Below are 67,014 nucleotides of genomic sequence, written 5' to 3'. Positions count from 1 at the left end.
CTCTCCTCTCCTCTCCTCTCCTCTCCTCTCCTCTCCTCTCCTCTCCTTTTCCTCTTTCCCTTCTCCTTCCCCTTCTCTTCCCACTGATGATCCTGTTGGCTCCATCCTCTGAAGGTTGGACCCACTCTGATGATGGAGCCATCACACCGATGCCCTCAGCTGCTGCTTTCATGGCCCCTGTTCCTTGAGGTGATGATGTCCAGAAGGTGCAGGACACTGCAGGAGCAGGTGCAGGACACTTCCTTCTGCGTTAAGCCTCAGTCTAATCTCTGAAGATCAGCTTAAATGAGATAGAATTAAGCCCTGCACGCCCCTCCTGTATTCCTTGCTGCCCATTATGATAATGGAGTGCAGGTGTGCACACACGTTTCCTGTCCTTCCTATGAATCTTCCTAAATTTTTATCCTCAAAGGGGCTGCAATCCTGTAGGCAATAGGAAGAAGATGAGCAATTGAAGTACATTTCAGAAAGAGAAGAGGTTTATTTTTTATGGCTTTCGGGAAGATCTGGGTTAGGAATACAACTTGCCAGGGTGGGACCCTTCTCACGATCTGATTCGGAAGCTGCAAGGCGTGCCCTCTGTTTCTGCTCCCAACATCTGGCCTTAATGAACTGTTGGAATTAAAAGCAGCAGAATTGGTGCTTTAAGCCACAAGTTACCAAGCCCACATGTTTTGAGTGTCTTAAATGACAGAGAAAGAATTGGGAAGTTATCATGACAGTGGATAAATGGAATCTGGGCAGCTACGCCACATTTTTGGCAAAAAAACTCTCGGAGCTCAGAGCAACCTTTTGTACACATCTATCAGCAGACAAACAGCACGTATTCAGCAAGGGAGCAATTCATAAAACCAGGCAAAGGAGAGCCCTTCTTCTGCAGAACTCTCCAGCAGTAAAGCAGTGAGGGATAACACGGCAGCTCTAGCAATTAGGGAAGAAAGAGAATGAAGGAGAGAGTTGGGGAGCTATCAGTATCCCAGTTATCAATATCTCCAGTTGTTATCAATATCCCCAGCCTGTCTGGGGAAAAGGCAGGGAAGGCTCCACGCATCCACACACCCACTGGTGGCCCCTTCTCCTGATGCTTCAGGGCTGGAATTCATGGCATGTGATGTGTTGGCATTTCTGATAGCAGAATGAAAACAGGAAACATTGGCAGTGGACACCCAGCCCAGTGCTGCCCTGCAGAGCTCAGCTGTGTCATGGATGGGTCTTGGGCGGCCAGGTGCTGGGAAAGCAGCACGTGAGGAAGGATAGACAGGGCTGAGAGCAATGGCTCAGAGCCCAGCAAACGCTCCCAAGGCTTGCAAGATGGAGGGATGGCACCAGGCACTCAGGATCAGCAGCAGTTAAAGGCGAGTGGTGCAGAATACGGGTCTGCATGGGATGAGGTGCTGCCATGGAGCTGTTCTGTTCCCAAACAACTTGATTCATGTCACAGCCATTGCGATTCATGTCGTGGCCACTGGGACTCGTGTCACGACTGCTACAAGTTGCTGATGCATTCTCATGTTTGCTGCTTCCATACCGTGCACTCTGCTCTGCAAACACAGCTCTGGGCTTCTGAGGGAAACACCAGAAAGTGAGGCCAAGAGCTGAGGAGCTGAAGTACGCACCCAGCAGGACGCCAAGAAGCAGCAGAACGCAGTGCTTGCAGAGCCAAAACTCGAGTGGGAGTTTCAAGCATTCCTTGGATTGCTCAACCTCTACCACAGCTTCCTATTGCACGGAGCAGCTGTTGCTGGAGCCCTCGGTTGCTCTCTCAGTAGGGAAATTGTATGGAGATAAACTCATGAGCGTGCAGAGATCTCCAGGAATGTCAGGCAGTCATCGATGTCTGATTCAGGGTTCATTCATCTGGGTGAGAAGAGACAACAGAGGGTGCTGTGTTTGCATTGTGTGGCGGTGCTGAGCCGTTCTGAGCTGTGTGCTGCTGGATGGGATGGAGGGAATGGGGCCTGGTGGGCACTGTGCCATCCACTGGGGGAAGTTATGGACAAATGGGCAAGGAAGCACTCATCCCAGTTAATGAAATCACGGCGTTCAGTAATTATGTCTGTGGAGGTGCAATCGAAATCTGCCTCTCGGATTTCTCATTAAACACAGGCGTACCTTTTCAGGTGTGTTCCAGTGGATGCTGTGATGACGAGGTTGTTTACAACCAGGATGAGCTGGCTGGTGGTAACAATGAGAGATCAAGCCATTCCACTCCAGATGAGGCTGCTGTAGCATAACCTCTCCCTCCCTTGCCTCTATTTGTAGACCAGGGTGTGAGAACGGCTGCTCTGGACCCACAGTAGTGCACAATCCAGCTGGATGGGTGGGCCAATCCCTGAAGAAACCACGTTTTGACTCATGCATCCACAACAGCTGCTTTCAAAAGAAGCTCTAATATTATTTGTAGTGAAGGCTTGTTGGTCCTCACTTACAACACATCTAGGAATGCTGTGTTTCCTCAAATCAGCCTCGCCAAAGGAGATGCAATGAGCAGTGCTGAGGAAGCCACGTCCATAATCCATTCTCCTGTAGGTGAGCCTTTGTGAGCAGAGCTCTACAGCTGCAGTAAGCATTTACTTGGAGTGGTCTGTGCTGGCCTTGGCCTCACTGCCAAAAGGTAATGCAGAAATCCCTGCTCTTTGTCATTGGTTGGAAACACCCAAACTCTTGCAGGTGACAAGTGAGCAAGTGGCCCTTCCCTCAAAGCAGTGCCTGGATGGGGGGAAATCTGTGCTATCTGATGTGCCCCCATGGACTATGCCATCCCCAAGGAAATCTTGCTGTTACCTCCTCCTCTCCTGCAGCAGCATCAATGGAGCTGTTGTCCACATTGCTGTTAGGACCATAACGGAGCTCATTTGTCTCTGCTGCTTCAGTTCTGTTTATTTTGCCCAACTAACACGACTGAGGGCAATCCGTTTGCAGATTATGTGTGTTCAAGCATGGAAAGAGAACAGAGAGCTCTTAAAAGCTGTGGTGGGTGCTCAGCACATGGCAGGAACATGGAACAGCCAGGCCCCAAAGAGCCAAACAAGGAGCACAAATCCCCAGGAGGCAGCAGAGGTGCTTGGGGATCCTACATCTCTCATCTTCCTATTGCCTACAGGATTGCAGCCCAAACCTCATCATTCCCCTTTCTGCTCTGGGTCCGGCTTTTCCGTTGTGCAGGTTTTGCCTTTCATTGCTTCCATGGTCCTACAGCAAGCAATTCCTTCTCTAGTTTGGTACGTCCTCTCGACTCTGCCATCTGAATCACAGCTGGGAGATGCAGCCCTTCAGCCAGGGATGGGATCAGGACAGCTCTGGGAATACCAGAACTCCAAGTATCAATTCCTGTAGCATTATGTTTTACCCCAACAACAAAATCTGGGCTGTCATCACAATAAGGTACATCCCCTTCCAGCCACACGTTTTGCAAATGATGTTCCTGGTGCTGGTGACTTCTCTCTTCATTTTCCCCCTCACTTTTTTGAGGGATTTTTTCCTTTCTGACTTTCAGGCATGCCGTTCTGGGATGCACATCACCCAGAGGTGACGATGTATGCCTTGCTCACTTTGCACACATATACATATCGCTCCTTTCTGTGGCAGCTGTTGCAAAATTCCCCATTTGCAGGGCAGTTATTGCAGGGACCCTCAGATCCATAATTAATGTAGTCCAGTTTTGTCTTGATTACTTACCCAACTGCTGCTGGTTTTGCTAGTCTAGCCCTGCCAATCTCCATCACCGTACTGCTTGCTAGACCAGTGCTCAGAAGTCCCATAATCCGCAGGGGAATATCTCAGACTTTTATACCAAAAGTTGTCCCTGCATTGCCACCATCATCAGCAGACTGCACGAAGACTTGCAGCTGTGCAAGGGATGGCATGGAAGGTGTGCAGTGCCTCGCTGGCAGCCAGAAGGATTTGCACGGCCAGGCCAGGACGAGCTGCACAACATCCTCGTTTCTAATGAAAACATGCATCACCATCACAATTATCTGCTCTGCCTTTTAATTAAAGGGCTGTTGCTTTATCTGCCACTGCTTCCTGCCCACCCCCATCGGAAGCCGCCAACCGAAGTCAGGCTGCAGCACCCGATTTCCTTCCTGCAGGGAGCAGAGCAGAGAGCAAGGAGGGTTGTTTGCATCACTGGCAGCTCTCCTAGACATTGTTTTGTGTGAACTTAGGTCAGATGGTGAGCAGGAGGTGAGCAGGGCAAGAGGTTTTGTTCCCTTGTCATTGTGAGGCTGTGCCCCAGGTGCGCTCAGACCCTGGAATGGGCATTGCTGTGGCCAGAGCTGATGGCACATCCACAGCTGGGATGGAGTTGTGACCCCAGGTGTGGGGGGCAGATGAGGAAGGTGTTACTGATGACCTCATGTTGTGCCAGGAGAGGGTCAGGCAGATATTAGGAAAATCTCTGAAACAGAGGTGATGCATTGGCACAACTGCACAGGGAGTGTTGGGGTCACCGTCCCTAAAGGTGCTCCAGAGTGAGGGGATGTGGGACTGAGGGACATGGGCAGTGGGCATGGTGGGGTGGGGTTGGAGTGGGGATCTTCTCCAGCCCATCTGCAGTACTGTGTCCAGGTCTGGAGCCACCAGTACAAGAAAGACAGCTGCTGGAGAGGGTCCAGAGGAGCCACAAGGATGATCAGGGGGCTGCAGCACCTCCCCTATGAAAAGAAAGTGGGGGAGCTGGGCTTGTTCAGCCTGGAGAAAAGAAGGCTGCGGGGTGACCTCATGGCAGCCTGCAGTACCTAAAGGGAGCCTACAGACAGGAGGGGAATCAACTCTTGGAAAGGGGAGATAACAGCAGGACAAGGGGAAATGGTTTGAAGTTGAGGGAGGGCAGATTGAAGTTGGATGTCAGGGGGAAGTTCTGTGCTATGAGAGTGGTGAGGTGCTGGAACAGCTGCCCAGAGAGGCTGTGATGCCCCGTCCATCCCTGGAGGTGTTCAAGGCCAGATTGGATGGGGCCCTGGGCAGCCTGGGCTGCTATGAAATGTGGAGGTTGTTGGCCCTGCGTGTGGCAGGGGGTTGGAGCTTCGTGATCCTTGAGGTCCCTTCCAACCCTGGCCATTCTGTGATTCTGTGGTTCCATGATTTTATCATTCCATGATTCTATACAGCCATATGTGCAGACCCACCCTCGCACTCAGTGCTTTTAAGAGCAGTGACACTTGGTTTTACAAAACTGCGAGCTCACAGCCATCAAAATTTCTCTTTCTTTCCTCCCTCTCTCTGTGCAGACAGGGGGATGCCCCTCACTCTATACCAGTCCTGCTGGGACCCACAGGGAACATAAGCTGGGAGCACAGCTCATTCCATCCCATTTGTGAGCTCTTGGAGTGCAGGGATGGCTGCATTCTGCAAGGCTCAGTGTTGGCTCACAGGCCTTCAGTTTGGCTCCCACTGCCCCCAGCTCTGCTCCAGCCCTGTGATGCCACGCAGGCTGTGTGACACGGACACAGCGGTGCTGAGCTGCCCTTCCCTCGGCTCTTCTCCCCCCCGACGCACGGCAGCGTGCTGCTTGCTTGCTGCTCCCTACCAGCTGAAGGCTTCAGCTCCTCCATCCCCTGGGTCTTCAGGGACTCTCTGCAGTGCTGGGGAGCACCTGGCCGAGGCCCACACCGCCTAATCACGTCCCCCTGATTAAGGAGAGAGAGGCAATTACCCTTATTTGTCTTGTCAGCGCTTGGATGTGATGTGCGGCTGATGGTAACAGGCAGCCGCTCCGCCTCGGGGCCGCCCCGGGTGCTCATTTACATCGCGGTCAGATCTCGGCTCCCGCTGCCATCCTCCCTAACGAAGCTCCAGGTACCTCCCCCCCAACACGGCTGTATCCAGGCAACAAAGACGGGCCGTCCCTCACCAAGGAAGCACTTAGATGAACACCTCCAAAGGCAAAGGATGCCGCTAATTAACCCTTGGGGCAGCTGAGCTCTGCTCCGTAACGAGCTCTGCATCCCTCACAGCCCAACGGAGCATCACTCCTACCTGCACTGCAGCAAAGCTGGCTCTTCTCTTTGAACGGCGCTTGGTGAGCGGGGAGGCACTCGGCTCCAGGTGTTCCTCTTTGTGCTCGCGCCTCCCGAGCGAGCAGCACTTGCAGAAATGTCATGTCAAGCTGTCAGGACCTCCTGTAGCCCTTGATAAGGCGCTTAAGGAGTGTGATGGAATTCGGTGGGAATGAGGAGAGCGGGGCTCGGTCTGAGAGAGCCTGATCTGAAGTTTCAGAGACTCCCCCAGGAGGGGGACCTGGTGCTCCCCTCGCTCTCTCTAAATGCATATAGTAATTCATCAAATCCTGAACATTTCATTTTGGTATTTCTAAGGCTGGTTTTTCGTTTTTGTTTTTTTCTTTTTTCTTTTTCTTTTTTCTTTTTTTCTTCTGTTTTTCTTTTTTTTTCTTTTTTTTTTTTGGAAACAAATTTATAAACACTTCGTACAAAACAGACACAGAAGTGATTCTGCCTCCTCCTCAATTCCCCAAACTCTTCAAAAAATGTGCAATTTCAACTGAAAATTCCTTCCAAAGAAGGGATGCAGATGGATATGTCCTTAGAGCAGACCACGGCTTGCCATCCCATTGCTGCCACACAATACCACCCCCACCCCAGTACAGACTGAGATAGAATCCTTCAGGTGGGAAAAGCCCTCTAAAATCATCGTGTCCAACCATCCATCCACCACCATGTTGGCCACCTCCAAGTGAGAGCCAAGCCCAAATCGTTGTGGAATGGCCATTCTCTGAGTGCTGGGGGGATAAGAAGGGCAGGGATGCCATGTGCAGTCCTGGCAAGATCACAGAGGTTTCTTCCCTGAATTCACATAATGCTGAGGTGAAGAGCTGATGGAGGGAGAGGCGGTGCTGAGCGTGGTGGTGATGGGACAGGGCTGTGCAGGGCTCATTAGTGGGGGCACGGAGGCAAAGGAAGCTTGAGCAGCTTTAAGCCACCATCTCTGGAGGTGTTCCAGAACTGTGGGGATGTGGAACTGAGGGATGTGGGCAGTGGGGATGGTGAGGGTGGGGTTAGGGCTCGGGCTGTGGGGATGGATGGGTGACCTTTGTGATTTTTTCACAATTCCACAATCCTACAATCTCGGCGTTTTTGCCTGCTCGGCTCTGTGACCTCGCTGTTCTCTTCGCAGATCCCGTTTGCTCGGACTGGCCCTGCTCCAAGGTGCAGACATGGGACACGTTGGTCCACAGCACGATTCAGCTGAGAATCTGTACAGGTGCCACAGACCCCAGGAGCAGTCCCAGGGCAGAGAGGTTGCAATCGCTGCGTCCTCTGTTTTCTCCCAGCGAGCGCTCACAGAAAATCCTTCCACCGAAGTTGCTTTTGCCTCACTGGGTGACTTATTAAGTGCATCAGCGATCTCCTTGCAGTGCCTGGGGGAAAGCACAAGCAGCAATTCACTTCCTTGCACCTGGAAAGCCCTCCGGCGTCCAGCAGCCCCAGCGATTAGCAGGACCGGAGTGGCTGTTTTTGGGGAGGGGCAGCCTGGGGGCACTGCTGTGTGGTGGAAGCTTGTAGCTCTCTCTTTAATTGGAGGTGAATTTAATTTCAGTAATGAGCCTGGCACATTCCTGCTCCTGATTAGATTTGCGCGGTGATTAACCCAGCAGATATTCACTTGGCCAACAGCCCAGTTCTTTCCAGTCGCAGTGGACCGAAACCATCCGTGCCGTATTCCCACACTGGGAAGCAAGGTCACCAAAGGGCACTGTGGCAGAGGGATTCCAGCACACGCAGCTTTCCTAATACTGTGCTTGAATTTCCAGCTCCCCCCATTCGGTCCTGCTGGGAGGGCACCTTTCCCAGCCAGACCCCTTAGCGCCTGTACCAAGAATCAGGGCGCAGTGACGATGGCTGTGCTCACTAACGAGATTTTTTCCATCCCTTGGGGACTGTCCGAAAGGGAAATAAGGCAGGATCAAGAGATTAGCGCGTGTGGTTCACATCCACAGTTTGGCCCTGTTGGCATATTGTAATATGGCCCAGACACTTGGGAAGGTGCTTGATGTAAGCCAGCATGACTGACATCTCCCCATACGGGATGTGAAGGCTGTCAGATCTCAGGTTATTGAGTGTCCCACTTAGTGACAAATATATACACCAGCTAAGTAGGGCACAGAGCTCCGGCTTCACCCTGTCTGAGCTCAGTCTGGAATCACAGCCACGGTTTCCCTGTGACCACCTGCGTAGTGGCAGCACTGATTTCAAAGAGCTGTTCCTGCAGAAGGCCTCTGTTCCCTTGGAATGCAAGGGGATAACTTGCCCAGTTCAAGGACCTTGCTCTGTATTTCACTGCTAGGCTAACAGCTCACACTGCATACAAGACCTCAGCAGGAGGAGCGTGTGTGGGGTCAGCCCCTCCACCAGCACCGCACCGTGCAGCCCGAGCTCCTGCGTGGGGAGGGGGCTGCACCTCAGGGAGCTCTGGAATCAAAGTGTGCTCTAAGTGGAAGAGAAGACTTTAAGCGACATAAAACTGTAGACTCGTTAAGGTTGGAAAAATCTCTTAAGATCACTGGAACAGGTTGCCCCAGGAGGCTGTGGATGCTCCATCCCTGCAGGCATCCAAGGCCAGGCTGGATGTGGCTCTGGGCAGCCTGGTCTGCTGGTTGGTGACCTGCACACAGCAGTGGGTTGGGACTGGAGATAATTGTGGTTCTTTTCAACCCAGGCCATTCTACGATTCTATGGTCATTAAATCCAGCCACCAACCCATCACTGCCATGCCCACACAGAACCCTAGTGTTCTTCTCCTGCCTGAATGATTCTAAAATCATCTGGTCCAACCATCAACCCACCGTGTCCACCCATAGAACCACAGACTCAGTCATTAAGGTTGGAAAAGCCCTCCAGGATCATCAAGTCCAGGCATCAGCCCACCGTGCCCACTCACAGCATCACTGAATCCTTCATTTTGGAGAAGACCTCAAAGATCTTCCATCCCCATCGTGCCCACCGAGCTGTGCCTTCACAACAAGCCCCCTGGGCTGATGGAAGCAGGGCAGCACCCTGTCCTTTGGATTCAGCTCAGGAAGAATTAACAGGGAACAGCGCCTTGAGAATAAAGAACAGGTGTTAGTCCAGACTCAGGCTCTCATGCCAGGCAAGGATTATTTTATTATAATTAATATTCTTACTTCTTATAGTTAATTACTGGCTGAATCTCAGTGCTACAGGACTGCCTCCATCTGCACTCCAGATGATGCTGCACACTTGGAAATGCGTTGTTAGAGCCCAGCAGCTTCTGCAGATGACTGACTATGCAGCCACCAGAGCTGGGGGGGGGGATATTATGGCCTCACAGTGAAATCTCCTTGCAAGCTAATCCCTGCAAACTGCTCTGGTTGTGTTTGCCACCTCCTTTGTTCGTGAATATTTGGTAGAAAAACATTCCCTCGCAAATAAGACCTCGTGAAAAGCAAACAAGTCCTAATTACTCGTGCAAATATTCTCATCTGAATGCTTATGCAAATACACGTGCCCACGTGAGGTCCCGTATCAAACAGCCATGAATATGCATCTGCATGAGAAAACACACAAGGTGTGAAAGAAACCACATTCTGAGTGTCTTTCATTGGCTTGGAAAGGGAGCAGAAGGGAAAGGCTCTCCTTGGGCTGCAGCTGAAGCTGGGCTCACAGGGGTCAGGCCATCAAATTACACATACTGTTTTCTACAAATATTAATATTAATGAATAGGATTTCAGGGAAAGTGATTGGTCAGCTTGGAGTAAAATCAGTGGGTCAGGAGATAACGATGGTTAATTAAAGCAGAAACACCCAGAATACATTCTTAGGATCTAACATGATGCTCGCAGAGAACCAATGGAGTGACTGTAAGGACAGAGCACGATGTAACTGTGCTTGTGATTCCTGTGGGTTAGGTGGCACAAGGTGCTCTCCTACAACATTTTAGGTGGAAGCTGAGGCAGAATGGGCTCTTTGGTGGTTGAAAACAGGCTCAGATGGTGGTGAGTGATGGACTGATGTCTGCTTCAAAACTGGTAATGGCTGAGGGCCCCAGAGTGACTCATCATTTCACATCTGGACGATGACATGATGCTCAACATCAGCAATGCACACATGATGAAAGACCAAGTGAGGTGGGCATTATGTGAAATAGCAGGACGTCAATCCTACAGTTATCTGAATGGGAACTGGATGTGAAGACACCGGAGCAGCAGCCACAGGCTCAGGCTCAGAAAGGTCAGGGCTCAGAGAGCCTTCCTCTCCAGGATGGCTCAGCCTTGTCCAGACGGAGGTCTCCATTCTCTAAGATTTGGCTCAGCAGAGCCGTACAGCCATCCTGGTGTCATGCTGGGGTTGTCCTGCTCCAAATGCCAGGTCGGACTGCAGACCTCCACACATCTTTGCCCAGCTCTGAGTCGGGGACCCAGGCAGATCAGTGTACCAGCTGCTCCCCCGAAACCCCATTGAGTGCAGGACACGAATCCCTGCCAGGTCCTGCACTGCTGGGCTGCACAGAAATCCCATCCCTCCACCTGCACTGCTGTGGGTAGGGGAGAAGTTTGTTGGGAACAGATTCCTCTCCAAACCCACCAGGAAAGCCCATAGGGTCAGAGGCACTTCGTCCTCCTGGCCGTGTGCTCTCTACGAGTTCAGACCGATCCCAAGTGACACCACAGAAGTAAGGGACAAGTATGCGTCCCTTCTAACAAGAGACATTCTATGGCTCTAAGGAACAATGAGACTCGAGGTGAGGAAGACCTGCTCACCCAGTGACCCCCCCACCCACACTGCAGCCAGTGGCACTGAGCACGAGCTCATTTTCCTTGCCTTAACAACCCACACCTATGGCATATTATAATTCCGGATAGCAGCGTGCAAGCAGGACACAGATCTGTGCTGTATACGCGCACTTAGTTCCAGGTGCAGCTGCTCTTTCCCTGTGGTCACAGCTTTAACGTGCTGAGGATTTGCTGAGGTTTCTCTTTGGCCGCAAGGTCACCCAGTACGTGCTGAACTGCCTGCATGAACACAATTACTTTGCACGAACGTTAAACAGAGGGACACCAAAAAGAAATCCAACGAGAAACATCGCCCTGCTTTCCTGTGCTCAAGTCTCATCTGAAAACCCATCTGAGATCCTTCAGTTTTTCATTCTGAGATGACGGATGTGTTTGTCTAAACATCTGTGGTAGCTGGTTAACAGGATCAGGCCAGCATTAGACTAGACCAGATAGAGATAATCTTTTCCAGCCCAATAACAGCAATAACATTAATGCTTAAATCCCTCTCTTCAACTCCATTTCTCACCCAGACGTGCTACCCCCAAACCAGGCAGTCGCACCACCAGTCCTGCTGCTGCATAGAATGGCTTGAGCTGGAAGGGACCTCATCATCGTGTTCCACCCCCTGCCACCGGCAGGGCCACCAACCTCCAGATCTGGTAGCAGACCAGGTTACCCAGGGCTCCATCCAACCTGGTCTTGAACACCTCCAAGAATGGAGCATCCAGGCAAGAAATGAGGTGTTTCATAATTTTAGAAGTATTTCCTATAATTGGTGGATGCATTTCACAGGGCTGCTGAGAACAAAAGGAAACACCAATGAATGATCACTGCCACAGTAATTTAATGTGTTGATGAATGCCTGCCTGATTTGCTACCTTTACTGGAGGAAAGCTGGTGGGCACACTTCTCTTCCAGATAGCAATTTTCCTAGAACAGACAGGAGTGTAATGGGTTTTCAGGAAAAACTTCTATACAGAAAGGGCTGTTAAACACTGGAGTGGGCTCCCCAGGGAGGTGGTTGGGTCACCACCCATAAATACGCTTAAAAACCATTTGGTGTGGTGAAAAGGACCTGATTTAGTGGTGGGTTGTTAGAGTTAGGGTAGCATGGTTAGGTTGTGGTTGGACTTAATGATCTCGAAGGTCTTTTCCAACCTGAGCAGTTCTATGATTCTATGATTCTATATTGATAGCAAAAAGCTTCCAATGCTGGGAAAGGAAGAAAGAAAAGAGGCAAAGACACCACGCTGCTGCACAAAGCCGAGTCCTCAGGTCATCACTGTTAAATATGACCACAGATTGGCGAAGCAAAGACGAACGTCCCAGACAAACCACTTGTGCTGCTCAGTCTCTTCTTTCTCTGTGACGGCGCTTTGATTTTCCTCCCCTTGACTACAAATCACACAGTGCACCGGGTCATCCTTACAGCACATCAGAGTGCGGGGTATTTTCCAAATCCTGTGATGAGAACGTTGTTAAAATGCTGGCAAATGAAGTCTGTAGAGATTGAGTGGGATAAAGCACGCGCAGGAATCCATTCACCACCACCCCGCGGTGACAACGCAGCCACGATCAGAGCGAGGCAGCCGAAGGCACACGGTGACTCTTTAATGACAAGCATCAATTTAATTTGATTGCTGGGAATAATGGAACGTTGCATTCCCTCCACTCATTTCAGTGGATTTGAGCACAGTTCATTGGAAGGGACACGTGTTTTTCCCTGGTGCTCCCTCTGCAGTTGGAGATTGACGCCCAGCTGCAGTGCTGGAACCAAGTGTGGGGCGGATGGACACACGGACCCGTCGGGGTCCCAATACTCCTCTTGGGGCACTGGTTTTGCCATTTGTTTCACTGCTTCATGACAACACTCTCACCCACTTTGCCCACCCACAAAGACCAGAGGGGCAGTTTTGTCAGCAGTCCCACAAGTGTTGTGCACCAGGCCCCCCCCTCCATCTCAGCTTGCACACGAGTGCTGTAGAAAAGGCTGAGCGTGTGCTTGGGACGTGCTGCACATCTGTCAATAAGTCATGAGCCCTTTGACAGCGGTGTTTCTTGTCAGGAGCATGTCAGAAGGAAAACATTTGCTCCAAAAATCACTGTATCTTTCAGAATCCCTTGGAAACAGGCAGCAGTACCACAAGTGCTTCCTTTTGGAGGGGTAAAAATCCCCTGTACAGCGCATGGTTTTCCTTTGGATCTACGTTTCCACAGTGCTGTCTGTGCAACCTCAGACACTGTCCCGTTCCTTTAAATGCCTCCTACTGTTCACTCCCATTCCAAGGCAACGTTATTTTCCATCTCATTCACAGAACGGCGCTGGTGAGGTCAGCTCTGCTCCACCTCCAGGGATGCTCCCACGGAGCGCTGTCTCAGTGTGATAAGAACCCACGCAAGAAATTCCCTGCACAAAAAAGAAAGGGAAGAGCAGGAGTCCCAAGCGCAACACACAAGCTGTGCTGATCCCTCAAAATGGGACTCCATCACCCTCCATGAAAAGGTTTGGATTGGATGGTGGACAGCTGGACTGGATGATCTCGTAGGTCTTTTCCAACTTTGGTGGTTCTGTGGTTCTGTGATAAGCAGGATGATGAGCGAGCACCTCGATGCACAGAAAGCAAGAGTGCCTAACGAGGAGGCTTTACAGCCTTTCGAAAACAGGGCCTAGAAATCAGTCTCTGCTAAAACTTTAAAATATTGGATCTCAAAATTAAAATGTAAATCTGTAAAATTAAATCCCGATGCCTGAAAAGTTTGGAAAACGGAGAAAATCAGATGACACGATGACTGCAGTCACAGCACCATAGGATGCTGTGGATTGGAAGGGACTCGCAGAAACACCCCCCAAAAATAATAATAAAAAAAGACACCACAAAGCATTCAAAACCAGATGGCAGCTTTTCTTTTATTATTATTTTGCAGCAGTTTTGCAGTATGTGAGTGAAAGGCAATATTCACTTTCAGTTTCCAGTAATTCCTAGAGCTCCCCGCAGGCAGCATTAGTGTCAGCCACTGCAAATAATGTGATATTTTCAGAGCTGAAGACATTTTTCACTCGCTCAGATCCTAACTTTTTCAGCACACCTCGTGCCCTTTCATTGCTGTGCTGCAAATAAACAGCACGTAATGGGAGAATTTCCTTCAAAGGTACAACAGGCGAGTTCAAGTGTTCAGCTGGAGGAATCACTGCTTCCAAACACAGATATAACCTGACGAAATGGTTGTTTGCTCAAGAAGAAAAGGAGCACTGCAGAGCACGAGAAGCACCTCTATTGGTCAGTGATGCAGACACCCAGCTCCTGAAGCTTGTGGAGAAATTCATTCATGTCCTTCTCACTGTCTGACTTGAGGTAGTACGTGAGGTTGTGGTTGGACAGATGCAGTGTTTTCGAGTTGACAATCCGTGCAGTGGCGTTGTGGAGATTCATGCTGCCCCGGATAACGATGCCAATGTCATCTCTGTCCCTGCGATGTGTGAAAGGAGAGTGAGAGAAATGCCAGGGAGCAAAGCACCGCCTCGACTCCCGGCTGGGAACGCCTCTGCCCCGCTGCAGCGAGCTCTCTGCCTTCCCTGCAGGGCGCACGGAGTTGCAGCCCGGTTCCAGCCCCGCTGGGCTCTGCCCAGGGTCAGCCCCTTTGTCGCTTCCCCTCTCCAGCAACTTACCAATAGTAGTGGAGCCACGTGTCCTTAATTTCAAAGCAGCGATTCTGGTACCAAAATATATAATTTGTCCATTTCTTGAAGCGAAAGACTTCAGTGTCCATGGCTGTGGGGATGGGGTGGGCTAAAAGCGAAAGCTTTTAGAAAGAGAAAGAGAAAGAGAAAGAGAAAGAGAAAGCAATTTTTTTCTTAAAGGGATCACCCAGCAATAGGTCGTAGGATGATAGAATGGTTTGAGTGGGAAGGGACCTTCAAAAGCCATCTGGTCTGAGTCCCTGCAATAGACAGAGACACCCGCAGCCCCATCCGTGCTCAGAGCCCCTCCAGCCAGAAAGGTGAGGCATCCCGTGGGCTCAGGAGCTGAGCTTCAGCTCCGAGGGCAGAGCAGCAAGCTGCCCCATCCATACTGAGCGTTCAAACATCACAAAGTCAGTCTTCAGGTTGGGCTCAGTGGGTCCATGGTCAGGTGTGCGCATGGTGTGACACAGCTGCGTTGTGGCTCAGGTTGGAGATGGGAAAGGGCTCAGAAAACCTTGCTGGGATTAACCTGGGTAAGTTACAGCCACAGATACTCCAAAGACTCATTGGTAGTTCAGCTGGCTTCTACATCAGTGCTCTCGAATTGAAAAATTACAGTTTGCCATCTTGAAGGAGCTAATGTCACAGAAAGGAGAATGCCTTAATTGTCTGGAAGGCAAACTGCAGTGAAGACAGTCTGAGCAGAGGGCAGGTGCTTAATTCTGCCATCTGGCAGAGCTCCCACCGCGCCTCCATGAGAAGCAGAGATCTCCAAGGAACAAACTGCTGCTGCACATCCACCTTCTGTGCTGCCTGGGGAGCTGCAGTGCTGGGGAGAGACAGAAAATGGCCCGAGGAGGAGAGGATGCAGTGTAGGGATGAAGGTGCTGCCCTTTGCAGACATGGAGATGCTCCCCAGCTCTTGAACCTCTCCTGCCTCGCATTGCTGTTCTGCAGAGTGCTCCCTGCCTTCCCTATGGCTCTGCTACGTGTGCCTCTTTGAAGAGTGTGAAATTCAAGTCTAAGAGAAACCTGTACTGTGCAGGCACGTTCCACACGAACGATGGAGAAAGAAGCTCCCATCTGACATTCAGCCCAGAGAGGGCTGATGGATGAAGAAATATAGCATATAGGATAGGATAGATGGAGAAATATAGGAAAGAGAATCACCTTGTCTCTTAAATTCCATCATTCACATCACCACGCTATTCCTTAAGATTTTCTTGTCTCACTTTGTGTACTGAAATGGCTAAAATTAGCCACAGCCTCCTAATGAAGAGCCCCAGATGTCCTCAGGGGGATCTCCAGAAGGAGAGCAGCTGGCTGGTTGCTGGAGGAGAATGAAGAGTAGGTAGAACAGCCACTGCAGCCCTCTTAGGCCTCTGCAATGAATTGCTTGCAGCAGTCTCAGGCAAAGATCTCATGCAAGCAGGCTGACACAGACGTGAGATCCCTTTGCAAAGTATAAATGATACAAGAGAAGCAGAACCTGATCAGAAGTGCCCAGGATTCCAGCAAGCACAACGTCCCGAATCATGCGTGGTTTCTGCCACCTTGGGATGCGGCCCACAGCCCTGGAGTTACAGAAGAGAATATGGAATGAACAGCAAGAAAGCTCGATCTGAAATAAAGAGGGGAGATGTGGGTGTGAGTACGTGCAAGTGGGCAGAGCAACATCTGCTTTTTGAGTAATGGGTAATGTGTAAAGTGGCCAAGAAGGGCAGAGGCTGAGGGGGAGCACCAAGCAAATAATTAAGATAGCAACAAAGAGGGAAAAAAGAGACAGACGGGATAAGGGCATCATCCTGATGGCAGCACATCCCTCTGCTGTGCTGACCAGGCAGGACAAGGAGCTCCTTGCTCACCCTGCTCTGTGCAGCACGATCCTGCAGATCACTCTGCAGTAATGAGCTGCAGTGTGCGGCTGGGAGTGGGGAAGTGAAACAGGAGGAGAAGCTAACGAGGTCAGAAGACAGCAGGTGGCATCGCCGTGAGGAGAGGGGAGAGGATTCACAACCTGCTGCAATCGCGGCAGCACCTGCCTGGGATGGAGCCCCGGGGCTGGGAGAGTGAAAGGAGGGAGGGGTTCGTGCTGCACCACAGGGCTGCGGGTCTCTCTCCGCTGTTTGTTTCACACGCTAATTAGGTCAGTGCTGCCCTTATAGGAAACCCGAGGCTGGCCTGTGCTCCAGCTTGCAGGATCGTGGTGGGCAGGGCAGTGATGGGCTGGAAGCCTGCACATGTGGTGCATTTCACCTCTGCGTTTGCCCTCAGTTCTGGAACACCGAGCTGCTGCATAAAGCAGTGCTGAGAAATACAGCAAAACTGGGGCAGGCCATAACGTGGTCAGCATGGAGGAGAGATTGAAAAGATCCATCGCTGCCCAACACCAGCACCACCACTCCCAGGGGTTCTTCAGAAGGAAAAAGACAAAATCAAGATATAACTTACCCTGAACTTGACTCGCAATTTTGTTTGACAGCATTATAAAAGCATAAGCCCTAGATCCTTGGGTACTGAGGTATGAAGTAGCTTGCAGAGGGAAGAAGAGAGGGCATCCCTTCCTGCAGGGACTGTTACACCGCTCAGCCCCATGAAACCCTTCCTGGCCTCTCTGGTTCACAGAACTGGTGAGCCACTGGACACAGGTGTGACACAATCTCTTGGTTCTTATACCCACAACTGTGTTATTATTAAAGAATCAGGATGGCAGTAACTCCCAGGTCCTACCATTGGAGGAGCAATTCTGGTTCCATGGTGGAAGAGCCGATCCCCAGGGACAGGGCTGGCATGATGCAGCGAGTCCCCATGCAGGGAGCTGCCCTTCCATTATACATGTCCACTGCAAGAATCCCTCTGCACCTGAGGATGTGGATGACAGATGGCAGTGTGAGGAGAGCTGCAGCCATCGCTCCTGCAGTGTCCAAGGTCCGGCCTCGTGCTGCTGGCAGCTCACACCGCTGCAGATGCTGGCTGGGAGCTGCCCCATGTGCACTCTTTGATCTAGTCAAGGACCACGGCTGAGCAATGGGTCTCCTGGGCACCACCTCTCCCTTTCGTGAGCTCTGGGAGCCCTCCAGGCACAGACCCAGGGCTCCAGTGCAGTTGCTTCAAACCTCACCCACTCAGCCATGCTGCTTTTCATCTGGTGCTGGTTTGTTCAGCCTGTCCCTAACAAGTGACCCGTGAGGATTCCGGCAGTGTTTGTGCTACTGCTGATTAGCAAACAGCCGTGTGACCTGCTGAGAAAATCTAAGTCAAGTCCTTGTCTAGCTGCTGACCCATGTAAACAGCAGGAATTACTGCTCCAGCTGGAGTGACGCGGGTCTGAGGTCAGGGGATTAAGCTACAGGGAGCGAGGGCTGCTTTGCTTCTCAGTGACAGCCTCTGCACAGAGGCTGAGTGACTTCCATGCGCAAGCACTAACTTCCTGGCTCTGGTAGATGAGCCGTCCTTGGAGACAAGCAGGGAGCATCCATCTGTTTGATCTGCTCGCCTCATGGGTCTGGGAAACCGGCAAAGGGTGCAGGGCAAACAAAAGGAGCTTAGAGAAGAAGCAGAGTGAGAAACAATGGGGAAGAGACGTGGCACCCAGCACTTGTGCTGCAGCAGCAGGAGGCACCAGAGCAGCGGCGAGTGCAGCGCAGTCACTGAGGGCAGTGGAGCATCGTGAACACAGTGTGACAATCCTGCCTTTCCCACGCAGGCAAGGCCACAGGCACCGGGCTCAGTGTTCTGCTCAGGTCTCTTGAATGCTTGATTCCACCAAGTTTGCAGTGATGCCTCTGGCTGAACCTTCCATCCTTCGGATGCTTGGAGGAAATTGTTCTAGCAAATGGGCATTCAGAGTTATCCAGGTTGTCCTCAGTGCTCAGGCAAAGACCTGATCCGTACACACACACTGACATCTCTCTCAAAGGTGATGCTGCATCAAGGAAAGAAAAAGAAACCATCTCTGCTCTTCCTGTGACCTCTCCCCTTGTTCCTCTTGAGAGGCACACGTAAAGCTCCCTGCCCAGGAGAGACGCCTCTACTCATTGGTATCATTGGGGTTACATGGAATGGGAGGCGAGGACACAAAACACAGGGGATTTTTGCCGAAATTAATGTTTTCTGAAGAAGTCTCCTCCTCTGTGGCCATGGCTGGGAGCTGGCTGCCGTGACACAGCTGCTCCTGGCACAGTGCATTAGGGAAAGAGTCCCAGATGTACTGGGGCTGGGGTGACATGAATAATAGAGGAGTTCTGAATGAGCAGTTTGTCTGCACCTCCAAGACCCTTCCAGCGAGGGTCCTGTTTTGCAGGGTGCCCACAGCAGAGCTCCGGCAGCATCTCACCACCCAAACTCCAATCCCTCCCCAAATCCAGGGCACAACACGGGTTTCTCCTTTGTCTCTCTCCCATCTGCTCTGTAAGCTGATCGCCCACAGCAAGTGTCTCTTACATAGTGGAAACCCATCCTTCCCCTGCTCTGCTGCCATCTCTCATGCCTGCTGCCTTGTCTCGGTGTAGATAATTTCCTAGCTTCCACTCATCTGGGTCGCTCATCAATTTAAACATGAGTTTGAAGCTCTCAGCTGCGCTGCCTTGCCCCATCAGCACACACACACAGGGTTTGCTTCTGCTCAAGATAAGCAAGCAATTTCTTTCTCTAAAAGTTCTTCGGGAAAGCTATGGTGTACAGCAACGAGCCTTGCAACACTCCCAGCTTCGACTGCTTTGTGCCTTAGTATCATATCCCTTCGTTATTCACCTAAGCACCCCGTAGTTAATTGCAGAGCTCACACTTTTTCTTGGCTCGCTTGCTTCCTGCTGCTTCATGATTCATTACTTGTCAATGAGTCTGCACGGTTCCCCTGGCAAAGCTCATTCCGAGCTGTGCAGGAATCCTCCCCTCTGCCCTTTGGCGAAGCTTTCGCTGCTAAAGCTTGTGGATGTACTGCTGAATTGCTGCTGAGGTCCAAAAGGTTTTGTTGATCCTGGAGCAGGGCCCCAGCTGGTCCCTGGGCAATGGTTTGTGCTCAGCTGAAATGGACTGAGAAGGTCCACCGCACCCTGGAAACACAGATATTGTCGTCGTGTGCCCAGCAAGCTTCTGCCTCCCAGGGCAGCAAAGCAGCATGGAGAGAATCTGTAAGAAAGCAAAACTCACGGGCTGAGGTAGTTCAATAGCACAGAAAAGGAATGAAAAATAATGCCCTTATCATCCACAACCAGTGGGAGTCACAGGGAGTCAGCCTGCCCGTGAGCCCTCAGCCAGGAGTCAAAGCAATGGCTGTACATATGGAGATCTGTACACTCCAGGCTTGGCGCCCGTGGTTTTGCTGAACCTACCCCCAAATGAAGTGTTTTCTGATCCCTGACGAATGTTCTCATCTGCACCAACAGGACGGCCATAACTGCAAACCTGCAAGAGAGCAACCAGCCGTGGTGGGATGACAACAGAGCCTTGTGTGTGAGTGCCACGATGGATGCCATGATGCCATCAGCAGCAACCATGGGCACCTCCAGGAGCTGCTGGAAAGAAAAGGAGCAATGTGAGCTTCATCAGACACCGCCGCAGGGTGTGAGCTGCATTCTCCTTGCATTGCCTTAGGACTGAGTCATTCAAGGCCTCGCAGGGAGAAGTGGGGGTGAAGGATCAGTGTGCAAGCAGACTTGGGCAATCGTTTGGGGCACTTCCCTTCCTCTTGGGAATATGTTGGTGGGAACAGACCATTCACCAGTGGTGATGATGGGTGAATCAGTTCTCCGTGCTCACAGCCGTGCCCCATCCGTTGCTGCACACAGACAAACTTCTTCCCCTGGAGCAGGGCCCAGGCAGCAGTCTGCACGGTGGGGGTCTTCATCTCTGGAGCAGCATCCCTCCCCTTTGCAGTTGGATAATGGCAATGATTTCATTTTTGTTTCACTTTCTTCCTCCTCACCAACATTTCTTTTGTCCCTTTCTTCCTTTACAAATGTTAATTTCCGTCTTTGTCTCAGCTGTAGCTGTTTCAGTGCATTGTCTTTCGCCAACAGAAATGAATTCCTCCTTGATAGGCAGATCTTAGAAAAACATCACACAGCAGTCTGGAACAAGCACAGCTGAAGCAGCTGCCTGGCTGAAGAGAGAGAAAAGAACAAGTTGGATTGAGAAGCACCTCCAACACAGAAGAGCTTTGCAAACTTCAGGCCGTGTTCTTGATGTATTCATCAGAGAGGCATTACTTTGAAGCAAGAAACACTCAGACAGCTGGGCAGGGTTTTATATTCCTGGGTTTTATGATCTTCAGCTGGTCTAAGAAGAGAGACTGGAAACGACGTGCCAGCCTCACCTCTATGCATGGAAAGTCATGGAGAACGGCCTCCTGGAGTCCTCATCCAAAGTTGTGTGGGATGAGGCAGCAGCCAGAAACAGAATGGGCTGACCACAGACAAACCATGGCCAGGCGACAGCAGTGCCTTCTATGGCTAAACAGTTATCTGGACGAGGTCAAAGTGTTGATGCAGTGTGTCTTGATTTCATTAAAGCCTCTGATGCTGCCTCGTGCAGAAGGATCACCTGGAAGGCAGTGCGATTCAGGCTGGGCAGAACTGCACTGAGGTGCTTGAAAACTGGCCAGCAGACTGGGCACAGTGCTCAGCAACAAGAGGCTGGTACCCCTGGTGTTACCCTGTGGGGTTTACGTTGTTCAACACATGGAAAGGAATGAGGAGGCCTCATTTGTTTGCCCCTTGCCAAACACTCACACAACACAAAACTGGGGGAGTGCTTGGTGAGTTGAACGCACCAAATGGGAAAAGCTCAGCCCACAGGGAGGTCGGGAGGTGGGGACTGGGCCAACAGGATCTATGTGAGCTCACTAAGAAGTGAACGTTTCTACAGATGTAAGAATGGGCAAACCAGGAAAAAATACGAAACTATCACCTAGTAAGTCATGTTCATATTAAATGTATCATAGACAACAAGAGCAGTTAATTATAGTGATAAATATTGAGGATCCAGCTGCTCTGTTCCACAGGCTGAGAGCTGCTCCTGCTCCGTAACGCCTGGTGGAGCAGGTCTGCTCTGTAACCCCATTTGCCCACGTCCTGGCTCTCCTGAAACCCAAATAACAGAAACACAGAAAAGAAAATTAATCTCGAGGCTGGAGAAGGTGGTTGTGATGACACATCCTGGGTAAGGATAATGTGATTGTTTGTAATTTGGCAAGACGAAAATGTTGATGCATGTAGCCGCTGCGTGAAGTGACTGGGCTTGTAAAAATCGCTTTCATTTTTCTTACTTTTGATCCGCTTTTATGAGACTGTCAGCCTGAATTTGGTGGGAGATGAAGGTTGCAAATGAGCGGCAGCAGATCCTGAAACGCAGCAATAGTGCAGAGCTGGAGGGAGGGCAGGCAGCACGCAGCGAGCACGGCAGTGCTGGTGCCAGCAGCGCCTCTGGCAGCTCCGTTCAGCAGCCGTTCCATCGCTCGGCGCAAGGCCTTCTCCTCCTCCGCAGCTCCTGCAGACATTCCTGCCCTCCAGAGGCAGAACGCAGGCAGCGCTTTCCAGCTCAGCACGAAGCTTCTCTTGCGATCCTGGTTTCAAACCTTCGTTTCAAATCTTTGCGTTGCTGCAAATACATGTGAGTAGTCACTCGTAGTGTTCCTTGAAAAGAAATCCATGTCAGAGCAGGGCTCCTGCACAGCCAAGCTGGGAAGTACAGGGATGATGCGCTGTGTGCGGGGCACGTCTCTACTATCAGCTCCCCAGTCCTCAGGCTTTTTACTCGTCTTCCTTCCTTCCTGCATTACAGCGTACCCCAAGGAAGCTGAAAGTGGGAGCAACTGGAACTCACCGGGTCCTTGCCACGGTAACCCACTGTCTGAGAGGTTTCTATCAGCTGACACCACGAGTGCTTCGTTAGCATTAATGAAACGTCTGATGCTTTCCAACTTTGCATCAACTCCCCAGTCCTCAGGCTGCCTTTCTGCTTATGATCTGATGATTAAAGTGTAGTTCCCCTCCTGCAAGCACTGCAAGGTGCAGTGAGCCAGAGGGAAGAGACCGTAGGGAAAGGACCCAGAAGGCTCCCCAAGTCCAGCTCCTGGTTCCATACAGGACCGCCCAAAAATCAAACCCTATGACTGGGAGCAGTGTTCAAATGTTCTTTGAGCTCAGGCAGCTTGAGGCCATGATCTCAAAGACCCTCACTTCATGTAAATACAAAACAAAGATAAAAAAACAACACCAGAAGCAGCTGGCTAGCACACAAGCATCCTGCTAAAGGACTGCTTTCTGCTGGGCAGCAGCCAGCAGCCAACAAGACACTCGCCCTGGTTGGGCAGTTACTACACAGCAGCACTGGGACACCCGGTGGTGCAGTGTGGGGTGAGGAGTGGCTACAGTACAGATGGGATGAAGACCCCAGGTTGGGGCACAGTGCGGGGTCATGGGAAGAGCCACACGGTCATGGAAGGAAGATGATGTTATTTCAGTACAGCGCACTCAGGGCCACAGCACAGAAATGAGAAGACACAGGCTTTTCACTTCCTATAATCCTGAAACAGGCCGATTTGCCTTGAGGGGCAGAGACAGAAAAAGCAACGCTGATTGCTGAGGGCCGCCTGGAATCTCAGATTTTCATTGCAGTCCCATGGGACTGTACCAGTGTGGAAGAGTTGAGACAAAGACACACAGCTTCACCTTTGAGGCTTGGTGAGAAACTCAGTCTCTTTCTTTCAGCAGCTGAAAGCAAAATCTTCTGACGCTCCATTAGAAATCATCAAGGTGAAAACCTGTGCTGGGACTCACAGTTTTACTCTTCAAGTTTTCGTTTACCACTTGCTAGGAGACAAAATGTTTTTGGGCCATTCAAATTCAGACAGCTGGGTACCATACCTGAACCAGCAGCAGGAACAGCTCCGTGCTGCCAGCAGGACAAAACAAGCTGGGCTGCGAAAAGCCTGCTATAGCTTGGGTGATGCAAAGCTGGAAAGCATCAGATGTTTCATTAATGCTAACAAAGCACCCGTGGTGTCAGCTGATAGAAACCTCTCAGACAGGTGGGTTACCGTGGCAAGGACCCAGTGAGTTCCAAGTTTGCTTCCACTTTCAGCTTCCTTGGGGTACACTGTAATGCACTGTAAAGACGAGGCAAAAAGAATCCTTTAAAATTGCTTTGGACAACATTCTGCATTGGACCACAGCACACCAGTAAAGGAGAGAGACTGCACACCTGCTTCTGCCCTGACCCACGATTATCCTCTCACCTTTTTTCCATCCTCTCATCTTTTTCCCATTCACACCAACCAGAGTGAGACCAGAAAGAGCTGCTATGGCTCTCAGATAATCCCTTCAAATTTCCATTTTCACGTGTTATACCTTGGAAAGCCAAAATGAATCAAAGAAGAGTTCTTAGCTTACAGCTGCGTCACATATTACAGCTGCAGTTGGCACAATGAAGCTAGAAACCTCCCCGGAACAAAAGCTGAACATCTCCCTGTGATTCTAAGACAAAGGCCAGAATGAGATCTAACAAAAAGCACAATCAGCGGCAGCTGCACGTGGAGAGAAAAAGGACTTTTCAGCAGTTTTGCGTCCAAAGTTAACTTTGTCCCTTGGGCTGTGGGCAGCACAAAGCAGCTGAGCCATCGCTGCAAGAGGGGCACACAGTGCTGCCAGCGCTGCAGCTTCCAGCGCCCAGTGCTCCAGGACTGCAGTGGAAGCTGATGGCGTTTTGTTGTTTAGCTTGCAGGACTGTGTCCAAACGCCCTGGGAAGCTCTGGCTCTGGGAAGTTGACTGATTACCTTATGGTAACCGGCAGAATGCCTTCATTAATTCCTCGATTAGATCCTCAATTAGCTTATCAGATGTAGGACAGACTGAGCTGGACGAGGTGCTTGATGCCTCAGCAGAATCCTTTGCCATGCTGGAAGGAATGTGGAAATCATTCAGGATTAAAATTCCTCTGGCCCATCCTGATTGTCCCTCTGCAAACACAGCAGCAGAGCGGCCTCGGGTGCTGGCAGGATGAAAGCTTGCCCTCTCATCTGCTTTGGCAGCACATCTCCTTCTCACTGTTGGACACTTGAGGCCACGCTCAGCCTTACGCTAGAGAGATAAGAGATAAGATCAGATACAAATGCCAGCTGTTTCACCGGGCTGTGAATACTGCTGAGTTTACAGTCCTGCCACCTGGCTTTGCAGGACCGCTCCTAAAACAAAGGCGACGAGCAGTGCTCACTTCTGTCCAGAACAGCCCAGTGTGCTCCTGCACAGCTCCCCGCTGCTCCTCACCCAGCTTCTCCTGCTGTCCCAGACTGAAAAATGTTGCTCCCCCTGCACCTCAGGCCGTGTAGCCGGCAGCTGCTCTTGCAGTGTCTGCACTGAGCTCTGTGTGGCTCAGCACGCAGCTGCTGCCTCTTTCTCCACACTTTCCTTTCCTTTGAGCTCTCGATTTCTCCATGTTGTTCCTAACGTTGCTCTCTTCTCAGTGAGGATCCATGCGTACGACCTGCTCGCCTCACCTGCAGGCATGGGGTGTGCATTGCATTGCTGCTGAACAGAAGGAGCCGGGAGCATCTGTTTGGCTGCAGCTCAGCACGCCACAGTCCTCTGGCTGCACTTGAAGGTTTCTTCTGTAACGACTCACTTTGCGCAGGGAAATGTTTTAATTTAGGCAGAAATTAGTACCTCGAGCACATATTTCTTCATTGACAGTTGAGCAAAACCAAGGTAAAAATTAGCTGTGAAGTGGCCTCTAAATGAGAAATCCCCTTACAGCTGCACCAGCCGAGGAGAAACAGCACAGATGGCTTCGTTCCAGGAATACAGAGAGCTTTATTTCAGGAGCCTTACAATAAATAGCAGTTCCAATTTTCTGAGAATCAAATGAGCTGGAAGTCACCACGTTTCTCAGGTATCCCACTGCCCTAGGGCACTCTTCTCTCAGGATTCAGTGCCAACTTGGATTTCCTTCATTCCTTCTGTTGTCTACCTTTCCTTTCTCCTTTCCTTTCCCCACCTGGAAGCACCTCACAAAAGCATCGCCGTGTGACTCGGTGTTTGTCAGCCAGACGCGCTGCCCTGCAAATCTCCTGCCTGCCTTTCCAGTCCTCACACCCTCTGCTCACACTGCTGTCCTCTCACAGCAGTTCTCTTTCCTTTGCACCTGAGCAGCGGAGCTCCCTGTGTGTGCTGAGCTGTCCTTGTGCCAAGGTCAGATCCCCACGCTCTGTGCACGCTGCTGTGCTCGTGGTGTGTGCCCTCCTGCTGACAATCACATATGCTCTGCTCCTGAAATGGAGGAAGGATGCTATTTGTTTTTCCAGTCAGAAGAACCTGAGGGAAGGTGACACTTTGGTGAGAGCCCGTATCTCCTGTTCTCATTGCAAAGGAGCGATACGGCCAGGTTTACATCGTGGAGCAGAGCACAGACAGCTGACCTCAGCCCTCAGCTCTGCCAGAAATCTCAAGCGACATTCAGCAAAGGTCCGAATGCCTTCAGCCCCACGTTACCACAAAACTGGGGGAGAAAGTTGGTGCTGTTTCCCTGACAACAATCCCTGGAAGGTATTCCTACACCTCGACAGCTCTTTGTGGCACCAAACCTTTCCCTGCCATTAGGAACCAGCGGTTCCCTGTGCTGTGCACTGAGCTGAGTCCTGCACTGACACTCCTGCGGGGAATCAGGAAGCCTCAGCATTCTAGATTCATCCAAAAATCGCTTTTGCTGCCAGGCAAACATGAGTTCAATCATTACAAGGCAAATATTGTCAGTAAACGTTTGAAGATGTGTGCAGAAATAAAGATGCATGGCTGCAGGGCTTTGAATGAGCTCCAAATGGATCATTTCTTGTGGCTGGTAACCCTTACACAGCCGTGCTGCAGTGAGTGACATAAAAGGTCTTTGGCACACCCACGGAAGCCTCCTGAATGAGGGGAGGTGTACTTTCTGTCTCTCTTACCTCCTCTGGAGCTGTGCTCAGAATCAGTGCTTCCTCACAGGGGTTTCCTGTGACACTGCTCCTCTCAGCTCTGTAACAGCAGTGATGAGCTGTGAGCTTGTGCCATGTCCAGGTGTGACACAGGCACAGCGTGAGGACAGGGCTCTGCCCAGACTGCGTTTATGCATTGCATGCTGCAAATAACGAGACCAGGACCTGCTTTGCCTGTTGGCACCTCGCTGTTCCGCTGAGTGCTCCTGTCCTGCCATGCAGACACCACACGTCGGGTTTTCTACATCTGGCTATTCAACAAGGCACTGCATTATCTCCTATGGCACTGAGCCCCTTTGTTCTGTGGTCAGCGAAGACCTCTCTGTCCCCACGCAGAAGAGACCATCACAGCCAGTGCTGCCTGACACCTGGACAGATGAGCCCTCCTGCACTTTGTTACAAAGGTGAGACACACATGACTGGTGAGCACACGAGTAGCAGGGACGGAAGTTGCTGGCATGCACGGCATTCCAGGGAGAAGTCACCCCCCAGGTGACCCAGCAGACCTAACCCTAACCCTAACTGTAACCCTAATGCCTAACCTTCCTCCCTGCCCTCTCACCTCCCTTCACCAGAGCACCTCTCAGCACCGTGCCCATGTCTGATGATCAGCTCTGTGACCCCTGCGAGGGCAGGAGGTCTCTTTTCTCCACCCTTGCACTGCCTTGTGCTTGTTCTCCCTGGAACAGAGGACTGGCAGACCTGCCCCAGCACTGTGGGTTATTAAGGAAGCTCAATCACACGGTTTGCATACAAGGACAGGTCGGCTCAGTCCTGCGCTCTGCCCAAAGGCACAACAGGGTTCATCTCCACAGTTGCTGCTGCTCAGTTTTGCTGGCTCTGCTCCTTCCTTGCTGCAGAAACTCTTCTTTCCCTGTTCAATGCCACCATCTAGCGGAATCTCTGCAGAAGACACGGCACCCTTGCAGTGCATTATGCATCCTCTACAAACAGCTCTTACTCATACATTCACATCATCCTTTGTCCGACCTGCCCGATTCCCTTGTCACTTAACTTCGTGTTTTGGGGAACACCTGACCAAGCTCAGAGCAAAAGTTTACTCAGCTTCACCTCTGGGAAGGAGCCCAGCACTCTGCAGGTGTCTGAAAGCATGAAGGAGCGGTACAAAAAGCCCCTGCCGTGGGAATGTGGGGCGGACCCCCAATGGATGCTTTGCAAAAGACTTTCCCAAATCTTTTCTGTGTGTTCTGCTCGCCAATAACTCTGCATCCCCTCTGCTAAGCTTACTGCAATGCAGCACAGGCACAGCCTGGGGAGCACAGAGCAGACACCAAATGCAGAGGAGCAGCTCTGTGACATCCTGTGATTCTGCGATTCTGTGATCCTGCTGGCTGCGGGTGGGATCCACACATGGATGGGAACTGGAGAGGAAAAGCATCAAAATCGGCATTTTCATGCTCAGCAGATGAAAGAGCAGCATCACAGCTCGGGCTGCATGCATCTCTGCTAAGAGAGAGCTGGCACCGCTGGGCAGCCTTTCACAGGGCTCTGCACTACAGCAGAGCCGTCTGATCGCTCCTCAGGGTGCCTCCCACAGGGACAACTCCAATGCAAGCCTTCTGCTGCGAACCGCATCCTACACATCTGGGAGGAAGATGCTCACGGTCCGTGTTTTGCTGGGAGGCACCCAAGGGTAAAGCACTGCAAGGGCAGAACGGCAAAGCAGCGCATCTGCCCCACATGGAGCTGAATGCACGCTGCCCTGTAACGTGTGCAGAGAAGGGCAGCAAAACTGGTGAGGGGTCTGGAGCACAAGTCTGATGAGGAGCGGCTGAGGGAGCTGGGATTGTTCAGCCTGGAGAAGAGGAGCTCAAGGGAGACCTCACTGCACTGTGCAGCTTCCTGAAGGGGGGTTGTGATGAGGAGGGGTTTGGCCTCTTCTCCCAGGCAACAAGCAGGACTCGAGGCAATGGCTGCAGTTTGCAGCAGAGGAGGTTTAGGTTGGACATGAGAAGAACTTTTTCTCTCATGGTCAGGCACCGCAATGGCTGCACAGGGAGGTGGTGGAGTCGCCGTCCCTGGCAGCGCTCAAGAGGCGTCTGGATGAGGAGCTGTGAGATTTGGTGCAGTGCCTGTGGCAGCGGTGATGGGAGGGCGGCTGGACTCGATGATCTCGCAGGTCTCTTCCAATCTTGTGGTTTTATGAATCTATGATTCTACGTTTCTATGACTCTACGATTCCACGATCCTACGACTCGCACCCCTGAAGCAGCCCCGCAGGGCGGGAACGCTCCCGCCCCCTAAGCCCCGCCTCCTCCGCACTGCGCACGCGCCCGAGGAGCACCGCGCATGCGTCCTGCCGCCCGCCGGCCTCATGCGCTTGTGCGCCCCGCCGGCACGGCGTGCGTGTGCGCTCCTCCCCGCAGGAACCCGCGCGCGGGAACAGGTGAGCGCCGCCCGGCAGCGCGGGGGGATCTGCGGGGTGAGGCGGCGGGAGGGCGGGGCGGCGCGGCGGGGCGGGGGCTGCGCGGCCCCTCCTGAGGCGCGCTGTCAGACCGGCAGGCAGATGAAGTACATCCTGGTGACGGGCGGGGTGATCTCGGGCATCGGCAAAGGGATCATCGCCAGCAGCATCGGCACCATCCTGAAATCCAGCGGGCTGCGCGTCACCTCCATCAAGATCGACCCTTACATCAACATCGACGCCGGGACCTTCTCCCCTTACGAGCACGGTGAGCGCCGGGCCGGGGGGAGTCAGCACGGCTCTGCCCTGCGCGTCCTCCGTGCCGGGCGGAGCTCTGCCTGCTGCCGCAGAATCGCGATGGCTGCACAGAACCGTCCGGCCCGACCCCCCCCTCCGTGCCCGATGGCCGCATCCGTGTGGTTCTGCACCGCACCCGGGGATGCTGAGCCCTGTGCCGTTGCATCATTGCTGTTTCGGAGAAGAAATTGCTCCTAATGCCCAAGCTGAGCCTCCCCTGGTGCAGTTTGAGGCTGTCGCCTCTCACCCTGTTGCTGTTATCCGGGAGCACAGCCCGATCCTTTCTGTGCCTGAGGGGCTGTAAGGGACAGACTCTTCAGCAGGGTCTGTGGTGATGGGACGGGGAAATGGTTTTGAACCGAAAGAGGGGAGATTGAGATGGGGTGTAAGGAAGGACTTTTTGCAGTAAGGGCGGTAAGGCGGTGGCACAGGTCGCCCAGAGGGGTGGCAGCACCCATCCCTGCAGACAACCAAGGTGAGACCGGAGGGGCCGTGAGCACTGATGGAGCTGTGGGTGCCTGTGCTCAGTGCTGGGAGTTGGACCACGTGGCCTTTATGGGTCCCTTCCAACTCAAACTGTTCTATGATCCACAGCCTCCCGTGAGGGGGCACTGAGGTCCCTGTGAGCCTCCTCCAGACTGAACCACCCAGCTGCTCCCCACAACGCTTTTGCTGCAGACCCCTGCCTGCCTGTCACACAAAGCCTCCAACCAAGGGCTGTGTTGCTCTGAGCTGTGTGTGATTCTCTGTGTGCTGCAGGAGAGGTGTTTGTGCTGGATGATGGTGGGGAGGTGGACCTGGACCTCGGTAACTACGAGCGCTTCCTCGACATCCGCCTCACCAAAGACAACAATCTGACGACTGGGAAGATCTACCAGTATGTCATCAACAAGGAGAGGAAGGGAGACTACCTCGGCAAAACCGTCCAAGGTGATGTGAAGCTTTGTTTCTGATGCCGGGGAATGTATTCTGTATTTCTGTCCTGCTTTTTTTTTTCTTTCTTTGGATTCCATCTCAGTTTGAGGCCTTTCTGTGGTCAGTCCTGTCCTTGTGATACGTATGATTTGTTTTTAAAAGGGGGAATTGTCTTAAACTGAGACAGGGGAGGTTTAGGTTGGATATTAGGAGGTTTTTCACCCAGACGGTGGTGAGGCACTGGAACAGGTTGCCCAAGGAGGCTGTGGATCCCCATTCCTGCAGGCATTCAATGTCAGGCTGGATGTGGCTCTGGGCAGCCTGGGCTGCTGGTTGCACACAGCAGGGGGTTGGAACTGGATGAACACTGGAATCCTTTTCAACCCAGAACATTCAGTGATTCTATGATAAGTAGAAGGCACAGCAGTGTGAGTGTAGGGGCAGATGCTGTGGGTTAGCTGTAGTCCTGCAGACGGTTGCTTGGGAATTCATCTCTAAATTGGAGAGATATGAAGGGTGGACTGTTTGGTGGGTAAGGATTTGGTTGGATGTTGTGGCCAAAAGCTGTGTGTGCAGGTGAGGGTGAGGAGGAGTGTTGTTCCCAGGGCTCCATCTCAGCACTGGCGCTCTGCAGCATCTTTACCAATCTCATCAATGATGGATGGAGTGCACCCTCAGCACTTTGCTGATGGCACCGAGCTGAGTGGTGCAGTTGATGCAGAATAAGGAAGGGATGCCAGCCAGAGGGACTGTGCTAAACTTCGAAGGTGTGGTCCCTGTGAACCTGATGAGGTTTAACAAGGCCAAGTGCCAGGTGCTGCACCTGGGTTGGGGTAATCCCAGGTATGGATACAGGCTGGGAGAATTCCTTGAGAGCAGCCCTGCTGAGAAGGGCTTAAAGGTCCTGGTAGATGAAAAATTTAACACAAGCCAGCAGCGTGTGCTTAGGCCACTGGTGTCCTGGGCTCCATCAGCATGGATGGCAGTGGGCAGGGGGGATTGTTCCCTCTGCTACGCCCTCATGAGGCCCCATCTGCAGTACTATGTCCAGGTCTGGAGCCCCCAGCACAGGAAAGATGTGGAGCTGTTGGAGAGGGTCCAGAGGAGCCACAAAGATGCTCAGAGGGCTGGAGCACCTCCCCTACAAAGACAGGCTGAGGGAGCTGGGCTTGTTCAGCCTGGAGAAGAAAAGGCTGTGGGGTGACCAGTGTTTAAAAGGGGATTATAAACAGGAAGGTAATCAGCCGTTTATGCTATAGATATATAGTGATATACAGATAGTGACAGGACAGAGGGGAATGGTTTTAGAGGAGGGAAGGTTTAGATTGGATGTTGGGGGAGGTTTTCCACTGATTGGCAGTGAGGTGCTGGCACTGCTGCCCGGAGCTGTGGATGCTCCATCCCTGGAGGTGTTTAAGGCAGGGTAGGATGGGGCCCTGGGCACTGATCTAGCAGTTGACCTAAGGGCTGGCAGCCCTGCCTGCAGCAGGGCAGTGAAACCTGATGATTCTTGGGGTCCCTTCCAACCCCAGCCCTTCTATGATCCTATGGACGTGCTGCCTGACCTGTATCCTGGGCTTGGATCTGACTTCCTGACACAGCCAATCCTAAATGGGAACTTCAGAGTGATGTGGATAATTCGCTAGCTGGTTAAGACAGTTATTGCTGCTTAACTCATTCAAGTAATACCGTGGTGTCATTAGGAGACTGAAAGGATCTCTGAGGATCTGATCAGTCTCTGTCCTTTTCAAGAACCCTCCACAGCCGTTTTGGATAAAGATTTCTGCAGGCAGTTTAAAACAAGCTGACTCTCTGAGCTCAGTGTGTGGAACTGTTTGTACTGGAAGCTTCCAGCTTAAAAGAAACATTTCCATTTAAACAGATGTGAGCAGTGGGGCTGCATTTCCTGCCAAGGCACCTCTTGAAAATGGCAGCCAAAAATAACCATTTCAAACATTCATCCTTGAAAAATGCACGTTGGTGCTTTGGGAAGTGATCTAGGAAGCAGGAGAGGTTTATTTTTGATAATTGCATCTTCAGTCAGTGAAGCTGTGGTCTAACTCTTCTCCTGGCTTCTTCCTCAGTGGTCCCCCACATCACGGATGCCATCCAGGAGTGGGTGATGAGGCAGGCACGCATCCCTGTGGATGAAGATGGTGTGGAACCCCAAGTTTGTGTGATTGAGGTGCGTAGCTCTGGGGACATTAAACCAAACTGTATGCATGTTTTGTTTAGCAAAACTCACCTTTCAGGAATAGTTGGCTGCTTGTTGTTGGGCTCTTACAAATCTTCCTTGTTAGCCTTAAGCTTTTTGGTGCTTTGTGTCTGAATCCATGTGCAGAAAGACTTGGGTCTTGGAACAGGTTGCCCAAGGAGGCTGTGGATGCCCCATCCCTGCAGGCATTCAAGGCCAGGCTGGATGTGGCTCTGGGCAGCCTGGGCTGCTGGTTGGTGACCTGCACACAGCAGGGGGTTGGAACTGGATGAGCACTGTGGGCCTTTGCAACCCAGGCCATTCTGTGATTCTGTGACAGTTGCATTTTTGAAGCCCTCTGCCTCAGATGAATCTACAGAATGAATTTTAATGAGAAGCTGATGCTTGGAAGGCTGAGTTAATCATGCTGTGCCCTCTTTGCACCTGGTGGGTGGAGGAAGGGCAGGGCAGTCACCTCAGGCAACTGTCTGTGCTTCTCAGCTGATGCTCCGTAGGGAATCGCGGTGGTGATGGGAGGCGTGTTGGTGTGGCTGTGTGTTAGTGCACCTCAGTGGCCTTTGTAGCAGAGGATGTCATGATGCTAACTTGATTTCTAAACACCTTTGTCTTTCCCAGCTCGGGGGCACGGTGGGTGATATTGAGAGCATGCCCTTCATCGAGGCCTTCCGCCAGTTCCAGTTCAAAGCCAGGAGAGAGAATTTCTGTAACATTCATGTCAGCCTCGTTCCACAGGTATGGAGCTCAGCTGTGGGCTGGGTGCTTCTGAGCCACCTGTAGAACTGCATTCTGAAACGCCTTCTCTGCATGCATGTTGTATTTGGGTTTCTGTACGTAGAAACCTGCAGAAGAAATCACACCCAGAGGGTGGTGAGGCACTGGAACAGGTTGCCCAAGGAGGCTGTGGATGCCCCATCCCTGCAGGCATTCAAGGCCAGGCTGGATGTGGCTCTGGGCAGCCTGGGCTGCTGGTTGGTGACCTGCACACAGCAGGGGGTTGGAACTGGATGAACATTGTGAGCCTTTCCAACCCAGGCCATTCTATGGTTCTGTGAAATGCAGAGAATATTTGGTTATGTATTTTATAAACAGGAAGTGAACAGAAAGTTTTCAGAGTTTTTAAATGTGTTATAAATGGAAGCCTGAGTTTTGTGCCTCTCCCATCTTTAACTGCTGCTTTTCCTTATGGCAACACGGGAAGCTTTGTAGGTAAACACGCTTTGTAGGGCTTGGTTCAGAAACGCCACCAACAAGCTGTTGTGAAGCAGTGCTCTGAGAAGAGAAATGTAACTAGAAATCACAAAGGAAAACAAAGTTTTCTTATGTTCCCAGTTGGTGGTGCAAGCTCCAGTCAATACCTAAAGCACAATGGAGCTTCTTCATGGCATGCAATGTGTGGTACAACCTCACCTGTGTTATCTGACCTGGCTTTGAAGGCAGTTTACAATCTTACCCACCCAAAAATGCTCTATTCTGAATCACTGCTGAAAAAACAATTCTTCCATGGTTGTTGACAGTACCAGAGAGCATCTTCTGTAGCACTAGAACTCTGTAGATGAGAGTTCCTCATCATGGAACTGGATTTGGAGTCATTGGATTGAGTTTCTGAAGTGCAGATTGCTCCCTTTTCTGCTGTCCTTTCTTTCCTTTCCTTTGCATCCAGGCTGGGTGATTTAGGGGGAGAAAACAAGGAATGGAAAATGTGAAGTATTCAGAGGGAACAGTGGGGAAAAAAATATTGGGCTTTCCATCCTGCAGTGGGATGAATTCCTGCTCAGTGTGCAGACTTCAGCTCTGTTTTTCTGGTTGCTCTCAGCCTTTGGGATTAAAATGCAGAGGAGTAATTGAAGCTGATGTGAATTGTCTAAAAGTGATATCAAAGTTTTAGAAGATGAATAAGGGTGGAGTAAGATTGGAGAGCAGTGTGATGCTCTGTAGCATCAGCAGTGAATGCAGCCAATTCTCCTCTTTGACCAGCCGAGCTCCACAGGAGAGCAGAAGACAAAACCCACCCAAAACAGCGTCCGGGAGCTCAGAGGTCTCGGTCTCTCCCCAGATCTGGTAAGCTTTGTTCTGTGGCTTTGGGTTTGGGAATGAAGCGCTGGCAGTGCGATCTGGCACTCAGTGTAGCAGCTGGGGGTTGGGACTTTGTGATCCATCAGGTCCCTTCCAACCCAAAGCCATTCTGTGACTGCGTGTCCCTGTGCTGCAGCCTGGCCTCCTTCATGCTGAGGTTGGGAGCTTTTAGCACAGAATGGAGCTGTTTTCTCTCCCAAGTCAGAGGCTGTGGAACGATGGCTTTGTTCAGCTTTGTTCTGTGGGTGCCTGAGTGCTGCTGTTCTGCTTCACAAGGGTGACATTGCTGCTCTGTCAGATCGTTTGCAGGTGCTCCACTCCCCTGGATACCTCTGTGAAAGAAAAGATTTCCATGTTCTGTCATGTTGAACCAGAACAGGTAAGGATTGCTGTCTGCAGATACATGCAGTAAATGTTGTGGCTGTTTGTTGGGCGCTGTATCTGAGCGCAGAGCTGATGTGTTCCAGCTTTGCCTTTCTGGGAGCTGCATAATTCATTTGCTTCTTTGTCTTACCTGCATTCTTTACATCAGTAAACATTACAACAATGGTCCCTTTTACGCCAGCATTTTTTTATAAGTAAATACACTTAGGCTTGGAATTCAGTGGCATCCAAGGTATTTTCTGAATAGCTTTTGACCTCAGTTATTCCTTCTGCAAAGACAGAAGAATGAGTATTTTTCAGTGTTGTGAGACCAGAGGGCAGTTGCACAAAATTAAGAGGATATGAATGCATTTCTGCTTGCTGCTCCTCTCATGATGTTATTCTTCCACCCAAGCCTGTGTGAAGAGAATTGAACAGGAGTTTAAGTGGGGCTATCAGCTCTGGCTGGCCAACCTGCTGCTGGCCAGGAGCTGTGAGTAAGCTGGATCTCACCACATGCTTCCCAGGAAGTTTAGTACAGCTTCCCCTGGTTGTTACCCATCTGCAGTTGCACTTAGAGTGAATACAGAGGAGAGGAATCACAATTCAGGAGTTTTATCAGTCAGGTGCTGAGCTCTGCTTTCATGCGACTCAGGAGAAGCGATACTTTAAAAATAGCTGTGCCTATATCTATATAACTGCCTAAAAATAATCTGCAGGGCGCTCAGCTCAGCTCTAACCCTGCTGGTATTTGATGCACAGGTCATCTGCGTTCATGATGTCTCTTCTATCTACCGGGTTCCTCTGTTGCTGGAGGAGCAGGGGGTTGTGGACTACTTCAGGCGCAGGCTGGACCTCCCCATTGGTAAGCAGCCCCGCAGGATGCTCATGAAGTGGAAGGAGATGGCTGACAGGTGAGCTGCGGGGTTGGGAGCCCGTTGGGTTATGAGTGTTACCCTGTTTCCATTCATTCCTGTTCTGCAGTGCCATCTCCTGCCTTATTTTCCTCCTGGGGGAGAGGATGGAGGTGGAAAAGCTGTTACTGCATAGCGCTGAAATCCGTCTCTGGGTGTGCATGGCATTCGTTGGCTGCACGGATTAAAAGCAGGGCCTTTCGGGTGTGCATTCCAGAGATTGAGGCAGCTGTTCTGTAACTGAGATGCTGAGACACTGCAGGAACCACAGCGCTCTGTCCTCGTGAAACACCAAGCTGAGGGTTTTCAGTCCACACCTGAGTCCTTCCTGCCCAGCACGTCTCTGCCCTGGGAAGGAGCAGAGCTGAGCGATGCTTCCCTCCCACTGTACCAGAGCACTGCTGCAAAGAGCTTCTCATTACTGTGTCCAGTTTTGGGCCCCTCACTGCAAGAAAGATATTCAGGCCCTGGAACGTGTTCAAAGGAGGGCAACAAAGCTGGTGAGGGGTCTGGAACACAGGCCATATGAGGAGAGGCTGAAGGAGCTGGGAATGTTCAGCCTGGAGAAGAGGAGGCTCAGGGGAGACCTCACTGCTCTCTATAACTTCCTGAAGGGAGGCTGCAGTGAGCTGGGGGTCGGCCTCTGCTCTCCTGTCATCAGTGATAGGAGCAGAGGGAATGGCTTCAAGCTACTGCAGGGGAGATTCAGGCTGGACATGAGGAAGTATTACTTTTCAGAAAGGGTGGTCAGGCACTGGAATGGATGCCCAGGGAGGTGGTGGAGTCACCGACCCCGGGGGTGTTGGTTGGACTGGATGATCTTTTAGGTCTTTTCCAACCTTGGTGATTCTATGATTCTGTGTTCAAGGAAAGACTGGATGTTGTGTTGAGGGACATGGTTTAGTGGGAGCTATTGGTAATAGCTGAACAGTTGGACTGGATGAGCTTTTAGGTCTCTTCCAACCTGGGTGATTCTATGATTCTGTGACAGCCCTCGTTAAGCAGCGTGATGGAAGGCACCTAGCAACTCTGGCACAACTTTCCAACAGAACCCCTTAGCAGGAAGCTCGCCACGTCAGGTGCCAGGGGGCACAAAGCAGGCAGCACAGCATAAGATTTTTGTATTGTATTCCTGGCTGCTGCAGTGAGCTCTGTCAGCAGCGTGGGGATGCTGAACAGGAGAAACATGCACAGTTGTGCTTTGATCTTCTCTCCTCGTGATTTACTGCTGACTTTTTTGGAAAAGAAAGACAGTTTGGATCTATTCCTAACAGCTTTTCCTCTCGCTTTGTTTTTTGTTTCTTACGTTCTTACTTTGACATTTTTAGGTCCCAGTTGCCACGGGAGGCCTTCTCTTCCGCAGGTTTCTCTTCCCATTGACAGACTTGTAGAAGTTGAGCTGTTTCTGTCACTTGGAAAAGATCATCAGTGATTTTTGCCCCCTTCTTCTCCTCGTAACCCCCGTGTTTTGCTTTTCCTTCAGATATGACCGTCTCCTTGAGACGTGTTCCATTGCACTTGTTGGCAAGTACACCAAGTTTTCAGACTCCTACGCCTCCGTCATTAAAGCACTGGAACATTCTGCACTGGCTATCAACCATAAACTTGACATCAAGGTGTGTGTTTCCCCCTCCCAAATCCACGTGCAGTGCCACCCCTCTTCATGAGGTGTCTCATAAACCGTGTGGGGAGGGTTGATTCTGCCACTGAGCCTTGAAGCTGTGTTGGATTACAGCATCCAGACGTCTGCAGTCGGGCACAGAACAGCAAAATCTGTGGGTTCTTCCCAGCAGCTGTGTTTGATGGTGGGGAAGGGGTGCTGGTGCCCACGCATGGAGCCTTGCATGGCCTTATGGAGTTGTGTAGCTGCGTTCCAGGCTTCAGAAAGAGCAGGATGGTTGTTGCAACTGGAAAACCTGCAGTTTTCCCATGCTTAGCACTGATGACAGCATTATTTAACCATAATGACCTACGTTTCACAACGTCCTCTTGTTTCACTGGTACCTCTTGAAGGTCAGGTGAGGTGTGTTTGTGGAACGATGCTTTTGCCTTGTGGTTGTCAGCATCTCATGGTGCTGTGTGGAGATGTGACACTGAGCCACGTGGATTTGGGGTTTTCTCTTGCAGCAGGGAGAGGAGGATACAAAGACATGGCTTCAGTTAGTGCACACCTAGCGTGACAGTGGGGGGGAGCAGTTCTCTTGGCTAGCAAAGGGGAAATGAGTGCAGAAAACCCAAAAGCATTGAGTAGGACACACACTGAGGGCTATCCAGGGCAGGGAAGGAGGAGAATTGAAGAGTCTTGGTCTTGCTGCCCCTCTCATTGTCTTTTCTGGATTTTTTTTTCCCAGTACATTGACTCTGCTGACTTGGAGCCTGCCACCCTGCAGGAGGAACCTGTCCGATACCACGAGGCGTGGCAGAAGCTGTGTGGTGCTCAGTAAGATCCTTACACTTCTTTGGGCCGTGGCTGATAAGCTTGCTGCTGCTGATGCTCTGGGGATGAAGAGCTGCACTGTAAGCCTGTGTCTTAGGCACTGTGCACAGCCATGCTGCCCCAAGTCCTCTTGATGGAATTTAGGGTAGAGGCAGAAGAGATGATAGGTGGAATGGAGAAGAGCTGTTAACAAAGCGGGGATCCTGCGAAGGGCAGCAGGAGGGGAAATTGATACGCACAGGGAAACAGAGGGAGAAGGGAAGTGGTGGGCACTGCTGAAACCAAAGGGAGAGGGAGGGAGGGTGGAAGTGTGCCATGCAGTTCTGCAGGGAGGTGTGAGGAGGGGAAGAGTTGTTTTGCAATGCGCAGAAATGCCAGGAGTTATCCCAGGAAATGAGCAGAGGGGCAGGTCCAACATGTTGTGGAGAAGTGGTGTGTGGCTGTGGGGGCTGTGCTGGTGAGCACTGTGTGAGTGGTGTCTTTCATCCCGGTGCAGTGGCGTGCTGGTTCCTGGTGGATTTGGTATTCGGGGCACAGAAGGCAAAATCCAAGCTATTTCCTGGGCAAGAAAACAGAAGAAACCCTTCTTAGGTGAGAAATGTTCTTCATCCATACGAAGAAGTAAAGCAAAGAAGGGGACTGAATAACAGTGTAATGGACTTCAGCACGAGCTTTGCTGGCTCCCATTGCTACCCAGACTTCTGAATGTCAGAGATAAGTGCTGAGGGCAGCAGTGCTCTGTGCTGAGCTGTGCCACCACCTGTAGCAGGCTGGTCAGGGCTGGCTGGGGAGGTGAGGCACTGGAACAGGTTGCCCAAGGAGGCTGTGGATGCCCCGTCCCTGCAGGCATTCAAGGCCAGGCTGGATGTGGCTCTGGGCAGCCTGGGCTGCTGGTTGGTGACCTGCACACAGCAGGGGGTTGGAGCTGGATGAGCACTGTGCTCCTTTTCAACCCAGGCCATGCTGTGAGTCTGTGGGTTGTGATGGCAGATCTCTGTGCTGGGGTCTGAGTTGCAGACGAGGCCGTGGTCTCTCTGTGTTTTCAGTGATGGTGTCTGTAGCTTCACCACGTGGGCTCAAAAATACCTCATCTGTGTTCTGCCTCTTCTTCTGCAGGAGTCTGCTTGGGAATGCAGTTAGCAGTTGTGGAGTTTGCACGCAGTGTTCTTGGTTGGTCAGGTAATTGCACAGAACCATCCCCAGGCGACAGACATCTCCTTTTGGCTGTTTGGGTAACACCTGTAATGCTTTCCATTTTTCATTGGCACATAGATTGCATTTTATTTTTCCTAGGCTTGTAGAAAATTCCCTTCCCCTTCTGCCAGCTCAAAGGAAAAAGAATAATCTCATTCGGGCAGGATGCAGTGGGGGCATTCACTCAGTGTTCAGAGTGACCTGAGCAGAGCTGTGTGTGCAGGGCCCTCACAGCCCACGGCCACAGAGAGCAGCAGTTCAGCTGGGCAGGCAGCAGTGCCAGCTTTGCTGCCTTGAAGTGCTTTCTGGGCTCAAATAGAGCAGGTCCCGCTGTCAGACCTTCCTCCAGAGTGCCAAACTGAACTCAGTGCTTCAGGCTGATTGTGAACCTTCACAGGTAGTGAAGGTGAGAGGGAGGAACGTGTTTCTGAGCCCTCCTCCCTCCCCCATTCTGCACCTTGTGCAGAAACATTCTAAGTTGTGTTTGTGAACTTCTGTGAGAGGGACTTAATGGTGTTTCTAACCCCTGGGTGTAATGTTACAGATGCGAACTCAACAGAATTTGATCCCAACACCACTCATCCAGTGGTGAGTATGCCATGACTTGCTGACTGTATGTTCACTGCTCGAGTTGGTTTTCATCACTTATTAATCTGCATGGAAAGTGTTGTTTCCTGCTTGGCTGTATGGCAGCTGCTGCTTTTGAGGGCTCTGCAGTGCTCAGTGGGCTGCAACAGGGATTTCTTTAAAACGTGATTTATCTCATTGCACTTCTTCGAGTAACCAAGGTGTTTTTTCAGAGGGGAAAGACAAAGCTGCCCCTCTTCAAGGGCACTTGGAAAGCTGTCTGATTTCGTGGGACCACGTGTGGTGATATCTGGGTCCAGTGCCATCAGTATCGCTCACTGATGACCTCAGTAATTAACAGAAGCAGACAGGAATTGCCTGGAAAGTCTGTGGGTGGTCTCTGAGCTGTGTTCTCAGCCTGCAGGCTGCATGTAGTCCCACCACACCCACACTGTGTTCCAACAGCCTTTCTGGAACATCACTCTGCTGCTCTGCCCAGTCAGAACAGTGTTCCCTGGGCTGCTGTCTGTGTTTTCTGCATGGATGTTGCTTGTCCCCTGTTAATGTTTCAGTGTTTATGTGAGGCTGTGTGTCCCTCAGCCTCATCCTGCTCTGAATTTCCCAGGTCATCGACATGCCAGAACACAACCCTGGGCAGATGGGTGGAACCATGAGGCTTGGCAAGAGGAGAACGCTCTTCCAAACGAAGAACTCAGTCATGAGTAAGGCATTTCCTACCTGTGTGTTCTGAGTGCTTCCTGCTGCTCACAGGGACGTGTCAAAACGTGGCACTGTATGCACTGGTTGATGTTTGCTCACAGATGTTCACCTGTCTTTTGGTGCAGGGAAGCTGTATGGCGATCACGATTTCTTGGAAGAGAGGCACAGGCACAGGTTTGAGGTACGATTGCTGCTATGGGTGCTGGGCTCCCCTTTACAACCCAGGCACAAAAGAAGATGGGTTCTCTCGCTGCTTGTCCTCCAGGTCAATCCAGAGCTGAAGAAATTTTTTGAAGAGCAAGGCTTGAAGTTTGTCGGCCAGGATGAGGAAGGAGAGCGGATGGAAATAGTTGAGCTAGAAGGTGAGCATGTCAGAAGGTGACCTGTGTGTGTTAGCACCTGCAGGGGACCTGCTGAGGGACACAGCATGCTCCCACATGGGGCCATGCTCCCTCACAACCATTCCTTGCATGGTGAATTGCACTAACATGAGTGCCATGGGCCTGCCCTTGTAGGAGCAAGAATCGGGGTAGGGAAGACCCTGTCATCAACAAGCACACTGAGCTGCAGGCCTGCAAAGTTGTCAGTGATGTGTCCTGTTTTTTTTTCCTTGTAGAGCATCCATTCTTCGTGGGTGTTCAGTACCACCCTGAATTCCTCTCCAGACCCATCAAGCCGTCCCCGCCATACTTCGGGCTGCTGCTGGCGTCTGCAGGAAGGCTCGCACATTACCTGCAGAAGGGCTGCAGGCTCTCGCCCAGGTGGGTTGGAGGACAACAGCAGGCCTTTCGTGGGGCAGCACAGCTGATGAACTGGATGGAGAGTCACAGAGGGGGCTTTGTGGGGCTGCAGGGTAATGGGGCGTGCAGCACTGCTGCTCGCGCTGTGTTGTGTGAGTGCCCCGCTGTGATGTGCCAGCTTCAGCCTGCTGCCCTGCTGGGAGCTGTAAGGAAACTGAGCCAGGCCTGCTTTTGTGGATGATTTTCCCCTTTTAGATCTTTTCTCCTTGCACAGAGCAATGCAGAGCATTGCTTTTACAGTAGGAGCGCTCGTGCTCACTGAACAGCACAACAAAAGGCCATTAACAGTGCCAAAGGCAGGGAGTACTAAAGCACCAAAGCAGGGCAAGGTGTAATGCAGAGCTTGTAATGCAGAGCGCTGCTCTGTCCAGACTGAGCTGCAGCACAGCTGTATCACAGCAGTTCTGTGCTGCTGCATGGGGAGCAGCCACCCCTTGTGCTCTGGTTGATCTCTGAGCACAGTCGCTGTCATGACACCCCATTTCAGTGCCCTGCAGCTGCGGGGATGTTTTAATTTCCTGCTTTGGCCATGGGGATGAGGCAGCTCTTTCCATCCAGAGAGACCAAGTTCCATCGTTCCTGCAGCAGCTGAAGGCAGCGTTGCACGTCTGGAGAGTCTCTGTGCTGGTGTGAGCAGATAACAAAACACGTGTGGTCACTTCAGCACAGCCTCCATTCCTCACTGCTGTGCTGGCACAGCTCTTAGCAGCAAGGCTCCTCTCTGCACACCGGTGCAGGTGGCAGCAGGGGGTGCAACAGTCTGTGTACCAAAGGGTGCTTCAGAGAGATGTGGGTACAGGGCTGGGCAGAGAGAACTGGAAGGAATCCAGCAGGGACAATGCAGAGTGCTGGGGGAGCGTCCCGAAGATTCCCTGCATGGTTTGAGACTGCAGCATGCGTGGTGTGTGTGCATCATGTGGAGCAGTTCACCCTGCAGGTCTGGTGCTGGGTATCCAGCAGCTGGGAGGAGGCTTTGCTCCAGAGAAATTCCCTTCACGGGGACTTTACAGGGACCTGACAGCATCCCAGCAGTGCTCAGGAACAGGTGTTTATAGCCCTGTAAAAACGTGTGGGATGGGATGAAGCAGTAGGCAGAGATGTGAGGTCCAACTGCTGGCTGTGCTGTTCCCAGGGTGCTTCCCATCAGAGCCACCGATTGGTTCTGAAAGCTGTTTGATGGATTAAAGGCAGCTGGCTGCCACCAGGAGGCTGAAAGGGAATGCGCAGTGCAGGTGGCTAACCAGTCTACTTGCTATTAGCTTGGTGTTGATCAGTGGGGTCTTAAAAGATCTGGTACAAAAATAATGTTAGGGTTTGCCAGTAGAAATCAACACGTGGCCGACCCCACAGGGACGGCACTGGGAAGCTCTGCATGCCTCACTGCTCGTCCTCGGGCAGAAGGAGGCACTGCTCCCACTGCAGAGCCCTCAGCACTCGTCCCACAGCACTGCCTCTGTCCTCTGCAGGGACACCTACAGCGACAGGAGCGGCAGCAGCTCCCCTGACTCGGAGATAACAGAGCTCAAGTTTCCATCCTTCAACCACGACTGATGCTTGGTAACTCCCAGTGCTCCCAACCCTTCCCTTATGGAAAGGAAAGCTCAGCTGCTCTGCTCTGAGTGTGTCTGCTGCCCTTCAGCATCACTGATTCCTTCTTTTCCTCTTTACTTTTCCTTCAGCTGTGTCGTGGCTGAAGAAGAGCCCCCGTTTGGTTTTCTGGGCCCTCTCACAGCAATACGTGGCCGCTCTCCGCTTCTGCCTTCCCTAACTTATGGTTTATACACTTTTGTTACTGCATCCCCTCCATTTCCTCAGCTCTTCTTTTGTACTTCGGCGTTGATGTTGAATCATAATGGGAAAAGAGCTCAGCGTAGCACAGAGAGCTCCGTCCTTAAGGTACAAGAGGGAGATTTGGGTACAGGGGGAATCTTGTCTTCTTTCTGGGGGGATGCTGTTAGCACAGAGCACACAGAGCACAGCTGCCAGGAGAGTGCACCATGACCGAAGGGTGCCCCCAGCTCTGCTCTGCACTCCTGGGGCAGCAGCTGTGCTCTCCTTTCTTTTCCTGCCTCTTGCTGCAGTGTGAGCACTGCACCCTCTGCTCTGTGGCCACGGAAGAGAAAGGAAGTTCCCGACAGCAGTGTCTCCTCTCCCCCTGCTCCCCTCCTGCCTGCACACACAGCAGCTCTGCGTTATTCTTTTATTTATAAACAAATTGACGTAAAATAAGTGCAGAGGAAAACATGGGCTGAGCCCACGTGGGGGCCTGGCTGCAGCGGGAGTGGCACAGGGACGGGTGGGGATGCAGGACCCCCATCTGTGGGACCCCCCCTGTGAGCAGGGAGCGCAGTGCTGGCAGTGCTGTATGACGAAAGCCTTTCTGTCACTTTGGGTTTGCAGGTTTTGCCTTTTGTTTTTTCTTTTCTTTTTGCAACTTTCCCCTTAGGGGTAAACCTGTCCCCTCCCCCCCCAGCCCCCGGCCTCCCCCTGCTGCACTGGGGGGCAGCTCTGGGGGTGACCCAGGGATGAAGCAGCTCAGGGGAGCTCCCTGGCTGCTCCCAGGGCAGTGCGGGGGCTCTGCTCGGTGGTCCTGCCTGCTGCTGCTCAGAGCCCAAGTGCCATCGCAAATAAATACATCAGACAGAGCCCCCTGCCCAGCTGGGAAGGAGCTGCAGGGAGCAGGACGGCTGCGGGGAGATGGGCTCTGCACCTCCAGCTATAAATCCCCAGGAGCTGCGAGTTCGACATCAGGTACAAAAAAAGTCAGTTTTCAACGGGCAACTCCTCATAAAAAATGCGAGGGGGAGAGAAGGGCTGATGAGTCCCACGGTGCCCAGCTCTGCTCCTCCGCCCCCAAGCTCGCTCCATCTCCTGGGCCTCCCCAGTCCCAAATAAATATGGAAGACCCCCAGGGGGGCTGGTGCTGAGCCGCTCCGTGCTGGCGTGGAAGACAGGCAGTGCTGGGGGCTGGGGACGGACACCCACCCTATTCCACGTGGCCAAGCATCCAGGGGGGCAGGAGGGGCTGAGGGCTCAGGGCTCTGCGTGCTGCGTCCCTGCAGCCGGGCAGTGGCGTGGGTGGGTGCGTGTGGACGGACTGCGGGTGAGCGCGGGGGCCGTCCTGCTGGGTGTCCTCAGAACTTGCCTTGCTTCAGCTTGTCAATGTGGTAAGTGAGCTTCAGCGCCGGGCCCAGCTTCAGCCCCATGTACTTCATCATCATGTCGCTGCGCAGCAGCAGCAGCGCCTTCCCGTCAATCTCCTGTCGGGATGAGGAAATGCAGTGCCATCAGAGCCGGGCAACCCAGCGCCGTCCCAGCCCTCACTGACAGTGGCACAAGGCCAGCCCTTCTACAGGAGTTTCAGAGCAGGGCACTCTGTAAGCTGTACTTGCAATGTGCTTCTTGCCGGAAGAAGTTTGCAGCGAAGTGAATTCTAGGATTCCAAGAGGAAGAGCTCTGTGTGGTTCAGTGCTGCCGTGAGCTGAGCTCTCCGTGAACACAAAGAGCACCGGAGCTCAGGCTGGGCTGTGCCCTACCCTGCCACCCCTGCTCTGCCCTTCCTGCCCTGCTACAGACAGACACACTCACGTGCTTCCGGAAGAGATCAGCGTGGGGTCCCAGCTGCGGGTCCGCCTCCCGGATGAACTGCATCACCTCCTCCACCGTCCAGCACGAGGGGTCGCGGCTGCTGAGCCGTGTGCCTTCGCGGTACCGCTCGGCGCCTGGGGCACAGCACAGCACGGGGCGGAGTTATGCACGCCCATGCAGCACCACTCTTCCCATAAACACAGAGCTCTGTTGCCCACATGCATGCAGCAGCACCTGCAGTCGTGCATTCCCGTTCCCCACCTGTCTGAAGCGAGAGCCCGGATGGACAGAGCACGCATTGCAGCCCCCCGATGGATCCCAGCTCTGGCACTGCCTAGCGCTCCCTCCCCCAGCCTGTGCCCATCAGTGCCCCCGCGTGCTCCTACCCGTGGAGCCGAGCCTGCCTAGCGTGGAGGTGCTGCCTTGGCTGAGGCTGCAGGGCTGGTGCAGGTGCCGGTATCCCTGCAGGCGGAACTCCCTGGAGCTTCGGCTGTGACCAGAGGCATTGACAGCGTTCAGGGCCGAGTCCATGGGGTCCATGCGAGGCTCCAGGGGCCCAGGAGGGCCGTCTCCCAGCACGAAGGTTTCACCTGGAATGCAGCAGGCTGCAGTCAGTGCATGTGGCCATCCTGTCCCTCCTTGAGGGCAGCGAGCAGCATGGCCAGCTCTGGGCCCAGTACCCTATAGCCAGAGCTGCCCCACAGCCAGACTCACACAGCGGCCACTCAGCTGACCTGCCTGCAGCCCAGCGTCCTGCCACTGCTCCCAGAGAGGAACCTGAGCACTGCAGCCCTGCACTGAGGGCAGCAGTGCAAGCTGTGGGACTGCAGGGCAGCACGGACCTGCAGGGTACCGGGCAGTGCTGCTCAGCTCTGTGCACAAAGGAGGAGTGCAGTTGTGCATTTACTACATCACACATGACCCAACCCCCAGGCAGACCCAGTGCTGCATGAGCTGCCCTGTGAGATACAATTTCTGTGTCAAAGAATCCCTGGCCGGTCCCAGCAGCGCATGGTGCCCCGTGTCACAGTGGGGCATTCTGTGCACTAGGAGCCCCTCTGCCTGCGCTGCTGCTGCTCGTGGCTGCACCCCATCAGCTGCACAGCGCTGTGCCACGCCACAAACATTGCCATGAGCAGAGGTGAAGTCGTTCCTGTCACCCAAGCATCCATCTGGGCTCTGTGAGGCTGCCACACTGCAGCTAGGCCCTGCACCCTCACACAGGGACAGTGGCCACGCAGGGCTGCAGTGGTGCAGCACGAAGGGTGCAAAGCTCACCCTCAGAACGCCTCCAGTCCAACAATGAACACAGAGTCACTGTGTTGATGTGGCCACTCTCCCACACATTACAATGGTGTGCTCAAGAAGCAGTGTGAGGCTGTATGGATCCCCAGCACGAGACAAACTCCCACTTCTCCCAAAACCAACAACTGCGGCTGCTTTGGGAGGTGCAACAAGGAGGGACAGCACACGGCTCAGCGTGGCTGCGAGGAACATGAGGGGAAGGGCAGCTCCCAGCCACGAGGCTGCACTGCACAACCAACCTGTGCACAACCAGCCCTGTGCACAACACTGCAGCAAACCTCAGAGGCAGACAGACTGAAGCAATGGGGCTGCATTAGGAGCAGTGACACAGCAATGGCACCCAGATGTGGGTTAACTGCCCCGCTGTAGTGCTCCTGGCTGCCAGCTCTCAAGCTGGGAAGGACCCCCACTATGTTCCATTTACCCTGCTGTGGGGGTTCCATGCCCTGAGCACCGCTCTGTCCCTCTCCATGCAGCTCCCATGCCAGCAGCACCCCTCCTGCACCCCTCCTGTTCCCATCTCTGTGCCTGCAGCACTGGGAAGAGATGCTGTGCTCACCTTCCAGTGGGTGACGGTCATTCTTTGGTAACTTGGGGGAGAGAGGAGCACTGTACGGAGGGGAATCTTGGCAATAGCGCTTTGTGCCCCGGCCTGGTCCCTGCAGAGTGCCGTCTAACGAACTGCTTCTGTCTAGGGAAAGAGAACAAGCTCTGTTCAGAGCTGCTGGAAAGCAAGGCGGGCCGTGCCACAGGCACCCGTGTGCCCCACCACCCCCCAGGTTGCAGCCAGCCCACACAGCACTCTGCATTTCACTCCGTGAGTTCTAGAGACGGAAAGCGCAGGGCCAAAGCTCACCAGGGGCCGCAGTGCTTTTTGCCATCTTCACCCTCAAGTGCCACCTTTGCTCAGCTCAGCCCTGTCCCATCTCTCCCTCTCACAGCCCCAGGCCATCCAGCAGTGCTCTGCAGGTTCCAGTCAGTCACCCCGTGGTGGCCAGCTGCACGGGGCTGGCACCACACAGTGGCATAAAGGACGGTGGCAGAGAGGACGGGCGCTCGCCCAGCAGGAGACGTGTTACAGTCAACAAAGGAGGGATGGGGGTGATGAGGGGATGGGCAGAGCAGGACACAACAGAAGGAAAACACCCTCAGTGCAACGGACGCCTTAACGCTATGAAGACCCACCAGCAGCGGGGGAGATCAGGCAGGAGGACCCAGGGAACGATGGACACAGACGCTCGCTGGGCAGGCACGGAGCAGCAGGCGGCTCTGAGGGGGCTCAGCACAGCCCCCAGCCCCCAGGATGCTGCAGTGTGGGCTGCAGGGCGCAGTGCTGTGTGCTGTGAGCTGTGCCCCAACAGCTGTGCAGGCAGCAGGCACACATGGGGCAGAGTGGGAGCACTGTGCTGCTCCACTGACCGAGCAGAGCCGAGCAGCACCCACCAACAAACCTGCACACCACTGCAGAGCAGCACCGCTCGGTGTCTTGCTGGTTAAGTGTGGCACACACTTGCAGAGACCTGCTGCTGCCTTCCCAGGCTGGGCCAGGCAGGACAGCGCCTGCTCAGAGAGAAATGAGGAGCTGAGCACCAGAGCCAATGCAGACACTGAAGGCGCAGGGCACACTGCTGGAGCTGCAGACACAGCAATGGCAGTGGCTGTGCAGGAACACAGTGGCCCTGAGCATTGCTTGAGACGAGAAGATGTGGTTACCAAGCTGCCAAGAGCAGATGCAGGCTAGGAACCAGCCCTGGCTGCTGTGCAGCAGAGCTTCCACGTAACAGTGGTCCTGGCATTCCTCCTGCCCTTGCTTTCACACTGACCCATGCATAGCACTGCACACCAGCCCTGCTCCTACCAGCAGCCATCAGCTCTGTTTGCTGGCAGCTCCCCTGACCCACAGACATGCTCCTGCTCGGCCCCACGGCGGCACACAGGGTGGGAGGTGACACAGCAGCAGCCCTCGCGTTCAGCCTGACTTCAGCACGTCCTCATCTTCACACAACCTTTACAAACGACGGAACGACCCTCGCCCTCACCAGAAACCACAGCATTTGGGCGCCTCGGAGAGATATTGGAGCACCTGCTCCCTGCAGAGCTCAGTGCTGAGCTGTGCTTGCTGCTCACCCACGTACCCCCAGTCCGGCACAGCACCCTGAGCTGCAGGCAGTGGCACCCTGAGCTGCAGGCAGCAGCACGGCATCGCTGCAGAACGCACTGCCGCCTCCCGAGCGATGGGGAAAGCTGGGTACGGGACCTGGGGTCCCCCCGGTGCCACCCCCGCCCCAGCTCCTACCTGGTAGATACCTGTCGTGGTCGTACTCGTGTGAGCGCGGCGCGTGGCTGTGCTGGGAGAAAGGCTGGTTCCCAAAGAGGTTGTCACTGCGGAGGTTGTGGCACAGCTTCTCCAGGAAGCGGAGGACGTAGGTGATACTGTTTACTGCGGGCAGGTTCAGAGTGTGCTGTTCCCGATCAAACACAGCTGGAGACAGAAACAAACAGAGCCCAACACGTCAGGCCCTGGCAAGGGCAGGCGGCCGCACCACCAGCTGCTGCATCTCCGCATTGCTGCTCTGCACCAGAGCCACCAGCACGGCCCAGATGGGCTGTGGGAGTGGGGCTGTGGGATGGGGGGAGGAATGGCCATCCAGGGGGGCTGCGCTCCCATGGCCAGCTCAGCAGGGGCTTGGGGGGCATTAAAAACCGGGGCTTGGGGAATAGAGACTTCGTAGCACGGCTCTTCCTTCCACCGGGAGCTGCGGAGCGCCCACCCATGCTGTGCCATCCTCTCCTGGGGCCCAGCAGTGCTGGGATGGAGGTTATGCCTGCTCCCCAAGGACATGCCCCTGCCCTGCACCAGCTGCTCAGCAAGGAAGAGAAGACAGAAATCTTCTGTCTGCTCCTGGCCCGGGACAGTGCCAAGCTTCGTCTTCCAGTGAGCAGATTCTTGCCACAACATCTCCGAAGGCAAAGTGCTGCAGGCCAGTTCTCACCTGAGATGACCTCTCCCCCGTGGCCTTGTTTTAAGAAAGAGAAGACTGTTTTCTGATGGTAAGCGCAATCGATGCAGGCCTGCACTGCTTGCTGCAGGACAACAGAGGCTCGAGCTGGTCCAAAGTGGTCCGGCAGCCGCTGAATTTTCTTCTTGTCTAAGTGGGGCCCAGCGCTGCCATTCTTGTTCAAGTAAATGCAAACTGCCAAGATGAGAAACGTGTTTGCCATTAACCCACTCAAGAACGCACAGGAAAGATGCCTAACGTCCAACCCGAGGGATGCCTGGGTTTCAAAGACTGTCAAAGTGCTCCAAAAACGTGAGTGAATCCAGCACAGCCACTGCCCATGAGCTGGCAGCAGTCTTGCTTTGGGGAACCACTCTGGAGTGTTCCTGCAGGTGTTTCTGCTGCTGCTGCCACTTCTCCTGGGGCTGCTCCCCAGCTTTCAGCCCCCAGAGGCCTGCTTCAGCCAGGCAGCACGGCTGCACTACGCACAGCAAGCAAAGGGATGCAGCCCAAGCTCCAGGGGAGCGGGATTCTTCAGGTGCCTGAGAATGAGCTGCTTTTGCTCTGGGGAAACAAAGGGCCCTACTCACATCCACTGCTCAAACGCATGAGGACCGGCGCTGCGTTCCTACCCAGCTTTACCACCCAGCAACACAGAGCTCCCACTGCTCCGCTCCCTCCTGTCCCTGTGTGCCCCAACTCCCTGCCCCGAGCACAGCCTCGCTCTCGGCAGGTCCGGTTCTGCAGCCCGCTGCCCTGAGGCTGTGCAGGCCCTGCAGGGCTCTGTGTCACTGCCAAGCAGGGGGCAGCTCAGGGACTGGGAGCCCCGTGCCCATCGGACGGACCCACAGCCACCGCACATCTCCGATACGGATGGGGGCAGAGGAAAGGCTGAGCTGAGCTCACGTCTCTCTCCCGTCCTCCCTACGCAGAGCTGGGCCTCCTCTGCGCCTGCTGCCGGCGCACGCGCTCACCAAGAAGTAGCAGTGCCCTGCGGCATCCCAATGGCTGCAGTCCCATGTGTGCAAACTTTCCAGGGATGCGGCCCGAGAGCCTTACCTGTGGGAGCCTGCATGGCAGAGCTGGGGACTGTAGCAGCGTCCTGGGGCACAGTGCTTGTGTCGGGTTCAGGGGTACTGGTGGTTGGAGAGGTGGGTGCTGGGCTCAGCAATGTCCTAGGTTTCCTCTGCAGAAAAAGAGGAGGATAGTTCTCCTTTTACCCCGCTCTCCTCCACCACCCACGATCGCTACATGCTGCTGTGCATCCAACAACAAGGCACCACAGGACACGGCGCGGCGACGACGGGGAGCCTCGAGAATCTACGCGCTCAACACCTGTGTGCCCCACACACGGGACACGAGCCCCAGACCTGCCAGCCCTGCACCACGGGCACAGAGCCGCCCTGCGCCAGGCTGCCCTGCCAACACTGCAGCCCGAGCCGTGCTACCCCACGGCCAACAGGGCTCAGGAGCCACGGCTTCTCCATGGGGAGGCCCCAGAGGGCACGGCAGCTCCCAGCCCCGCGCTCCCCTCTGCTCTCCTACCGCTGCCGACAGACGTGCACAGACACACGCATGCAGCACTGCCTTGCACCCGCCTGCGTCAGCACCAGCTTTTACCTTACTGCCAGGCTTGGGGCCTCTCTTTCTGGGGAATTTCAAAGGCTCCACTGATTTGGAGGGCGCAGGCATGGGCTGGTGGATGAGCGCTTTGGTCGTTCGACCACGCTTCTTCCCTGCTTTGCGACGCCCTTGCCCTTGTTGATGCCCCAAAACAGTCTTTGTGCTACTGTGCATGCTAGGCTTCTCCGAGTTTACTTCGGAGGCAGGTAAAGGGCTCTTTGGAATCACAACTGAAATAAAAAGAGAGAAAGCAAATGTAATTAAATCAGGCGAGGATGAAAACAAGAGCAGCCTCCATCTTCCAGCAGCATCATTTGGGAAAATCCTGGAGCAGCCGCCGCCCCCAGCACTGCTCAGTCCTTCCCTCAGCCCCTCTGCGGCTGGTGGTGCAGGACAGCCCTTCTGCTCCAACTGCTGCTGCAAGGAGACAGCAGCAACCCCTGCTGCACTGCAAGACACACATGGACACCTCTGGCACTGCACAGAGCTGGGAGCCTGGCTGTGTGCTCAACACGACTGTGCATGGGAGGAGGTGACGGGCTGCTGCCAGAGTGAGGGGAACCCTGACACAGACTTTAAACACCAAAGGGATGAGTAAAAGAAGCAGGACAGCATGAGCTGGCTCCAGTGTGCCTGACAGAGCCACTCTTCAATTCAGGGCTCTGCAGAGCAGCTGCAAAGCTTTCGCACAGGTTGAGAGCCACGGGACGAGGAGAGGGCTGCCAGGTGGTGAGCACGGTGTCAAAGAGATGGGGACAAACAGCCCTCCTCGCAGAATGAGGGATGGAAGGAATGACTGCAGCCCCGGGCAGCTCCAGGGGTAGCAGGGCACCACAAGGCCCCGCTGCTGCCAGGCAAAGCAGTGAGTGGAGCAAAGCGCTCCTCCCCACCGACACAGAGCAGGGCCCTGCAGTGCCACACAGTAGGAGGAGCTCAGAGGGCATCAGTGCAGCCCGCAGGAGATGGGGAGAGACACAGCTGTGGAGAACAGCGAGGTGAGCACGCTGGATGTCACAGCAGAAGCATCCACACAGCGCTCCTGTTAGCGGGCTGCAAAGCCCAGCAGAGCACAGCTCTGTGGCTGCTCCTTTGGGCACAGCACAGGTAGAAGCCCTTTGCTCAGAGCTGATGTTTGAGGGGTTCCACTGCACCGCTCTGGCTGAGCACACAGCTGAAGGGACTTCTCACGTGTCACTGAACGGCAGAACCAACGGCACAGGGTGAAGTGCCACGAGTGGCTCAACACACGGGATGGCCGCACAGCACAACAGCAGGATTCACCCCAGCACCCTGGGGATGGCACAGCAACAAGGCAGGTGAGACGAGAGACCAGCTGGGCACCAGGCACGGAGCACTGTGCCGAGTGGGGACGTCCAAACGCCTGTCACCAGTGCAGGCATTCTGCTGAGCATGCAGATCTGCCTAACTCCAAAACCCCGCTCTCCATTTCTTCCGAGAACTTAAGTGCTCTGCACCCGCCAGGCAGCACCGTGACATCACAGAATCACAGCTCGGCTAGGTTGGAAGGGACCCCGCAGCCCCCTGGGCTGGCAGAGCACTGCTCCCAGACAGAGCCCTGGGGACAGCACTCAGCACCATGCGTACACAGGTGGTGAGCACGGTGTCAAAGAGATGGGGACAAACAGCCCTGCTCACAGAATGAGGGATGAAAGGAATGACTGCAGCCCCGGGCAGCATCAGGGGTAGCAGGGCACCAGGAGGTCAACCACCCACCCAACCCTGCCTGCTGAGCCAACCACCTTCCATAGGAAATCAATGGTGAGCTGAGCCACGTGTCCTTTTTGTCACAACACAAAGGCAAAGTGTTTGGATACAGGACAAGGCGGGCGTCCCCACAGCTGCCCGTCAGCCTCCCCCTCCCCAAAAACGCCTGCAGCCCCCTTGAACACCTCCTGCTGCCAGCAGCACCCATCTCTGCATCCCCTTCCCCTGCCAGCTCCCCTCCTGCTCCCAGCAAACTCGACATGTGTTTTGCTGTTATTTGCTCTGCAGAAAGCATCCTTCTCAGTGTGGGAGCAGCACTGGTTTGCAGCAGCCTGCAGCCGGCTGTGCTTGCAGCCCTGCAAGGAGCTCTCAGTGCTGGCAGCCCCAGCTTGTGCTGCTCAGGAGCTCACAGCACCTGGGCCTGGCCCTGCAGCTGCCAGCAGCAGCCAGCAGCCCAGCTCCAACCCAACCCATGAGCACTGAGCCCACCGGGGCACACGGTTCCAATGCAAGGGATAAGAAAACACTGCGCCTGCCTGCAGTCACCTTCACAGCAGGTCTCCCCCACACTGCACCCCATGGCCCCCCACCCCAAGCACACTGCAGTGTCATCCCCACTCACTCTGACCCCCCAGGTCAAACCAAAACACTGCCGTGGTGCTCAGGCCACTCTGGGGCATTCCTGCAGTTTCTGCTCATTCTGCTCTTGTCTGAAGTGCATTTTGAGCCTTGGCTTCCTGGTTAAACATTAGCCGGGCATCTCTGATATCCCAGAGCACAAGAAGCCAGCAGAGCGGTGGGTGGGTGTGCTTTGTTCCATCTTTTGTTCTTTTTAAAGCCGTTCAGAAGTTATAAAAATACCAGGGTCAGGAGAACTGTGACACACTGCTCTGTGCAGTGAGCAGGGCTGGATGCTCAGCACCAAGCACCAAGGAGGACACGTGCTGCAGCAGCGCTTCCCCGAGTGCCACAGCTGGGCTCAGGAGGCTGCCTGGGCTCCAAAGCACTTTCCTCCCCCTTCCAAGACACAGGGTGCAAACAGAACACAGCTTTGGATGCTCTGCGGATGGAGCAAATGCAGGCTGACCTCCAAAGCACCTGGAAGCACTGCAGCCAGCACTGCACACCTGGGCTGCATGACTTGCTTCTTCAGCAGCATCAGTCTGAACTGCAGGAGAGAATCAAGCAGCCAGGACTCTGTCTTCTACACCATGGTGTTAGGGAGGGAGCAGCACTCCCAGCCCAGTCAGCACCACAACTCTGCAGGTTATGAGAAAACTTCAAGGTAGACCACAGAAGAAAAGTGCAGCTGTGATGCTGACGTGACACCAGCTCCCAAACAGGGGTTCTGCTGCATACACAGAGCCACGGACCTGCAGCTCTGTGGGGCCACTGCTCCCAGCACTGAGAGCAGCGCTCGCCTGCGTTCCCAGCGAGCATCTCTGCAGGAGGGAGAGAAACCAAGCAGCAGCAACCAGAAGAAGTGCTGCACCACGTTAAGTGGAAAGCCTGGTGCCTGAGCATCAGCTCCACCTGCAGACACTGAGCACTTAACAAACACATCCCAGGGCAGCGACAGTGCTGAGAGATGGAGGCTGCCCTGAGTGCTGTGCCCAGGCCAGCGCGCTGTGCTACACCACTGCCCACCATCAGAGTGCTGCAGCAGGGGGGGCACACTGCAGGGAAGGCTGCAGCACCTCCCTGCCCCTCAGCAGCAACGTGCTCCGTGTGCACAAGCAGAGCTAGGGATGCCATTCCAGCAGCAGATATTTCTTCTCTGCGAGGCTGAGCTCTGGTAATGGGAGGTTTCCTCCACACCCACCCCTGCCAGGACGCTGCCCAGAACTGACAGCCGTTAACCCACCTTCATCTCTTCCTTCTTATCACAGCCACTGTTTCCCTCTCCATTCTGCTGTGCCCTGAGCCATACATCTCACTCATTGTCGCCCTCTCCAGATGTGACTTTTAAGGAGGTGAGCCACGACCCTCCTTCTTTAGGTTGACCCTCAGAATCGACTTTCTGCTCTGTTCATAATAGAGAGGGGCTCTCTGGATTCTCGCTCCACTGCTGCCCACGACCCCAGAGCAGCTTGCTTCTCCACCCCAGTTAAGAGCAATGAAAGCTGGAGCTGCTCAGACTCCCTGAGGAAAGGCGAGTTCAGCAACAGCAGAGCACACACGAAGGCCTTTTCAGGAGCATCACACAGCTTTCATGCTTCGCTCCTGCTCATGCCCGTGCTTTTTCCATGTTCACAGAGGAGACCATGGCACAAAGCACACCAGGAAACCACCAGGAGTGCAAACAGGAGCAGCCCCACGGCATAAAATCAGTAATGCTCACGGTTCCCTTATCGTATCCTCAAGTGCAAGAGTGCTGGGCAGTGAGGCGGCCTTACCTTTTGTTCCAGGGGGCTGCAGATTATCTCCAGTCAGCGAGCACCAGCCTACGGGAAAGATGTCCCGGGAATCATATCGGCACCAGTAATCGAAGGCACCTCTCCAGCCATCAAATGTTATGAGGACCTCAGAACCTCTCACCTCCCCAATGGTGGCCGGGCAGATGAAGTGAGGGTTCTTCCTGTCCACCGCCTCCAGCTTCATACCTGTCTTGAAGAAGTTTTGGGATGGAGATGGTGGTTCCTATGAGAAAAGGAAAATGAGCTCAGAGAGCGGCGGTGCCCAGCTGGAGCAGGGCTGCCCCTCCATCGCCACTCACCTCCACGAGCAGATGGAGCAGATGGGGTGGCTGTGAGCCCTGTGAGCTGCCTAGCTCGCATCCCCGGGCTGCTGGGCACAGCCCACACGGTGCTGTGTAAGCACTGAGCCCTACCCTGAGCCAGCAGCAGCAGCACGGAGCTGCCAGGGGGAGCAGCACATGGCAATGCTGGTAGTGCGCTTGTCCCCCATGCAGGAGGGGGATGTGCTCCCAAACAGCCAAGTACCTTGTGAAAAATCCGGATGGGAGCCATCTCTGCTCCATTCAGAGTCTTCAGGAGGAACATGGGCCAGGAGGAGGCGTTCAGCCGGAAGCCTGTGGGCAGAGAGCAGAGATGGGCACTGAGACTGAGACCCCAGATTGCAGCCACAAACAGCTGCTCTGACAGAGAGGGGAGAAATCAGCGAGAAGGAAACTGCAAATCCTGGAGATCTGAGTGTGTGAGTGAGTGCACAACGGCTGTGCCTGCTGCTCAGCACTGCTCCTCCTGCACCCCTCACTGCTGGAGCACCCCAGGAAGGCTGAGGGCACTCAGTCCAGAGCTGCCAGAGCCCGAAGTGCTCTGTTGTTTGAAAAGGCACACACACACACACACACACATAAACACACACGCAAAGAAATAATTAAAAGAAAATGAAATTCAGATCAAACAGAAAGCAGAAATGGATCATGAGAAGCACAGCAGGATCTGGCACAAAGGAGCCCCTGCACACAGCGTCCCCCCTGAAGTCAACACAGATCTGCAGTGTGTGCACAACAACCTCCTGATGCCATGCAGCCCATTGCTGCTTAGCACACACCTCCTGGCACACCTCACAGACCCTCTGCCACCCCCGTGGGACCCACAGCAGCTGCCACAAACCGCAGGGACAAACCAATGGGACCTCTTACACCAGGTGTGCAAGGAAAGGGAGCAGCGGTGTGTGCACACAGTGCTACATGGGGTGCAGGAATGCCATGGCATGAGCTGCAGGCTCACACACCCTGCAGGTAGGAAGAACAGTGCTCTGCTGAGTGCTTTCGCCAGGCACAAGAGCATCACTCCTGTTGGGAGCAGCGGGGGGCACAGCACAGAGCTGGACACAGCACTGACCTCCTTTGGCACAGTCAGAAATGACTTTTGCTCTGCAGCTCCATTACTTCTTTTGTCATCTGCTGGCAAAACTCAAAGCAGGCAGAGCAGGAACTGAGCAGGAGCAGGGCTGGCTGTGCTGGAGCTCTGAGCTCCACCTGGGCCTGGGCTGCAAGCTCACAACAGCACATGAGGAGGCAACACAGCACGGCAGCTTTAAGGCTCACAGCAGGCTCCACCCAGAGCAAACACGAAGAGGAAGGTGTGATGCGAGCATCCTGCATCCCACATTGCATGGCAGGTGGGCCAGATGTGCACCTGGGGCCACTGTGCTTCCAGCACAGCTCACAAACGATGCTCCACGGAAAGCAGAAACCCAAACCCCTCTAACTCAAGGTTTTCCACTGAAGGTTTCTTCCATTGCTATAGATGGGCGTGATTTTATCTGGGGGCCCTGAGAGGGTTTTAAGGAGACACTGCAACAGCGACCAGCAGCAGAATGCGAAAGAATCACAGAATGGTCTGGGTTGAAAGGACCTCAAAGATCATCTAGTTTCAACCCCCCTGCTGTGTGCAGGCTCGCCAACCTCCAGACCAGACTAGACCATGGTTAAAAGCATGTTAATCTTTGTGCGTCGTTAGAAAAATGGGAAATCAGCCCGTTGTTGGGCCAGCATCAGAAAACATGTGTAAGGGGAGATGGGGCTGGAAGCAGAGAGCAGCTACCCCGGTTGTTCATCAAGCTGCAGATGAGTACAATGAGTACCAAGAGATGGAATATTGCAAGCAGCCCTTCATTCTATGCAGCACTTAAATCACTGGAAGCACTTCCAGCCATCGTTCCCCCATCAGACAGACCCCAGCCAACCTGCTATAGCTGCTGAGCCCTCTGGGCACAAAAATGAAAGTGGAAATGCTCTTGCAGTGAGTGGCAGGGCCAGCAGTGATGGTGTGGGTGCCTGAGCCCTAACAGCTCTCCTGGCTGTGCTGTGCACGAGGATTTCAAGCTCCCTGGCACAGCATCTCTATGGACGCCAGCGCAGAGCTCTGCTTGGAGGGGGAGCACAGGGGACGTGCTGTGGGCACAGCCAATGCTCTGCAGCCAGGCTGTGGCACTGCCACCAACACAGCCCAAGGAGGGAGAACCTGGACTTGTCTTGATTGTGCACAGGCAACGCCCAGGCAAGGCCATCAAAGCTTCTCTACCTCCAGCACTGCCAGGCTCTGCAGTTCCTTTGCTTCTGTGCCTTCCAGGAGATGTAAGCAGCCCTGGGACCTTTCCAAACAAACAGCTGAGAACAAAATTCTCCTCTGAGGCACAGAGGGAGAGCTTCAGGAGTGCAGCCTGCACGTGCTGAGCCTGAGCTTGAGCTGCGAGAGTGCAGGCTGCTCATCTGTGCACCAACAGCTCCTGCATCTGCAACCCAAAGCACCTCCACAGTGTGTGCAGGACTCAGAGCTGTGGCACCCCTGGCCAACAGCTCAGCGAGCTGCAGGAGATGGCACTGCTGTGACAGTGCTGGGCTCCATCCCAGGGACAGAAACGTGAGAAAACTGATCCTGCTTCTCCCCAGGGATGACGTGGGTGCTCATTGCAGCTCAGCTCACCCAGAGGAGGCTGCAGCATCCCTCCATTCTTCTCACAATTCCCGATGGGTTGGATCTCAGCCGAGTCCACCAGCCGCCAGAAGTCGTTCTTGTTGTCGCTGCCGTCGAGGCGCAGGCGGAGGCGGGCGCCCGTCAGCCCCACCACCGTGGCAATGCACGTGGACGTGGTGTTCCGTGGGTCCTGGGCTTCCAGTTTCATGTTGATCTTGAACTCGTTGGCAGGAGGAGTGTAGGACTGCCGAGGGAAAGAGGGGACCGTTAGAGCCAGCACATCCAGCCCTGCGAGCACCGCACAGCTCCCCGCCATCCGGCCCTTTGGTGCTGTGCTAGCATTTGCAGCATCTAACCCTGTATGTTCGACTCTGCTTCAGCACATGCTGATTTCTGTTAAGCCTCTGAGACCCTGAAGCATCCCCCCGTGCCAAAAGGGTGACCACCCCCAGCATAGCACTCCCGGGCTGCAGACCACCTCCCTCAGGTTTCCTGTTCTCACTCAGTCCCTCACCTGCTTGAAGCAATGGGCGGGCGCTGGGACAGCACATGTTTCCTTCAGGTATTTCTCCCAGGTAAAGTGACCTGAGGGGAGAAAACAGAGTTCAAACAGGAGCCAAGAAGAGGGAAGGCAGTGCGGGTGGTTCTGTGCTCTTGGCACAGGAGCTGCTTGCAGGCAGTGCCCTCTCACTGTGGCCCTCTGGCATTTATGGCCACACAAAACTAACTGCTGCAGCGATGGGGAGAACAGAGCCCAGCAATGCCCAGTGGCCTTCGAAACAGCTGCCCTGGCCCAGCACGGATGGGATGGCATGGAGCCCTCCCAACAGCTGTCCCTTAAGAGCTGTTTGTCAGGCACTGCTCAGCGCGATCCGGCACGGTGCAGTGTCAGTTTCAGAGGCAGCCACGTGCCTCCACAAATGGCATTTGACACTCAGTAGAGCAGGGATTGATCCTGGAGCACTTCTAAGCAGACCAAGTACGATATGGATGGGCAGTGCTCACAGGCAGAGCATCAGCTTTGTGCTCTGACGTCTTCACCTTCACAAATATTTCCCACAAGCAAAGCACTCTGGGCACCCAAAGGTCAAACTGCAGCAGCTGTGAGCAGTGCAGCTCTGCATCCCATGCCCATGTTCTCGTCCTGCTGCATTTAAAGTCAGTCTGAAGCTCAGAATGCAAATGGAGCTTCTCCTGCTTTGGGCTCCACTGATACATTTCAGCCCCCGAGGGGGCATCAACCTCCTGAAACGATGCTCTAAGGAATAAAAGAAAGGGAAAGGAAGGGATGTGAGCTCTTACCTTGGTACTGGGAGGGGGATTCTGGCGGGCGGCCGTACTTGTGCTTCTTACCATCCTTCCAGTCTATGGCTATGACAAGAAACAAAGCACTTGTGTCAGTGAGGGTCACAGCTATCCCTGCCTCCCACATGCAGTGACAACCCTGGTAAGAGCAGCACTGCACTGGGGTACAGCTCACTACAGAATAAGCACTGTTTTTGGCAAATCCGTCTTCACGTGTCCAAAAGATGACTGTTTTTAAAAGGAAAAGGAGAACCTACTCCTGCTGCCCTCACACTGCAGCCAGCCTTGCAGCCAGCCCCATCCTGCTCTCCTGCAGCTCATACTTCATTAAAGGACAAGCAGCTGGGAAGAGGATAACACCACTGTAAGAGAAGCCAAGGAGATGCTAGAGAAAAATAAAGGAAGGAGATAAACTGAGAGTAGCAATCTCCTGCCACGAGCCCCATGTGCATGCACAGCTGTGAACAAAGGGCTGTGGAGGATGCTCCCTGCTCTGCTGCTCCCTTCCCCCATGCTCCAAGTGCTGAGATGAGCTCCCTGCTGGCCACGCACACGGCTGGAGCACCACTGGGTCTGCAGGAGGGGTTGTGCACCATCCTGTGACCCAGCACCAGCCAGGGCACCTTGGCAGTGGCCATGTCCATGCACACTCCTGCTCCGCTCTGCTCCTAGTGGGGCACTGCCAACACGTTCCCTGTGCCCCCCAGCCGTGGCTCTGCTCAGCCCTGTGCAGCACTGCTCACCTTTCTGAGGCCCTGGTTTCCGCATTCTATCACCGCTGCCGTCTTTATCGTGGGAGCGACTCGCCTTTACGTAACTGAAGACGCCTAGGACAAAAGAAAGAGCCATGAGAAAACCCCCCAGCTGCAGAGCATGTGAACATCTGCAATGCTGACTGATGGCACCACTGGGAGAACAGCGATGTTTTCACCCCACATTGCACAAACGCCTCCTGATGAACACTGATCCATCACCTTGGCCCCAGAACCAGCAGCCCTTCTCCCCACGGGGACAGCAGGCACAAGAGGAGCAGCTCAGTGCTCTGCTCCATAGGGTACAGCTTTAGTGTGGCCCTGATGCAGCTGGAGAGGAAGGCAGAGCCCCACTTCCCACAGCAGTGCAGCCAAAGGGCCCTCAGCAAGCAATGCCTGGGTGCTTTGTGACTGGAATAAGACCACAGGGAAAAGGCAACAACAGCTGTCTGTAGCTCTGAATCAGAAGGTACGTGGCAGTCCTTCACTGCTCATCTCCTAAGCGGAGTGGCTGCACGTGCTTAAGAGAAGGGCAAAGCTTCTCTTCCTTTCCATACCCAAAAGCCATCCACAATGCAGGTGTGTACATGTACAATGCTTTTTTTCCTGACTTTCTCCATCTGCTTCCCCCCAAAGGCAGTGATCACGGCACGGCAGGGCACTCCCCAGCCCCAGTGTCACCCAGCAGCAAGGACAGACCAAGGACAGACCCACTGCGACGGGATCTGCCCTAAAAACTCCAAAGGCCCCAACCTGCTGCAATGGGATGCTGCCCCATCCAACCACTGCTGTTGTGGCACACTGAGTGCCCCATCCACAGCTCCAAAAAACCCCTCCTACTGAGACCCCTGTGCTGTCAGCAGCTCTCCACCCCCCAGCCTCTACCAGAAGCAAAGTCGGATGCCGCAGCGCATCTAAACCTGGAAGCACAGAGACAAAATGAGAGCGTCTGCATTTAATTGCAGAGAAGCTACGTTACCAGCTGCATTATTTATGTTCATATTTAATTCATTGGAAACACCCCAAGTTTAAATTTAAAGCCTGCTGCAACAAATGTTCCCCCTGGCACAGCAGCGCAGAGCATGGCGCGCTGTAAGCTCAGCTCAGAGCGCACAGGGCCACGCTTGGCACACAGCTGAGATGGGCACAACCACATCAACGGAGCTGAAACAGACGAGGTCAGCTTTCATACAGCGAAACTATCACACAAAGAAGGATTTAAAAGATGAGTCTGATTAGAAGTAAAAAGGAGAGAGCTCAGGAGAAACATAAAAATAAGGGACAGCACGAAGGGAGCGCGGCCCAGCACAGCGCAGCCCCTCTCCTCGCTGCCCCTCCGGAGCCCACATGCATCACACCAGGAGCTGCCAAGCAAGTGCTGTCACAGCCAAAGGCAGCTCTCCATCTGGGGCAGCGATCCCTGGGGGGGTGGGATGGCTGCAAACCACAACTTCTACCAGAAGGATTCTGTGCCGTTCCCAACTCCTCTTCTGTCTCTCTAGGATGAATTTCCATCTTTCTGCCACGTGAGAGGCAGGCTGATAAACGCCAGAATGTTCAGGAATGCACTCCTGGGAAAGACGTTAGGATGCAGAGGTGTGCTGATGATGTGACCGTGAGCAGTGAGCTTCCCAGCCCTGAGACACAGCCTGGGCAGAGCTCAGCTTCAGGGAGAAAAGAACACAGCCTGGCAGGATCCCACAGCGCTTTGTTTCTCTCTCCAAAAAACAACTGAGAGATGCAGGTGGGCCACAGCTCCGGCCAGGAGCAGCCCTTGCTCCACCGAGCTTCAATAAAACCAACACACATGGTGCATTCCAGGAACAGGCTGAGAAATGGGAGGGAAGAGCTTCAAGGAGTAACAACAAAAAGCAGAAAGAGAGCAAAGCAAGCAGCAAAGAGCAGCTCTGACCGATGGGCAGCCCGAGGCGGCTGGGAGAAGCACCCTGCTCACAGTGCCACATCCCAAACACGTCCCTGGGTGCTCCAGGAGAGCGGGAGCCCTGTGCTGTGGGATGCTGACATCGCTGGAGTGCAGCCTGCAGCACAGCCCTCACTGCTCTGTGTGACAGAACCTGCTTCATCAGCCTCGCTCTCTGCTGGGGCATCTCCTGGTTAAAAACAAAGCTCCTTACGGGATGGGAGATACGGGAAAAAAAGTATCAGGTGGTGGATAAGTGCACGAGAGCTTGGCAGCAGTAATTAATGAAATGAATGTACCTGAACTTCAGGGAGAGCCTGCTCCGTCCCGCTGCACAGCCCTGCTCCTGTCCCGCTCCTGACCTCCTTGTTTTCCTTCCTACCCGTGCAGAGATTAATTCATCTCTTCCCTCAGAGGAGGAGAGGAAATTGCAGCAGTGCAACATGTCAGGAGAGAGCAGCAGAGCTGGGCTCGCCGAGGACGTGCATTAATTACCGCCTGCTATTTTTATCCTGTGCAGAACTCCAGGCTCAGCTGCGACTGAAGGAACTCAAATCTCTCGAGAGGCGACGCACCCTGCGCTGCAAACAGAGCAATCCAGCAAGTGCTCAGCAGAACTTCTGTGCACTCCTAACCAGAGGAGAAGGAGTGATATGGCAGACCACAGCAATGGAACCCCTAGAGGACGAGCAGGCAGCTCGGCACCCAGCAGCTCCTGCTCACATAACCAACAGTGCAGAGCACGCAGTGCACCACGAGGCCTTCCACCATCCTGTGCGCAGCACCGTGAGACTGCAGACACCAACACAAACAGAATTTGTGGCCACAAGCAACCAGCAGGCCGTCCTGCAGCGATGGAGGCGTGCTCAGAGCCTGCCAAGCAGCTCACTGAGACATGGTGCTCTCACTCAGCCTGGCTGCCAGCCATTAAACTCCGTGCTGGGCACTCGCATTGTTTCTAATGCCAGCAGAGCTCAGCAGCACTCACAGACTCCCAGCTGACAGCAGTGTGAAATGACAGAGCGGCTGCAAGGCGGTGAGGCACACGGCTGCACTGAACACACGTGGCCAGCAGTGTTGCCAAAGCTGTGCCAGCAGCACAGCGGGCAGAGAGAACCCAGAGTGCAGGAGCACGAGCCAAACTGCAAAGCCATCAGCGTAACCCCCGGCAATGGGGCAGGGCTGGAGCACAGCAGCAACTGCAGCCCCTCCCTGAAGGCACAGGATCACCGGATCACCAAGGCTGGAAAAGTCCTCCAAGGTCATCCAGTCTGAACGTCCCCTGTCACGAGTGCTGCATCCCAAGAACTCTCCTTCAGCTCAGTGGGATTTCAATGCTGAGAGCCCCAGCTCAGGACTGAGGACAGAAGAACAGACAGCCCTGCTGCCTGCTGCTGGGGATGGTTTTCCTTTTGGATATTTCTGCCAAACAGAGGAAGCCACCAACCCTGCAAGAGGAGCTGGAGCTGCTGCTCCACCCAGAACACCTTGCCCCATTTCTCACGGCCATCGGATCAGGGAAGTTTTTATACATATATGTGTAACTTGCGCCTCCAAACCTGCTTGTCTCATTGCAAGCTCAACTTCTGCAGCAAGCAAAAGGCAGGAAAGTGATCAGAGCCCCAGTGCAAACAGAATGCTGTTGGGAACCCTGCACTGAGTGCTGCCAGCAGCTCCTCCAGACGGAGCACGCTGGGGCTCACAGTGCTGCCAGCTCCCTCACCACAAACCCACTGCTCAGTATGCACACAAACACCAGAGCTGCACTCCTTTGTCCCAGAGCAGCACTCAGACCTAATGAGAACGGGGTCACTGAGCCCCATGCAGTGCAGTGCTGCTGTGCCCTGCCTGACCACAGCACGGGTCAGCAGCAGCATGCAGAGAAGGGCAGAGATATTGCAGAATATAAAAAAGGCCTGTACAAAATGAGGACAGCAACAGAGCTTGGGGTATGAGAAAAAAGCCTTTGAAGAGGTTAAATTCAGCCGTCGAGATGGAAAGAGCAAAACGTGCCCTGGAATGCGTGACAGAAAGGAACAGGCTCAAAGCACGAGCAGGGCAAGGTGCAGCCCCGAGGAACGCAGCAGGGATGGCTGAGTGCTGCACCTGGGCAGCAGGAAGATGTGTGCAAGAAGAAACGTGAAGCAGAAGGGCTGCTGCTCACCCAGGAGCCGAGCGGCCGCTCCAGCTGCTCTCCGGGCACGCCGTGCCCCAGCACTGACATCAGCTTTTATAGATCCTTGTAAACTAAACGTAAGGCAAGGACACGAGCCCAGGCTGCTGACAGCAGCCAGCTGACGGATAGCATCGGCGCTTTGCACCCCAGCAGCATCTCCCAGTGACACACCAACCACGCTGCAGAACTCATCGAGTTCCTGGGCCGGTGACTCAGAGGTCAACGCTACCCAACAGTACCGCAGGAAGGCAGCACAGAGGGGCTGGCTGGGCTCCAGCACAGCTCTATGGCTTGCAGCGGGTGCCACTCGTGCCCATTTGCTCTCTTTTAATTATCCCATCACACGGTTTACCCAACAGCACGAAGGTCTGCGTGCAGCATCTGACACAGGAGAGGCTGCGGCCGTGCCAGCAGCGCAGCCATGGAGCGGCGGGGGAGCGGCTTCCCGCTGCTGCTGAGGAGGAGCTGCCACATGGCTGCTCGCAGCCACTCAGCGCCCGCTGCTCGCTATAAACAACAACAGTCAACAGAAAAGGAGGCAAAAATCAAAGCCGGGGCCTGCGCTGGGTGCCTGCGTTAGCCGCTGGGAGCCGGGCTGGCAGCCGGCTGCAGGCCCTGCGATGGTTGCTGCCCTGCAGCACATCTGAGCACGGCCATCCCAGCACTTGCAGGAGGCCGCAGTTCCACGCAGCGGCTTTGAAGAACGCAGGGATCAAACCTGAGTGCAGCGCGGCAGCAGCCCGCCTGCCAGGGCGGGTATTTTTTTTTTTTAACACCGTGCTGTGCGTGAAAAGTCCCAACCCTGCCCCGAATCCCAACCCCGACCTGCCTGACCCTCAGCACAAACGCAGCCCGGCCCTCGACCCGAACTCTGCCTGACCCCCAACCCAACTCTCCCCTCCAGCAGCGGATCCCGAGGGGCTGTGGAGGAGGACCGTCGCTCCCCGGTGCAGCAGTGCGCTATGCTCCCCGCGGGGTCACGGCACAGAGCCGCGTCTGAGCGGCGCCGCTCCCGGCTCCGTCCCGCGCCGTCACCTCTCGGGGCCGGGCACCGAGCGCTGCGGGGCCTCAGGGAGCGGCACGAAGCTCCGCAGCACGGCAGGCCGAGCGACGGAGGGAGGGCCGCGAGCGGGCAGGACGTGCAGAGGGGGCCGCCGTGACAGCCGCGCTCCGGGCCCGCCCCGCCCCGCGGAACGGCCGCGCTGCCGCGCTGCCCCCCGCCCCGCCCGGTCCGCCGCCCCTCCGCCCCTCACCTGCGCGGCCCCGAGCGCTGCGGGCTCCGTCTCAGCGCCGCGCCGCCTCCGCCGCCGCCGCCATGTTTGCGCTGCGCAGTGAGGCGGGGGGCGGCGCGGGGGGAGCGCGGCGGCCGCCGGGACAGCGCGGCACTCAGCCGCCCCCTGCCGGGCCGCGCCGGGTTATGGCGCCCCCCGCCGCTCCGCGCCCGGCGCTGCGCTGAGGCCGATGGGATGAGCGGCGGCTGCGGGACGCGGCCTCGGCAGTGCGGGCGCTGCGGTTGGGCTCGGTGCTCTGGTTGAGGTTTCCGGCTTTACTGACGCTCTGTGGTCCCGGCATGGAATCATGGAATCGTGAAACGACCTGCGGGATCATCGAGTCCAGCCGCCCTCCCATCACCGCTGCCACAGGCACTGCACCAGATCTCACAGCTCCTCATCCAGACGCCTCTTGAGCGCTGCCAGGGACGGCGACTCCACCACCTCCCTGTGCAGCCATTGCAGCGCCTGACCATGAGAGAAAAAGTTCTTCTCATGTCCAACCTAAACCTCCTCTGCTGCAAACTGCGGCCATTGCATCGAGTCCTGCTTGTTGCCTGGGAGAAGAGGCCAAACCCCTCCTCATCACAACCCCCCTTCACAGAATCACAGAATGGCCCGGGGTGGAAGGGACCTCAAGGATCACGATGCTCCAACCCCCTGCCACACGCAGGGCCAACAACCTCCACATTTCACACCAGCCCAGGCTGCCCAGGGCCCCATCCAACCTGGCCTTGAACACCTCCAGGGATGGACGGGGCATCACAGCCTCTCTGGGCAGCTGTTCCAGCACCTCACCACTCTCATAGCACAGAACTTCCCCCTGACATCCAAACTCAATCTGCCCTCCCTCAACTTCAAACCATTTCCCCTTGTCCTGCAGTTATAAATGATTTCAAAGAGTTGATTCCCCTCCTGTCTGTAGGCTCCCTTTAGGTACTGCAGGCTGCAATGAGGTCACCCCACAGCCTTCTTTTCTCCATGCTGAACAAGCCCAGCTCCCTCAGCCTGTCTTCATAGGGGAAGTTGTACAGCGCAATGATGCCCCAGGTGTTTGCTGGGGCAGCTCTGAGCCTCCTCTTCTCCCACCCACCCGCACACAGAGCACCAGCTCTCCCTGGGTTTCCCCTGCCCTGCAGCACACACAGCCACGCACTCCAAAGGCATCCCCTGCCATCCTGCAGCTCTGTCTGTGTGAGCTCCCTGCAGCCATCCAGCCCCTACACCTCAGAATCACAGAATCACAGAATGGCCAGGGTTGGAAGGGATCTCAAGGATCACAATTCTCCAACCCCCCGCAGGGCCACGAACCTCCACATTTCATAGCAGCCCAGGCTGCCCAGAGCCCCATCCAACCTGGCCTTGAACACCTCCAGGGATGGGGCAGGCACACACACACACGCAGCACCAGGTTCTGCCCACTCTCTGCTTGCTGGCTCCCCTGCGGGTCCCGCTGTCACCTTCAGAGCTGCTCGTGTCAGCAGTGAATGTAAAAGATGGCTGAGGGGGAATGAACACAGCAGAGAGATTTCAGCAGGGATGTGGCAACATCACTTTGGAGTCAGCGATGGGGTGGGATGGGGTAGAATAAGATGGAATAAGATGGGATGAGGTGGTATGGAATGGGATGGGATGGGGAG

General features: G+C 54.1%; 3 protein-coding genes across 6 annotated transcripts; 1 reads left to right on the top strand and 2 right to left on the bottom strand.

The window, feature by feature from the left end:
• Positions 1 to 13,636: 13,636 nt before the first annotated feature.
• On the bottom strand, positions 13,637 to 14,553 carry LOC122187805 (oxysterol-binding protein 1-like). The gene is made up of 2 exons (XM_042885617.1): positions 14,422 to 14,553; positions 13,637 to 14,222 (listed from the first exon to the last, which is right to left on the bottom strand). The coding sequence occupies exons 1-2, from the start codon at positions 14,520 to 14,522 to the stop codon at positions 14,027 to 14,029; spliced, it is 297 nt and encodes a 98-aa protein (XP_042741551.1). The 5' UTR covers positions 14,523 to 14,553; the 3' UTR covers positions 13,637 to 14,026.
• A 14,180-nt stretch (positions 14,554 to 28,733) lies between these two features.
• On the top strand, positions 28,734 to 43,119 carry CTPS1 (CTP synthase 1). 3 transcript variants are annotated; one of them, XM_042885533.1, is made up of 19 exons: positions 28,734 to 28,809; positions 28,918 to 29,095; positions 29,884 to 30,054; positions 32,124 to 32,224; positions 32,870 to 32,986; positions 34,229 to 34,312; positions 34,626 to 34,706; positions 35,453 to 35,604; positions 37,088 to 37,220; positions 37,956 to 38,044; positions 38,538 to 38,632; positions 39,158 to 39,220; positions 39,780 to 39,823; positions 40,428 to 40,524; positions 40,648 to 40,703; positions 40,788 to 40,884; positions 41,139 to 41,283; positions 42,789 to 42,879; positions 43,002 to 43,119. In XM_042885533.1, the coding sequence occupies exons 1-18, from the start codon at positions 28,738 to 28,740 to the stop codon at positions 42,871 to 42,873; spliced, it is 1,860 nt and encodes a 619-aa protein (XP_042741467.1). In that variant the 5' UTR covers positions 28,734 to 28,737; the 3' UTR covers positions 42,874 to 42,879; positions 43,002 to 43,119. The 3 variants fall into 3 exon arrangements, with proteins under 3 accessions (XP_042741467.1, XP_042741468.1, XP_042741469.1); XM_042885534.1 differs by having other exon boundaries at positions 28,752 to 28,809; positions 28,926 to 29,095; XM_042885535.1 differs by lacking the exon at positions 28,918 to 29,095 and having other exon boundaries at positions 28,761 to 28,809.
• Positions 43,120 to 43,791: 672 nt separating this feature from the next.
• On the bottom strand, positions 43,792 to 65,413 carry SCMH1 (Scm polycomb group protein homolog 1). 2 transcript variants are annotated; one of them, XM_042885531.1, is made up of 15 exons: positions 65,357 to 65,413; positions 59,998 to 60,081; positions 59,252 to 59,320; positions 58,464 to 58,534; positions 57,959 to 58,193; positions 55,505 to 55,593; positions 54,959 to 55,202; positions 50,835 to 51,067; positions 50,274 to 50,400; positions 49,209 to 49,409; positions 48,512 to 48,697; positions 46,775 to 46,906; positions 45,297 to 45,500; positions 44,911 to 45,044; positions 43,792 to 44,582 (listed from the first exon to the last, which is right to left on the bottom strand). In XM_042885531.1, the coding sequence occupies exons 2-15, from the start codon at positions 60,020 to 60,022 to the stop codon at positions 44,457 to 44,459; spliced, it is 2,076 nt and encodes a 691-aa protein (XP_042741465.1). In that variant the 5' UTR covers positions 60,023 to 60,081; positions 65,357 to 65,413; the 3' UTR covers positions 43,792 to 44,456. The 2 variants fall into 2 exon arrangements, with proteins under 2 accessions (XP_042741465.1, XP_042741466.1); XM_042885532.1 differs by lacking the exon at positions 46,775 to 46,906.
• Between the last annotated feature and the right edge of the window lie 1,601 nt (positions 65,414 to 67,014).

Source organism: Lagopus leucura, unplaced genomic scaffold, assembly GCF_019238085.1.
Source record: "Lagopus leucura isolate 7727_CA_CO unplaced genomic scaffold, USGS_WTPT01 Super-Scaffold_100051, whole genome shotgun sequence".
In the NCBI taxonomy this organism is placed as follows: domain Eukaryota; kingdom Metazoa; phylum Chordata; class Aves; order Galliformes; family Phasianidae; genus Lagopus; species Lagopus leucura.
Note: the sequence above shows the minus strand (reverse complement) of the source record. Positions and strands in the feature narration are given on the sequence as shown.

Excerpts from the sequence above, each read along its gene's own strand:
- SCMH1 (XM_042885531.1), bottom strand. The coding sequence starts at position 60,022 with ATGCGGAAACCAGGGCCTCAGAAAG. Across the intron at positions 55,594-57,958 it reads GATGCTGCAGCCTCCTCTGG|GCTTCCGGCTGAACGCCTCC; the intron begins GTGAGCTGAGCT and ends CTCTGCCCACAG. Across the intron at positions 48,698-49,208 it reads CGGGGGAGAGGTCATCTCAG|CTGTGTTTGATCGGGAACAG; the intron begins GTGAGAACTGGC and ends TTCTGTCTCCAG.
- CTPS1 (XM_042885533.1), top strand. The coding sequence starts at position 28,738 with ATGCGCTTGTGCGCCCCGCCGGCACGGCGTGCGTGTGCGCTCCTCCCC. Across the intron at positions 37,221-37,955 it reads ACCATAAACTTGACATCAAG|TACATTGACTCTGCTGACTT; the intron begins GTGTGTGTTTCC and ends TTTTTTTCCCAG. Across the intron at positions 39,221-39,779 it reads CAGTGTTCTTGGTTGGTCAG|ATGCGAACTCAACAGAATTT; the intron begins GTAATTGCACAG and ends GTAATGTTACAG.
- LOC122187805 (XM_042885617.1), bottom strand. The coding sequence starts at position 14,522 with ATGGACACTGAAGTCTTTCGCTTCAAGAAATGGACAAATTATATATTT. Across the intron at positions 14,223-14,421 it reads ACGTGGCTCCACTACTATTG|GGACAGAGATGACATTGGCA; the intron begins GTAAGTTGCTGG and ends CACACATCGCAG.